Source organism: Rhipicephalus sanguineus, chromosome 3, assembly GCF_013339695.2.
Source record: "Rhipicephalus sanguineus isolate Rsan-2018 chromosome 3, BIME_Rsan_1.4, whole genome shotgun sequence".
Classification (NCBI taxonomy): Eukaryota; Metazoa; Arthropoda; class Arachnida; order Ixodida; family Ixodidae; genus Rhipicephalus; species Rhipicephalus sanguineus.
Genome location: NC_051178.1, coordinates 71098590 through 71170678, shown reverse-complemented (window position 1 = coordinate 71170678; position 72089 = coordinate 71098590). Strand labels below are relative to the sequence as shown.

The following is a 72089-nucleotide window of genomic DNA, read 5'->3' as shown; positions in this document are numbered from 1 at the left end:
CAAAGGCGGCCAACATGAACGCAAGCGGCATGGGCAGCCTGCCGGCCTCAATCTACCTGAGCATCGGTAAGCCGTGCATGATCGCGGTAAACATCGGCGTAAGCGACGGCTTCGGTAATGAAAACATGGGCACTTTGTGGTACATCGAACGTGATGAACACGGTGACCTCTTGCGACTATTGCTTGATTGAATTTCCAACGTCGACGGTAGGCATTGTCGTCCCAGACAGGACGAAGCTCATCACTACCTCACACCCTCAATAGTGTCACGTGGTCGAGTACCCTTGGGACTGAGAGCCACCACAACTACGACATAAGCCAGAAAAATATCTCGTGTAAGAGAGCGCAGTTTCCCCTTGCGCAAGCAATACGCCATAACGATACATAAGAGACAAAGGGCCACATACGCGCCATCCACTGAAGTTGGTCTACGTGGAACTTTCCAGGGCTACCACCCTCCACGGCCTATACATGGGTTGCATGTGACGTCACTTCCGACTTGCAAAGTGAGCGACCGCCATATTTAAGAACATCGAGTCGGGCTGCGCGTGTGGCTTACCGCCGCGTCGGAGCTTGTCATCGTCGTTTGATTTATTTTGAGCGAAATGGCAAAAGAAAACGTGCACGTGCTTTGCCCGTCGTACTTTGAAGAACTCGTGGGACCGACTCGGGTACGTTACCGTCCTAAAATTGAAATGTGCGATGGCATCGACCCTTACGAAATGCGCATCGGTAAGGACGCTGCATCGGACGTCGATCTGTTGCCTGCCGTGACGCACGGCGACATTGTGAGTTATTTGGTGCTTTCAACAAGTCACGTGACGCTGCAACAAATGAAGGCCTACAAGTCGCTGGATGGCCACAACTACTTCACCAGCGGATGGGTGAAGGGCATAGCAGCAAAGCAGCAGGGGCGTAGCCAGAAACCATACTTTATGTATGTTCGTGCGTGCGTTTGTGTGTGCGCGTGTATATATACGCAAGCAAAACTGAAAAATTTGTTCAGTTTTGCCCCCCCCCCCCTGGCTACGCCTCTGCAAAGCAGCTTCCATCGCAGCGTGTCGTCGTTCTAAGCGAGGTTAGTTAACGACGCTCTTTCACGTTACGGTCGAAGTAAAACTTCGTGTTTGTCCAGACGCATGGGCGTCGACAGGATTTTGTCTTGAGGTGTGCAAACCAGTGTCCGGTCATAACCAGTACGGCCGTGGCCCAGCAGTAGGCTCGGTGTCCGGTCGGGGTTCGTGTCATCCATTAAATTCGCAGGTTTCCCTGTGAAGAAGGTCACGTTCACATGTGTTGCACCGTTAGGCCAAATTTAACAATTCGAGACGCGTTTATTCTAGGGGGAAAGCTCGTCTCTACATCGCTGTGAATCTAGAAAGCATTCTGGAGAAGAGGCGTAATCACGTCAGTAAACGTGTTAAACCTGTACAAAACTCGAAAATACCCTTACCTGTGATGAATTGAAGACTGCAGACACGGATGTATTTCTCTTCCTTCAAGTATCTTCGCTTAATGCGCGCCAGCCAAGCGTTACGGCGCTTTGCGGACAACAGCCTCGTTCGCGCGCATTGATTCGTTATAATCGCGGGCAAACTAAACATTCAAACGTGTGGCTGTGCCTTGTCTTTAGGAGCAGAAGTTCCACTTCTTGTTCTGCATCCGAAAACAGCGCAAATAGTCATGGCCAAGCCGGTGGAGCGTCCAAAGAACTGATCTCGCCGCTGCAAAGCTTCTGCCTACGCTTCCAGACAGCTGCAAGTGTTCTTAAACATGGCGGCTTTCGGTCCTGTCGTTCCCGGATGTGACGTCCGCGCAACCCATGTATACCTCAGCAAAGCAAAAGGTTACTTCAGGTTCGGACATGTCGCGGGCTCTATCGACACAGTCTATCAATACCCCCGGCACGCCATGACCCGGCAAGCAAACAGGCCTCTAGAATTGAGTTGGACCGGGCTACCACCTTCATTCAGTGCCACCACTACAATCACCTCACGCTCGCCGCTTTCAACGCAGTCTGTGCACGCGCACATGCACGACGTCGAAATAGACGCCCTGCTCACAGAAATTGGCGTTAGCACTTTATGAACCTGGAGCGATGAGTCCACTGCAATCACGGGATTCCAATGTGTCGTCCACAGCAAGCGGCTTCATTGTAGGTTCGGCGGCGTGGGCACGTATATGAACATGACGATGCACAACTACATCGTAGGCTGCATCCCACTTCGCCGGCCGCCGGACACCGAACACACACAGGCAGGCAGAGGCTGAATTCCACATAAGGATGCATCCATGAAAGACATCCAGAAGAAATCCTCACGAGTAGGGGCCCACCGCTATCGATGAGAGAGGAACTGGTTAAAACAACTCCCTCGAAATCGGCCCCTAACAAAAAATTCCACTGGTTATACACCCACACTTTGTGGCATGTTCCTCCTCTGGAGAAGCTATTAATAATTAGAAAAAAAAAAACATTTTTTTTGACTAACGTATATTCATCTGCCATATCCTCTTTTAAACGAAACGTGAAAAAGGGTTCTTTACCTAGAGAAAAAGACGATGTCAGCAAATATAGTTTCACTTCATATCTCCCTTATAATCTCGGGGAAGAAAAAGAGGGAGAGAAAAAGAAAAGAGAAAAAAAAGTTTAAAAATAATAACAATAATAAAAAGACACGAAAAGAGAGAGAACAAAAAATAATACAAAAGAAAAAAAGAGAGAAAATGAAAAGAAAAAAAAGAAAGAAAAAGAGGGAAGAAAAAGAGAAGGAAAACGAAGAAAGAAGGGAGAAAAACATGAAAATGAAAAAGAAGATAAGAAAAACAAACGGACCAAATATGTACTGGACATATTGTTATCAATCCTTGCCATCAACGCGGCCTGGCTAATTTGGCAATTATTACATAATTGACTTTGTGTGATTATACTACATGTGCTTGTATAGATGTGATTTGAAGCCGATACTGTGCATCTCTCTTGTGATCTGATAATATTATATTACATTCTTGAACTTGTGTAATTATACTACATGTACTTGTATTGAAGTTATTTGAAGCCGATACAGTACATCTTTATATCGTTATGATATTAATATCATCTCTCAATACCTTTGTAAGAGCCGGTGGAGTTAGGGAGGAGCCGGGGTAGTAAATAAAAGTCATAAAAAAGAAAAAGAAAACCATAACAACTAAGCTGTATTGAAATAAATCCTGTTCAGTCACTTATCAGTTTGACGAGTTTTACAGTAGGCTTCAAAAGGACATACTGGAGGACAAGCTCAACACGGACCCATCTCTCCAGCAGAGTGACCCAACAAAGAGAGGAATGGAAAGCCTACACAAGAGAGACAAGAGTAAAGGAAAAGAATGGAAGACTTGTTAGTCAAGACGAGCTCATCGGAGATCCATTGTGTCAGAACAGTTGCAAGTCAAGATGAAGAGAAACCGTAGTATCTAATCTAGAGAATTATGCCCTTGGAGGTGGCTTCGCTGGGTGGTGGGATCAAACTGTTACTTTTTATTTTGTATTTTTTCTTTTAATAGAAATTTTAGTACATTTTGTTATTTTATCTAATTTATCGATTTTGGCCTGCGATACTTAGGTGGTGCAGGCAGGGCATAGTTTTTTTAATTTATATTTCATTTATTTTTGCCCAACTCCACTTTAAAGTAAAAGTAAAAGGCAGGCAGATGAATCAGCGAGCGCTGCGTTGCGCACATCAATCACAATAACATTGCGCTCACCACCATCTACGTGAGAACTGCCAAGAACCCCTTCCACACATGCAGACGGGTTCCTGAAACGCGCGTGCGTCGTCCATCATAACGGACAAGTATAAGCACTACATATCGGCTTACCGGTTCTGGCGTTTGTAATACCTATGTTGCTGTTCGCATCGTTACGCAACTGCAAACAACTGGTTATATAACACATGTGCGACTCTTCAACATATGTGTGCGCGTGTGCCATTTGCACATATCTTTAGCGTGATTTCGTTACGTTTCGTTCAACGTAAAAAATTACGCGACAGTCACCTTCGCGCCGCATGCGTCGCACTACATCGATTCCCACGGCACATGGGATCTGCCGAATTTTTTATTGTTAAGCGCGATCTCTTTTTATTGGCGATTTTCCCATTGAGTCATGTGTGCGCATCCGGCACGCATTTAACGCAATAGCGTTAATGAGCTCGTTCCGCAGAAATTCCGGTGTCGTCGTCGGCATCGTTGGTTGTGAGAGAAAAATCGAGGTAGATGTAAATAAATTGATTAAACAAACTATACAGTTTAAGTGGGTCTCGTACCCAGGTCTCCTGCGTTGTGAGCAGGTATTCCACCACTAAGCCACGCCGGTGCTTGAAACTGTTTCAAAAAATCATGCTGCACATGACATGCACGTCATGATTTGCATGTTAGGACCTGTCATTATGTTCGGCATGAACTCTTGTCACGCCGTACCAATTTTGTTATATATGAAATTAACGGAACGGCCGCAAGAGCCCAAAGGCCGTGGTATGTAAATCATGCTATTCATGACATGCGTGTCATGAGTTTCATGATATGACCTGTCATTTATGTTCGTGATAAGGCCATGTTATGACACACCAATTTTGGTACACATCCGATTAACGGAATGGCCGGGGAGCCCAAAGGCCGTGGAATGTAAATCATGCTGTTCATAACATGAGTGTCGTGATTTTCATGATATGACCTGTCATTTATGTTCGTAATAAGGCCATGTTATGACACACCAATTTTGGTATACATCCGATACGGCCAGGAGAGCACAAAGTCGTAGGCGGCTAGATAGATAGATAGATAGATAGATAGATAGATAGATAGATAGATAGATAGATAGATAGATAGATAGATAGATAGATAGATAGATAGATAGATAGATACGCTCAAAGTCGCAGAAGTTCGCTAAGAAATGCTTCGCATTAAAAAAAAATCTATACGAATAGCATGTAGTGCGAAGACTCTTTAACGCAGGAAATGTTGCGTAGTAGAAGCGCAGAACCGCACCACACGTCGAAACCTGTGAACTGCGCAACGCGTATGTGGTTTAAAGGTCCACTTATTGCAAAGCGCTCAGAGATAATTAGTCACGATCACCAACAGCATCAAGAAAGTATGCAGCTGCACAGGTCCGCGTGTTGCCTTACGGACGCGTAGTGGTTACTTCGCCAATTCACAAAAGGAGTAATTATAAAATAGTGGGCCCTTCGCAATGGTACTTGCAGTAGCCATTATAGGATAGCTTGAAATGGCCGATGTTACGCGCAGAGACGTTCCTTCCCTTGCGGCGCGATTGCAGCACGGTGGCCACCGAGAAGATGAGCCAGGCTCGTGATGGAGAAGGCGATGCGAACGTGGCCCGATGACGCTATTCGGTCATTCCAGCGACGCAGGCGGCGCCACGCGGCCCTCCTCCGAAGCTGGTACACGGTGATGTGACCGGCGTTGAACGTCGCTTCGCCTTCATTCAAACATCTTTGCGTGTATTTAGCGATATAAAGTATGATATACAGCGAAACTAGAGGGCCTGACGACCTTTGCTGCTCGAGACGCGCACGCTTGCGAGCACGCCTCATCACCGTATCGTCCGCCATTTTGACCTACCGTTGCGCCGCCTATAGTCGCTGGAATGATCGAATCGTATCCTACTCTTGAAGGCGAAGCTCAAGCGTCGTCCAAGCTTTGTCAGCCAAGTCGCAAGTGTCAACTATCTACAGGGACGCTGAATCAAACGCCACGCTTGGTGATAAAATACATTGCATGTGTAGAAGACAGCATTGCGAATTCTTTTTTGTCGTGGAGTCGACAATCAATGCGGAAAGTCTGCCTGCTTATAAACGCCTGCTTCTAAAGCAGAACCTGTTGACGGCAGCGCAGCAGCCGAAAGCTGCCTTGACTTCGCGAGCAATTACAAGGACACTAGAGGCGTACTTCTGCCGTCGGCATTGGCGTCGCCAGAATGTTCCGTGTAAAGTCCAAATCGATACCATCGCCCCGCGCGTTGTATGTTATACGGGCGAGTGAAAAAGCCTGCCAGCGCTGCTGACGATCGCTGCTCAAGCAGATAGGAAACTGGCAACCTGCAACCTTTGGAAAAGAGAACAGAAATTTGCATTGTGACGAAAGCAGATGGCATTCCCACAGTATAACCGAAATTATAATTGTCCTGTGGAGGAGACCCATGCTGCCATGGTGGGGCTTCGGAAAAAGCAGTCTACGGAAACTGCCTTAAGTATAGAGTTGGTATAGTGGGGTTAATAAGAAGAAATACAAGAACTCCGGCCTGCATCGCGTTAAGTACACAGAAGGACTTGATTCTTCAGAACATTGAAAAAAAAAAATGTTATACTTAGATTTAAGAAAGCATTTCATAGTCAGCCATCAATTGCTGCTTATGAAATTGGAAAGCTACGGATTCCGAGGAATAACATTTGAGCTTATCCGATCTTACTTAAAAAGGCGACATCAGTTTGTTGAAAGTAATGAGAACAGATCGGGAATAAAATATTCGACGGCGGGTGTGCCTCAAGGCAGCATCCTCGGTTTGATATTTTTCTCCATTACTATAATGACAGTGTATAAATTAGTGACATGTGCAAATTTGTTGCATATGCAGATGACTGTTCTGTTTTCTCTACAGGAAAACACTTAGAAGAAATAATGCCCATAGCTAGCAGTATTTTCAACAAGATGCAACAATGGTCAAAGGCAAACGGCCTGATTCTCAATGAAACCAAAACAATATATGCTATTTCCCGTGCTCAACAAAGTTCTACTATATTGCCAGATAATATTGTTCTCGCCCCGTGTACGATTGGCATTATATCCTCCATACAATCGCTAGGGGCCTCGTTCGCAGCATGCATGTCCTGGAATGAACATGTTTGCAATGATTGTTAAAAAGCGCCAACAGTTATTCGTCTGTTATATGGCAGTCCAAATGCATTACACCTTAAAATTAGGCGTCGAATTTATCATGCTCTTTTCCATTCATACCTTACTTATCCCTCACTGATATGGGTTAACACCACCATGCAAAATATTCAGGCGCTGAAACTACTGCAAAAGAAAGCAATCCGAGCAATGGAAAATGTTTCTTTTTCCGAACATACGGAAGAACGTTTCAGAAAAGTGAGACGATAAAAGCTGGTGATATGTAAAGAATGAAAACACTTCAGATGTAATAAAGTGCTATGCTAGGAAAACTCGATTTATTTCGATCCCTCACAGATCTGCAAAAATAAAAAAGTACATATTCATATCGTCGTCAGGTGCCACGGCACATCTCTTTGTCGCGCACTAATGGACCCTTTTCGAAAAAGGACGCCCCTAGCGCCGCGCACGCAAACTACAGTCTGCCGCCATTGTGAGGGCACCGCAGCAGACGACGCAGGCTTCGGCAACGCGCCAGTGCGTCACATTTCAGCACCGCCGAATCGTGAACTGTCATCAACGTTTTTCGTAGAGATGGCGTGCTGCAATGGTGCAGACGTGCTGCGTTCCCATGTGCCACCATCGAGGATATCGCGACGAGAACAGCGATAAGGTACGCGATAAAACGTGAACAACAAACGCATGTGCTCTCTCTCCGTACGTGTTGTGAAACGGACGTGCGGAAGGGCGCCGTTTTGTAAACGCGCTATAGAAACGGACGTGCTTATTTCACAGCGCCATGTGTAGCCTTGCTTTTACGAATGAATAGTCTTCTCCCGAGTGCCTGCATGCGCTGAATTGCGATAGATTGTTTGTGCAGAAATGCTGCGAGGGTTCGTAAGGCCAGCCAGAAAAATAAAAAAATGAAGTTGCGTACCGTTCATTTAGTAGCGGCAGTACTCGCATATCGTAAGCCACGTGTCAACATTTTTTAGTACATACAAACAGGGGCGTAGGCAGAAATTTTTTTTCGGGGGGGGGGGGGGGCACCACCTTGATCTGAAGTGAGGGCCGGGCAGGCACATGTGGTCGAGTGTCATTTTGTGCTCTGTGTGCCATGGCAAAAAAAATTCGGGGGGGGGGGCATGGGCCAGGTGTGCCCCCCACCCTGGCTACGCCACTGCATACAAATGTACCCAATGCGTGGCAACCGGAAAATAGTTGCGTGGTGTGGCTTGCGGCAGACAGGATTTTCAGCACTTGCGGTCGCATATAGTTCAGCGACAGTGACGTCTTTGCTTCGGTGAGAAGTTTGTAGCTTCGACGAGCCTTTTTTTCCCGGTCCGGGCGCGCACGCGAGTTCGCTGTGGTCACGGTCCCGCCACCGCGGCAGTCGAGCCAAACTGCTCGTGCAACCCGCTGAAGGGTACAAAATGTTGCTCATTGTGAATCGGAAGCACCTCAAACGGTGAAATGTTGCTCATCGGAATCGGAAGCACTCAAACGGTGAGATTTCAGCGGATGACACGGAGAACTAGCCGCCAACACAAACATCACAGCACTCACGCATTTGACGGCTCGCTTTCCAGGCCCTCACGCCCCGCCACGGTGGTCTAGTGGTTATGGCACTCGACTGCTGACCCGAAGGTCGCGGGATCGAATCCCGGCCGCGGCGGCTGCATTTTCGATGGAGGCGAGAATGTTCGAGGCACGTGTACTTAGATTTAGGTGCACGTTAACGAACCCCAGGTGGTCGAAATTTCCGGAGCCCTCCTCTACGGCGTCTCTCATAATCATAGGGTGGTTTTGGGACGTTAAACCCCAGATATTATTATATTCCATGCCCTCACGATGGCGCTGGCTATCCCACGCTCCTTTGCGAAGCGAAACTGACAAAAAGCCCACCGTCAGGTGGCGTATTTATGAAAAGGGTCTATCACGGATATCAACGGCTTTGTCATACACTTACTTCAGTACTTATCTACTTCGATACGCAAAATATTGATGTGTTGCCGCTAAACAAAAGTAAAATGTTGCACTTGTTCTTGTAGCAGTTCCCTAACAACATGTCACCAGAAAAAGAAAACGAAAAAGTCTTTCCATCGCTTATTGCTCTTACTGCACTTTGATTTCTATGGTATGTGTAAGAACGTTTTTCGATCGTTAATTGCTCTCATTGTATTTTTACTATTCTACTTTCATTCCTATGTTATATGCAGTTGAAATAATAGTATGCACTAATGTGTTGCACTGCACTGGACTTCGTAATATGCTGCTCACTGTTGTATTGGCTTAAACTACTGCCGTCCTGGGGGACCGAGGCTTGGCCAAGCCGAAGAACTTTGGCTTTTTCTCCAGTTCACCCTTTCTTAGCTTGTGCATATAACGGTAAAATAAACATTTTGATTCATTAATCTCTATTGTCACGGTAAATAAAGGAAAACAAGTAGAAACACGGCGAACAGCGGAACAGCTCCGATCGAGCAGCACGTCTTCGTCTTTCTCTACCACCAGCGATCTCTTCGCCACGCACAAATAATGGCGAAACTAGCCGCCCAAGAGCCAGATACCCACTACATGTCCGTGTCACTACTCTCCCCCTCGAAAACCATCGACTCGATACTTTCGAATGTGTCTAGGCAAGAGCAAGTCTTCAGCGTGTGTAATACGGCTTCATCCTGGCCACGTGGACGATGTCCGGTTGTGCTGCACGGCGGGAGGATCGTGCACCAGTCTCTGCGACAATTTGGTAGTTGATATCGTTGAGGCGTTGAAGAACACGATAAGGGCCGAAATAACGGCGTAAGAGTTTCTCTGACCGGCCGCGTTGACGCACAGGACTCCATATCCACACTTTGTCTCCGGGGTGGTAGGCGACTTCCCTGTGGCGAAGGTTGTACCTGTGAGCGTCGTAATGTTGCTGTGAGCGAATGCGCAAGCGAGCTAGTTGACGAGCTTCTTCGGCGCGTTGCGCATACTGGGCGGCATTTTCGGTGGTGGTCGCAAAGGCGTCAGGTAGAAGCATGACGTCTAACATCGTAGTAACCTCGCGGCCGTGCAGCAAGCGGAAAGGGGTAAATCCTGTAGTTTCCTGCACGGCGGTGTTATACGCGAAAGTTACAAAAGGAAGGACACTGTCCCACTTCCTGTGGTCCACGTCGACATACATGGAAAGCATGTCTGTAATGGTCTTATTGAGCCGTGCTGTTAGACCGTTCGTCTGCGGATGGTAAGCTGTCGTCCGGCGATGTACGGTGCCGCTAAGTGTCATCACTTCTTCCAGCAGTTGGGCGGTGAAGGCCGTGCCTCTGTCGGTTAGAACCACGGCCGGTGCATCATGGCGGAGGACGACAGCATGGATGAAGAAGTCGGCGACTTCGCTTGCAGTACCTCGTGGCAGTGCCCGTGTTTCACAATAGCGGGTTAAATAATCCGTTGCAACTATTATCCAACGATTACCCGCTGAAGATTTCGGAAATGGGCCTAGCAGGTCCATGCCAACTTGCTGAAATGGTGCTCGAGGTGGCTCTACAGGGTGTAAAAAGCCAGCAGGTTTCATGGGCGGAATCTTGCGCCGCTGGCAGTCTCGGCAGGTTTTGACGTAGTGCTTGACGGTACGGGACAGTTTAGGCCAGTAGTACTTGTGGCGAATACGAGCGAGAGTACGCGTGAACCCTAAATGTCCAGAAGACGGTTCGTCATGACACGCATTTAGGATCTCTTCTCGCATCGCAGATGGTACTACCAGAAGGGCGGTTCGAGCGCTGGGATCGAAGTTCGCGCTTGTACAGGATGTTGTCGCGAAGGAAAAATGATGAAATCGTGCGCCTGAATGTTCGTGGTGGCTGCTTAAGGTGGCCCTCAAGATAGTCGATGACTGGACGGAGCTCTAGGTCATCACGCTGTTTCTGAGCTAAGTCAGACGCTGTGACGGCCATGAGGAAACTCTCGTCGTCAGTTTGGTCAGGAGGAGTCGACTCGACTGGGGCGCGTGAGAGGCAGTCAGCGTCGGCGTGCTTGCGTCCCGACTTATAAACCACCGTAACGTCAAATTCTTGGAGGCGGAGACTCCATCGGGCGAGGCGGCCTGAGGGGTCTTTGAGGCCTGCAAGCCAGCACAAAGAATGGTGATCGGTGACTACTTTGAAAGGTCGCCCATACAAATACGGTCGGAACTTGGTTATGGCCCACACGACAGCTAGACATTCTTTTTCTGTGGTCGACTAGTTAGATTCAGCCGATGATATGGTACGGCTAGCGTAGGCGATCACTCGCTCGATACCTTCTTGCCACTGCACAAGGACGGCGCCGAGGCCAATATTGCTTGCGTCTGTGTGCACTTCAGTGTCTGCATTTTCGTCAAAGTGCTCTAATATTGGTGGCGTCTGAAGGCGTCGCTGCAGCTCGCAAAAAGCCTGGCGTTGTTTTGTGTCCCAAACAAAAGCGACGTTGTCTCTTGTGAGGTGGTGCAAGGGTTCTGCTATCTTCGAAAAGTTCGGGACGAAGCGACGGTAGCACGCACAAAGTCCCAGAAAACGGCGAACGTCTTGTTTGTTCGCTGGGGTTGGGAAAGCAGCAACAGCTCGCGTTTTGTCGGGATCTGGGCGAATTCCGTCGCTGCTTACTACGTGGCCGAGAAATTTGAGCTCCTCGTAGCCGAAGTGACATTTTTCGGGCTTGAGTGACAGGCCAGCTGTTCGGAGCGCATCAAGTACTGCCCGAAGACGCTGAAGGTGCTGCTCGAAAGTCGTTGAAAAAACGACGACGTCATCTAAATAAACAAGACACGATTGCCACTTCAGACCGGACAAAACTGTGTCCATCATTCGTTGAAAAGTCGCAGGAGCAGAACACAATCCAAAGGGAAGCACCTTAAATTCAAAGAGCCCGTCAGGAGTAATGAATGCGGTCTTTTCCCGGTCACGGTCATCGACCTCAATTTGCCAAGAACCGCTGCGCAGATCCATGGATGAAAAGTATCTGGCGTGTCGAAGTCGGTCGAGCGAGTCGTCGATGCGGGGAAGCGGATAGACGTCTTTCTTTGTCACGTTGTTCAGCTTGCGATAATCAACACAGAAGCGCAATGTGCCATCTTTATTTTCCACCAACACAACTGGTGATGCCCATGGGCTCGTAGATGGCTGAATGATGTCATCAGCAAGCATTTGTTGAACTTGTTCGTGAATGGCGTCTTGTTCTCTTCGGGAAACACGATAAGCATGTTGTCGAATAGGTCTTTCGTTGGGCTCGGTTATGATTCTGTGCTTCATAACGGGTGTCTGCTTGATTTTAGACGTCGTGGCAAAGCAGTCACTGAAGGAAAGCAGGAGGGAGCGAAGACTCTCTTGCTGTGAAGCCGATAGTTCGGAGTTCACGTCAATCTTAACCGTGGACTACTTATCGTCGTGAGGACCGGAAGAGAGTTCCGCGAGTGATAAGCTGGCTCTGGAGTCGCTGATTTCTTCGAAGTAAGCGACGACACACTGCCTCATGAAGTGCTGGTATTCATGACTGAAATTTGTCAGTAGAATTTTAGCAGGCTCTTGTGTCAGTTCCATGAGGCCGCGGGCGACGCATACTTGACGCGATAAGAGCACGGACACATTGCCTTTCACAACTACGAAAGTGGTTCGGTTGATGTCGCTCACCACGTTAACTAGCACACTCGAACGGGGTGGTATGGTCACAGAATTGTCGGATACACGCAACGCCATTATGTGCGATTCGCATTCGTGCGAGATTGCGTTACGTGAAAACGTCACCAGAAGCACTCGGAGATTTATAATGGCCCCATATTCCCGAAGAAAGTCTAATCCCAAGATAACCTGCCTGGAGCATTCCCGCAACACGACGAAAGTCCCGATGAAGGTCGAGGCACCAATATGCACTCGGGCAGTGCACCTGCCAACCGGCGTCAGTAGATGGCGGCCCGCCGTACGGAGCTGGGGACCACTCCATGGTGTCGTCACCTTTCGGAGAGCAGCCGCGAAGTCTCCACTCATAACGGAGTAATCGGCGCCGGTATCCACGAGAGCGGTGGCCTGGTGATTGTCGACGGTTACAGAAATATCGGCGGAAAGTACGGCGTCGGTATCAGTGAATGGCGTGGTAGAGAAATCAGCGTCGTTAACGTGTCGTGTCGGAGGATGTTTGTCAGAACGATGAACAGCAGCCCTACCCCCGGAGGTCGCTGTCCTCAGTTTTCCTGACGTGGGCGAGGGCTTGGGGGCCTGTTTCGAAAACCAGATAGCGTGGCGTAACGATTAGGTGAGCTGAGGCGCCGAGGAGAAGGTGAGCGTGACTGGCGGCCTTGTGCAGGAGGAAATGGCTGCTGAGCTGCCAGGTACTGCTCAATCTCGCGCGGGCGCTCCCCGTTGCTTGGTCGACGCGCGTTAGGGTGAAATCCCTGAAGGCCCATCCTACGATACGCACACTGGCGGTACAGGTGGCCCACTTCGCCGCAGTGGTAACAAAGTGGCCTGTTGTCCGAGGTGCGCCATACGTCTGATTTCCGGGTGACTTCGCGCGGGACGTCGTACTGGGAGGTGTTCTCGTAGTCATTTGCAGGAACGAATGGACGGGGCGTTCCCGGAACACTAGAGGTCGGGGGGCGGGCTGCAGGAGGTTGAGGACTCCGTAATGCTTCGGCATAAGAGAGAACAGGAGCTTCCACGCGCGTGGGGAGCGATGGTTGAGTCACGTTTCTGATTTCATCTCGAATGATGTCACCCAGTACGGTCACCGTCGGCTGAGTAGGAGTAGGGCGAACCTTCTCGAGTTCCTCGCGGACAACGCTCCGCACAAGCTCTCTGAGTGCTGCCAAATCCTGTCCACAGGTGAAAGGTGACAAAGCGGCGACAGTAGCTTGGCGGTCGTACTGCAGAGAGCGTTGCTGGAGTGCTCGCTCCATTGCCGTCGCTTCAGCGATGAACTCATCGACAGTAGTTGGGGGCTTGCGCATGAGTTCAGCAAAAAGTTGCTCCTTCACACCCCGCATTAGGAGTCAAACTTTCTTTGTCTCATCCATTGCTGGGTCAGCGCGTCTGAATAAGCGCGACATGTCCTCGACAAACATAGCCACGCTTTCGTTTGGCTTCTGAACCCGGCTCTGCAGAGCCTGCTCGGCTTTCTCTTTTCTTTCTGGATTTCTGAATGTTTCACGTAGTTGTCGCTGGAATTCTTGCCAGTTGGTGATAGACGGCTCATGGTTCTCATACCACGTGCGAGCGTAGTCTTCACTATTATCCCCACAACTGATGTTACGCAACAGTCGGCGCAACTGCTCATGTAATTAATTTATGACGATCTGTGACGCGTGGTTGCTGGCTAAGTGTCGTTTCAGAACCTTTGTCAGCCTTTATCTCCTACATTAAAATCGCCAACTGTAACATGCAACATGTCCCTCTCTTGTTTAACACATATGCAAAGTGTTTTATATTTTCAAGGTTCATGGGTAGATATTGACTGCGAATTGCATGTGGCATACCGCGGGCCGTTGTGCGCTGGTATGCGCCACACGTGACTAGGGCAGGCTTTCATGACGTAATCGACAGGCACTTCCTACTATTCATGTCACGACCTGCCAGTCATGTTCTTAATACACCCCCGCCCCACATTCTTATTTTTTGTACATACCAAGATGTGCAGGCGACCAAGTTAAACAGTTAAGTAGGTGATTACAGAGCATGCGACCCGGTCAAGGTGAGGTGGACGAAATGTGTGTCTTATTATTTTTTCATGAAGAAACTTTGCTGACAATTATTTCTAGGTTTCTAGGTTTCTAGTCACCCGCCGTTTCTAGTCACGCTGTTTCTAGGTTTCTAGTCACTAACGGGATGACCCTCTCTATTCGCACTCCTACCCTCCCGCTCTTCTCAGGCCATCACCCAACAACCTAAATCTCGCTGAGCTGCGGTTCTGGGCCGCGCCGGTGACGTTCAGGGCCCGCCAGCTGGATGGTAGCAGCGTGGTGTTCGACCTCCTCCATTGGCTCGCCGAAGGCCGCATCGAGAAGGCGCTCAACGAGAAGATGGGCGAGGTGGTCGTCGAAGTTGTGCACCAGTTCTTGGGCAAGGTGGAGCTTTTCGCGAGAAACGGAACGAAGATCGGAGGTGGGATGTGCCAGTTTCTCCTTTTTCGTTAAAGAGCTCTCGTGGAACAAGCGAATCGACAAGGACAAACGATAGTTATTTACTTAAAGTTAAGATTTGGTAGATGACTCGAAAAATGCATCGTATACAGTGGTGGTCGAACAAATTAAATGTGTAAAGCGCATTGTTCCAACTACAAGTGCTGTTCTAAGTATGTAAGATATATGGAACAATTGATCTTCATTTGCAGTTCATTTTGGTTCTTTTGTAATGTTTGTATTCGCTACCCTTACTCCTTGCGATAGCTCTTCAAGGCTGCAGTATGTTGAAATAAGTAAAAAGAAGTCACAGTTACGCCGCCGCAAGGGCGAAGCAATGAATGCGATAGCCTGAAAGAGGAATGCCACACGAGGAACGACAAGCAGCTCGATACTTGCAGCGCGCCGCTGAAGCACAAAGAAGGACGCCCGAAAAGAACGCACAGGTATACATAGGACAAGCGTGAGCTAACAACTGTCACAGTTGTTGCGTCTTGTACTTGAGCAACGCGCTGAAAGTGTCGACAATGGAAAATCAGACGCTATTAGATATTTCTTTTTCTTTTAAACTGCGGCGCGTGGAATGGCCACTCTGTTTCTCCTGCCGCATGGGGGCGTCTGACGCAAGGTGTGTCCGGTATTCTTTTTTTTTTTTTCGTTCCAGATCACGAGTAGGTACAGAATGAATGAAGTGAACCTTTATTGCGCAGGAGAGGAAGGCTCTCTGCCGCAGTTTGGGAATAGGTGGGGACGGGATTGTAGTGGGTACAGAAAGGGGCCACTTTGTTGTGCGCGTATCAAGGGCAGTTTTCAAATTGAAAGAAAATGTAGGAGCGTTGCGCGACAGAAAACACGCCCAAGGACCTACGAGATTGCGTACTACCAGTGGTAACTGGTGTATATAAATAGCTCACCGTTATTTCGCCGGCGCATGCATGTCGTATGGTTGAGTTGTCTAACGCAGCGCGCTGGGGTGCGAGTGGTCGTTGGTTCGAATCCCCGGTCAGGTGCTTTGGAATTTTCCTTCTCCTTTATTTTTCTTTGTGACTTTTTATATATATACATACATATACATATCCGGGACATGACTGCGACGACAAAAATCCGCCGAGAGTGTCCATATAACTGCTATCGCAATAATAAATAAAGTAAACGTAGTATAGTTATATAGTAATCACCAGTTCTTCTGTGGTGTATAATGTTCTAAGGCTCATTAAACAGTCATCGGAGAGCTTTCGTTTACTACAGCACTTCTAGTTTTGATTACAAGCTAAAACTGAATGTGCAGGAGTTTTCAAAGCATAGGGTTACATAGGAGGTATGTTATATAAATTAAAAAAATTCTATTTCATTAAAAGTAAGGCATCAGAGCGGACTAGTTGGTATGCCACAATCAACAAAGGTTCAGCACAAAGACCGAAGACGGTGTCTTTGTCGCCTATTTGTCCACTGTGTCCTGGTCTTGCGCTGAACATTTTTGTTCGTGACAAGCACTGTGTAGGCAGCCCTGGTGACACAGCCAGCTGGCATCAGTCGCGCGTGATTCGTTAGACTGCCTTAGACAACCAAAAGGCGACCTATTTCCCTGCAATCTACAATGAGGATATATTAAAGCAAAGCTGTTTAGGAAATCGTTCCTTGTGAATCGATCTCAGAAAACTATCATCATCTTAATGGGTATGTGCACTGTGCTGGGAAACCAAAGCTCCTCTGCGTTGCTATCAAAGAGGAGCGAGATCGGCATCTTGTTTTCCCCGGCGCAATGTCCAGGTAGTGGCATCCGTCCATTAGTTTTGCACCGATGCCTCGATAAGAAACTTGGACGAACCACTCGCCGTGTACCGCAGTGACCACAAGGCCTTGGTGGTGAAGATGTCCGTGAATCCAGCTGGGGTATCCCCGCCGGCTCCGAGGTACGGCAACAGGGATACGACAACTGTCGACTCGGCTACGAGCCGGCTGAACCCCATTCTCCCCATGTCGAAGAACTCCTCGCCAAGAGCTCACCGCAAGCACAGCGAGAGCTGCGAGAACAGCAAGGGCAGCGAGAAGAACAACATCAAGAGGAATTGGTCGAGGTCATTAAAGGGCCCCTAAGCCATCCATAGGTCTAAATTTGATTGTGTTGCAGTTGTGCACGAGTCTACAGCGAACGCTAGCGGAGGAGGATGATACAACTTTATTTACGCCATGAAATGGGTCAGGTGAGGGGGGGGGGGATGGGTTCAGGGAAGAGGAAGCCGATGGGCCCTCGGGACGCTTTAGGTGGCCGAAAGTCCTTGCGCTTCGGTGACCCCGATGGCCCAGCACACGATCCGAAGTTGGTCGTCCGGTCGTGAGCTGCGTAAAGCAGCCTCCCATCGCTCCTGTCTCTCAGCCCCCGCAAAGGGGAGATTTGGCTTGTTTGGACAATGACGATATACGTGATTAAAGTCGGCTCGTGGGCTCGAGCAGAGACGACGATGGCATACGGCGTCACCCTGATGAATACGGGAACTGATGAAGCGGGAAATCAGTGTCGTTTGGCGCCGACTCCAAACGGGCACTAGCGGGGTTACATGCGTTTGCTCGTTCCGCTCTTTCCTTCGTTACGCTGAGTTCAAAGGCTCGTCTGTCCGCCGCTCCGAGTACCCTTCCTCAGCGTCTGAGGTGGAAACGCAAGAAGCGCGCGCACCTGCTAAGAGAAAACATGATCTTGTTCCCCCACTGACAGCGTCTGTTGCTCGCAACGACACTTAATCGAACAGATGACGTCACGACGGCCGTTGCGGATAGCAGAAAGGCACGAAGAGGAGCTCGCGAGCGTCTGTGTGTGGTTTAGCGACCCTGTTAGGGTGATGACATGGCCGAGGAGTTGCCGACGTGTACCCTCAGGGAAGACTTTGCAGAAGAAGAATACTACAAAGAAGAAGAATACTACGATTTCGACGATGATTACTAGTGTAAATTGTTATTGTACAGTAGCTACTAGTAGTTACTAGCGTACAGTACATATTACTAGTGCACAGTAGCTACTACTAATAGTTACTAGTGTACAGTGCAGATTGCTAGTGTACAGTAGCTCCTTTGGTCTGTCTCTGATTCAAATGAAACGCCGTCTCGGCTTGGCCGTGGTGGTATGCACGTGGCGGTTAGCGTAAAATGAGTACGTGGCACTCGCTCTTCAGTTGCACTACGACTGCTCCGTTTGCGTATATGGCGATGAAAGCCGGATTCGATAATGCGCGATTTGCCTTCTCCGGTATGCAACGCGTAAGGGTCGTTGAGCCAAAGGAGCAGCCGCTTGGCAAGAATAAAGCGGTGGTGTCTGATGACGTTCACCCCTTGGTCGATTTGAAACCGCCTCCCGAAGTCGTAGAAGCGTGTCCCAATGCGTTCGGTAAGCTTGTGCCCGTCATTGTAGGCGATCCGTCCAAACCAAATGCAATCGTGTCGTGGTCCTGCAGATCGGCGAACGTGACGCTAGTTGACGACGAAGAACAAGTCGTGCGCTGTCGCCGGAGGTTGGTTCATACACGCCAAGACGAGTGAGCCGTACATACGCGGCTATCAAAACCATGCCGAATGCGAATGTACAGACGGAATCTATATTTATGGGCACAGAAATAACTTTAGGAGACCGAAGAAATGTAAAAAGACCTAGAGAGAGGTGAGGGGATCACAATACGGCTTGAGCCGGTCAATGTGGACCGTCTCGAGCCCTCGACGATGGAGATCAGAAAATGACGTAATGGGTTCGGCCACATAATTACCAGGAGAGGTTTGCGCAACCACGCAGTAGGGTGCGTGGTGCTTCCGAAGGAGCTTAGACGAAAGGCCGGGAGCAGCAATTGGCGGGACCCAAAGCCACAAGAGGGAGTCGATGGTAGAAGGGTCAGGAGGTGTCTTTGGCGACACTTTTGATCCTAAGTGAAAGAACGGGCCAGTTGTCGGCATTTCCCGGCGTGCTGTGCGACCCCAGATACAAGATGGCACTCGGCAGGGTCTGGATGGTACGGGAGAAGCATATCAATTGTGCTGGAGGGTTCGCGGCCGTAAAGCAAAAAGAACGGTGAGAATCCGGCAGTGGCTTGGGAGGTGGCGCTGCACGCGTATGTGACAAACGGAAGTACAAGGTCCCAAATGTAGTGGTCTGACGCAACGTACATCGACATAATGTCACCAAGAGTTCGGTTAAATCGTTCCGTTAAGCCATTGGTCAGTGGGTGATAAGCGGTAGTGGTGTAGTTATTAATTTTGCATTCAGATAGGAGTGATTGTAGCACGTCCGAGAGGAACAGGCGACTCCGATCACTCAGCAGTTCACGAGGTGCGCCATGGAGGAGAGCAAAGGGGTGCAGAATGAACGAGGCGACTTCCGTCTGCTGTTGCGGCAGTTAAGGCGGTGGTTTCAGCATACCTTGTCAGATGATCCACGGCGACGACAATCCACCAGTTGCCACCGCCAGTGCATAGAAGAGGCCCGTATAAATCAATGCCGACGCGGTCAAATGGGTGGGCTGGGCAGGGAAGCGGCTGGAGAGGTCCTGTGGAGAGATGCGAGACTGGTTTGCGTCGTTGGCAGGCGATGCAATAGCGGACGTATTTGCAGACGAAGTTGCATATGCGGCACCAATAATATCGTAGACGAAGGCGCGTGTACGGTTGGGGCACTCCGCCGTGACCACACTGTGGGTCATTGTGAAAAACGGAGCATAAGTCTTGAGGAAGATGGCGGGGTGCGACTAATAACCATGTGCGGCCGTCGTTGTGGTAGTTGCGGCGGCATAAAGGTCCGTCGCGGATAACGAAATGCCGCGCCTGACGCCGCAGCGCTCGAGGTGCCTACGCTGTCGGAAATGCTCGACAAAAAAGTCAAAATGGTGGCGATCTATGGGTCCTTTCGTTGCTCCAAGGCCATGTCCAGGATATCAAGTGGCGAGATATCGTGACTGCGAGTAAGAGTGCTGGCGTCTGAAACAAGGGAGAAGCGGGACAGGGCGTCAGCATCACAGTGTCGGCGGCCAGAGTGATATACGACGCGGATGTTGTACTCCTTGAGTCGGAGAGCTCGTTGGCCCAACGAGCTCTCCGACTCAAGGAGTACAATATCCGTATTTTTTTCTACAACCAGCAAAAAGCGCGGTGGTCTTTACGACATCAAAAGTACGACCGTAAAGATAGGGGCGAAATTTCTGAACAGCCCTTACGATGTCCAGGAACTCTTTTGCGTGAGAGAGTAATTGGTCTCGGGTTTCGTGAGTGCACGACTTGCATATGCGACCACGTATTCGGCGCTGGCATCCTTACGTTGTGCGAGAAGCACCAAGGCCGGCACCATTTGCATCACAGCGAATTTCTGTAGATGCACTCGGATCAAAGTGGCACAAGACTGGCGGTGAAGTAAGCAGGCGGCGAGGAGTCGTAAACGCGTCATCACAGGCTTCCGACCAAGTAGACAGTTCAGTGTCGCCTTGGAGAAGTGCGCTTATGGGTGCGTGGCACTTGCGAAATTGCGAAGGAAACGTCCAAAATAGGAGATTAGGCAAATAAAACATCGTTGTGCCTTCAGAGTAGCGGGCTTGGGGAATTCGGTTACGGCTTGGAGTTTAGCAGGATCAGGGAGAATTAATGCCTTCTTTGGAAACAACGTGGCCTAATATAGTCAGTTTTCGAGCTGCAAACAGGCACTTTTTCAAGTTAAGCTGGAGAGCAGCATTCTGGAGACTGGCCAAAACTGGATGTAAACGGCGTAGGCGGATCGGGAAATCTGGAGAAAAGACGATAATGTCTGGCGCCCTACCCTGTCTTCTATTGTTTTCCTGCTGCTTGTCTCAGTTGCGCCATAAATATTAAACAAGTGCACGACTTCAGGCCGCACAAGATGCCGTCCATCATGCGTAACAAACGCAGTGTTCCAAACGTGGTTTTCGAACAGCCTGCCTCAGCCATGGGCACCTTCCAGTAGCCAGAGTGGAGATCCAAGGATAAAAAAACTCCTCTTCTTGCAAGCAGTCCAGTGCGTCGTCAATACGTGGCAACGGGTACACTTCTTTTTGGGTAATCTTGTTAGGTCGTCGATAATCGACGCAAAATCGTATGACACCGTCTTTTTTTCAAACCAGGACGACTGGCGACCCCCAGGGACTGCTGAAAGGTTGGATGACACCGCCTTTGAGCATCTCGTTCACCTGGTCATCGATAACGCGTCTTACACACGCCTATACTTGTTAAGGATGCTGTCGAATGGGCGCATTTGACAGTCAAACGAGGAAGAGAAAGCTTCGAACAAGCGAAGAAGTTCGCCTCGCTGCGTAGTCGTAAGGTCGCTTGCAATATGATAGATCGCGGCATTGGCTAGGGGCGTGATGTCTCGGGGGCGGCCAGATCAGCGGAATCACCCGCTATGTCAAAGACTGAAGACGAAGCCAGCGGTTCGGCTCTCTTAAGGCTTTCACTGCGGCGCAAAGTAATTGGGTCGGCCAATGGGTTTGAAACGTATATCACACAGGACGGCGAACGGCAGTGGTAGCAATCGGCGTCGAAATAGAGGTGCAGACGGCGCGAAAAGCACTGTGCCGTCATCTGCCGAGTCACAAGATATTCTGACAAGGGCAGTACATCAGGCAGATATAACGGTGTCTTCAGAAACGGCGATTTCACGACAAGGGTCCTGGTTGTCATTGATAATGTTGTCAAAAACGGAAACAACTCGATTTTGGCGCGGGAGCAATCGATGATCGCATGATGTGTGGAATGAATGAATAAGCTTTATTAAAAGTCCGGGCGTGGCGGGGGAAGAGGGGATGAACACCTGTCCCGTCCCACTCTCCGTCGATGATGATGGCGTCAGGTGACGGCTTGAAGCCCTTGGACCCGGGCGGCATCTTCGGCTTGCCGGACGGCCCAAAGTTGGTAGGTCAGCTTGTCGCTGGTGAGTGCCGCCTCCCAGCGGCAGCGACGCTGGGAGGCGGCACCGTCTGCACCTCTATTTCGCCGCCGACTGCTACCACTGCCGTTCGCCGTCCTGTGTGATATACGTTTCAAACCCATCGGCCGAACCACTTAATAATAATAATAATAATAATAATAATAATAATAATAATAATAATAATAATAATAATAATAATAATAATAATAATAATAATAATAATATCTGGGGTTTAACGTCCAAAAATACGATATGATAATGAGAGACGCCGTAGTGGAGGGCTCCGGAAATTTCGACCACCTGGGGTTCTTTAAACGGACTGTCTATCGTCCTTCATCGCTTTTCTGTTTTGTACCGCAATAGAAAGCGTACCGTCTGAAGTGTCCAACCTTGCAACGGTTTCTCTGGAAAGTGAGTAGAAATTTTTAAAAGAGAATTTTTCGATCTGCATTCGGCCTTCTTCCATTGGCGTGAAACATGCCCACAACAGTGGTTGGTGGAGGCGATGACGATTGTAGTGCCGGTAAAAGTTAAAACCGAAAGCGCATGCGATTTCTGTAGGATTACTTTATTTTCGCTAAACACTACTGTAATGAATGTAACAGTCGTTTTCAGCTCGCTAGCGGTTAAATGAAGCCTTATTATACGATTACAGAACACTTGTTTGGCTGTAATGGCAGTCTATGCGTTTATTTTAGCACTGCTGCCGCAATCCAAGCCAAGTCGATTCATCAAAAAGAGGCAATAAATGAGCGCCTTCACAGCACAGCACATATGAGACATCCTAACAACAATACAGCGGCACAGTACGACCAGCGTGGAGAGCCGCATGGCACAGCACATTAGTTAAAGCAGACGAAATCGAAGACGGCGCCGCAAGCAGCGCCACCGGGCGCCTTTTTGGATGCGCGAGAAAAAAAAAGCGAAAAATTACTCTCTGACGCAACCGAAAGGTACCTCAAGTGCGTAAAATACAATTTCAAGTTATACATGTTTGTTTTTAAACAAAATGAGTCTACCTGCGAGGATTTCTTCTCCTACCAGTAGATTGAACCACATCGCCGTTGGGTGACGCTAGCGGTCATTCTTTCACAATTTTCAACATCAAATTAAAAATGTAATTATTTTTTTAAGGGGCAAAAGCATGGTCGTTGCCGCCGATGTGACGAACGATCTTTTCATTTTCACCACAATCAGAAAAATTTTTCCGAGTGGTAGACAGTCCCTTTAACGTGCGGCTAAATGTAGTACACGGGCCTCAAATTGTCGCCTCCATCGAAAATGCAGCCGCCGCGGCCGGTATCCGATCCCGCGATCTTCGGGTCAGCAGTCGAGTGCCATGGCCACTAGACCACCGTGGCGGGGCCATTATGTGTGGAGACAAAGTCCCAACCTGATATGACGTCGTGAGAACATGATGGCAACACGATGAATTCGATGACAGCGACATTCTGAATGACGACACGGCCTGTGCAGGTGCCCGACGGCTCGACGTGCTGCGCGTTGGCTGTACGAAGGGATAGTCCAGAAAGTGGCGTCGTCACTTTTCCAATTCTACGGCAAATGCGGGCATCTATCGCTGCACGTGTTGTTATCGTTGGCCATATGTGATTTTGTTCTGATGTGTTTTTTTTTCGTTTGTCGACTGAAATGATGCCATGTGTAATATTGTAATGTGATGTACCCACTCCTGCCATGGCTACCAAAAGGCAGCCGGCAGTATCTGATAAAATAAATAAAATAAAATAAAAAGATAAAGAGCAGTGCTGGTGTCGACAAGAGCCAGCGTCAATGCTCCTTCTATTGCAACTTTAATAACGTTTTTCGGAGAAATCTGAGGCCTTATACATTTCGCTGGCACCGCAGTTCTTGCCTCCTGAACTGCGATAATTAGTTTTCCTGGCGCAGAGGGCTCCGCGGATGGTGCATGGGAGAAAGGGAATGGGGGCGAGGAGAAGGCGCACGGCGAGAGGAGGATGCGTCTCGGCGACAGGGGAAGATTCGTGGTTGTCGGGATAACTACGGCGTGGTTGAAAATGTGACGCATAGGTGACCCATTGTGGACGCACATTGTCGGAGACGTTCGGTGCACGAAGGCGACAGTGAAGTGCCACACGTCCAGCAAGGCCACAATGAAAACTAATAGGACGGTTGTATTCCGCGCGCCAAGTGTCCTCAGGGATTGCGTACGGTACTACTGGTCGGTAGGCGGGGATACCGGCGGGCGCATAGGCGGGCGACGTGGCACGTAACTTTGCAGCATGGTCAGCTACCTGGTCCCTGATGATGTTTGGGAGAGCGGGCGCCAATGGAGAACTCGACTGGTCGTGAATAATCGTCATCAGTGAAAGCTGATGAGCGACTCCTTCACAGACGAAATCCTTAATCTATAGCAGCAGGGATGCGCTATCAGGAGCAACAGCCAAGCCCGACATTGAAATCACCTGTGAATTGGCGGCTGGCCGCGCGTTGTTTGCGTAGTTCATCGAAGCTTCGCCAAGGACTTACCAGTTCAACTCTCCGAACAGGGTCCGATACACTATGAACATGGAATAGACACAATGGACGTCGTCTTCACTCGTGACGCACTGCCTGTTCCTCTTCGCATGTACTTCGGGGCATTGCCGTCGTTCCAGTGCATCAACCACGTTTTCCACTTCTAGTACCCTAGGGCGTTTATTAAAGCGACAAAATGAGGCGTGCACAACGAGTGCTTGTATTGCGCCCCATTTTAGGTTTCCTTAGTCTAGGCTTTTACCACGTGCAATTTTGACGGTGCGCATGCCTTCGTAAGTTTTTATGAAATAAATTCTACCATTTGGTTTGTGATGTATTGCTTCGTTTATACCGTAACGGAAAAGTAACGACGTTACTATTATCACTATAACTGTAAGTTACTTTTTTGGCTTAGGTAACTGTAACTGTAACGCTGTTACTTTTTGCTGGCAACGTGCCCATGACTGATCCGGCCCATGCGAACAAAGATCACGAGTGTGATACAGCTGAGAGACTAAAAACACGCTACGGCGCCTGAGTGGCCCCGTTTAGTTGCGCAGCTCCTAAAAAACATCACTACAATTTCTGGTTGGTCAGAAAAAATCGTGGAGCAGAAGTATGTTTTATTGGGCCGCCTAACATCATAACGTCTCGTAATATACGCTGACATGTGCATCTAAGCCTATGACCGGCAGTGCACTCATTTTTGTTCTTTCTTCTTTTCAGAAATTAAAAAGCCACGCGAAGACCCGAGCTTCATTCCTGCGTTCGTCTTGCCTGGAACTGAAGAGAGCATATCTCCTTCTAACAATCCTCTGGGCCCCTGGCAAGATCCCAGCAAATGGGGAATATTTGACTACAGCATCAAGCGAATGACGATGGCGTCGAAGCTCGACCCACTTGTGCTTACTGACGTGGACGACGTCACATGGGAAGGCAGGATCTTCCACATAACCAACGTGACCGTAGATGGTCTCGGCTACCTTCGCCGAGGAGGCGACAATTACGCCGTGGCTGATAGATGTGGCATCAGCGCCCGCGTAGCCCTGGCTATGGAGAATATCGGGGTCCGACTGTACGCCACCATGGACAGTCCAGCTCTGCAGTTGCGAATGGACGTGCGAATTGTGGGAGTTGACGTGATCCTCAAGGTGAAAGAGTGAGTCTGGTTTGCTCTCCTTTTTATTTCCTCATGAACTGGAAAGATCTAGCCTGACTGCGATGAGGCAAAGATGTTATCAATCTTCCTTGAAACACGCATATCGTGCGAAGAAGGTCTCGCAACACACAATCTCGCAGTAATATTGTGTAGTGAATAAAGCATTTATAATTAGAATAAATATATTCCTATTGCCCATAGATGGATTATTTGAGCACTTGCCGATTAAGAGGAGCGTCGACCGGTGTTATGCTCACCGGCCGTATAGGAGGTCAAGGACTCATTATTTCTTGCAGCACAAATGCAAGTTTTCTTACCTTCGAAACTGCTTTTGATGTGGCTTGTTTCTTTGATCGGTGAGTCGATTCTCGAGGTTCCGCTCGACTGCATGTGTCCACACCTGAATTTACACAACCAGGTAGCTCACGGCATTAAAAAGAGAATAAGCTGACATAGTTTCATAGCAGGGAACCGCGCAGATACACGAGACAAGAGAGACTGACAGGACTTGGCAGTCTCTCTTGTCTCGTGTATCTGCGCTGTTCCCTGCTAGAAAGCCAAGCCAACAAGCTCAAGTTTACACCCTTTTAAAGTATCCTTCTTGGTCTTATCGAAATGAAAAATTATGCGATGAAGTGCGGGATGTTAGGCCGCTTCAGTGAGCTCATCTTTGTGGCACCAATGGCTAATTTGTCTACGCAAAAAGACTTTGTGAAAGTCAGGCTAACAAGTAGCTTTTTGCAAGCTTGTTCGTTCATACTGAAATTGTAATGTAAGGCGAGCTTTAGTGTACCCTGCACAAGGGTCGACCCCAGGCACACCGCAATTGAACGGCTTTTTGATGGAGTGCAAGCAGGATGTTCTGACGCCAGGAATGCCTAGGACAGTACGGCGAGAGGCCGGGGGTCGCGTAGTACCGGATTGTCGTCAAAGTTAAGGTTTATAGTTTTAAAATCCGGCAGATCCCACGCGTTGTGAGAATAGGTTTCATGCGAAGCAGTCAATGAGTACTTCTATGCTGCATTTTTTTCGCTTCGAGCTCAGCATTACCAGGTGGATCGATGTGTTTTTGTAAGTGTAGCAGCTATGTGAGCATCGTGGGCTTACCAGGCACGTCGACAACACTGCCGTTTAATGGGTAACTTATGGTGCGATGTAACGTCAGCCTTCACATTAAAGTACATACGTCAGTGTTATCTAAACGAAGTGCACATTATGGTACAACCATGTGAATATCACACGTAACTTTCGTTAATGTATTCATTCCACCGGGGTCGAGCAATGCTTCAATAAATGTGACGTTTTTAGACTGCCATGAAAGCGAGCCAGCACTGGAACCATAGATGTTAATCTGATATGACGCCCGTATCATAGGAGTACATATGTAGTGTTTATTGCTTTCTTGTAAAATTAGGTAGCCAGCACCACAAACACTACTGACGTTGCACCGACATTATGCCTGCGTAGGCAGTTTGTTCAAACCACTTTATAGACCTGGCGTGACTCTTTGGTAGAATACCTGATTGCCACGCTGAATGCTTGGGTTCGATTCCTGCTGGGATCCTAATTCTTATTCTTTTCATTCTTCGGGTCAACGCTGCCGATGTCGGTTTTCCTTAATGCACACCTTTAAATTACCAATGTCTATTCTCGCCGTTCCTGGTTAGATATAAACTGTCAATCATCTGTGGTGCATACCCGTACACCATGGCCCGTGGTAAACGGGTATGTACCACACGTGTCTGGAGGAAAGGGTTCGACGACGTACACGACAGGATTTGCACGTAATTGATGTCATGGCAAGACAGTCATATTCGTCAAGTCATCGTACTCTCCCATGCCAGTTTTGGTCTACACCAAGTTAAGGAGGCGATCATGAGAGCACCCAGACGTAGGCGGCTAGATAGATAAATAGATAGATAAGTAGATAGAAACGCTCAATGTGCCAAAGGTTCGCTAAGAAATGCTTCGCATTTCATAAATTGAGGTGACGGGAGGCACGTGCGTGAAGAACATTTATGCGATTTTTTGGGGCTAGGAGAAATGAAATGGTAATAACATAAAATTGAATAATGAACATTTTATTGATAGCCGCGATCGCGCATGTTTGAGCAGGAAATTCAGAAACACTCGTGTTCCAACACAGTTCTACTTCTCTCCATTCTTATAACACTACCGTGCCCCGAGACATTCTGCTGCAATGTTCAATTGCCGTTCGAATGATTACGCATACAAGACAGTGAGGACCAGCGCAACGCTCCTCGCTGATGTAACGCGGCTGTTGAGTGCGGCGTTTAGTCTGACAACGGGGTGGTAGCACCGGTACATATAACTGTTGCGCGTGTACCATACGCTGACGAATTCAAGGGATGGCGCCAGACTGAAAGCCGCTTAGAGCATCCGAGTTGCACCAATAAACGTCAGCTGGCCCTCGACACTTTTTCTTATATTTGTTATGATCTATATATACACAACCGCACCTCCAGACATGCATACCACTACCACAATGGTGGCTCATCTAGCCACCATAACCACCACCAGCAAAACAGAAAAAATGTCTGACGTGTGAAACATCACAATCTTCTGTAACGCAGCTTATGAACCTATTCTCTGCAATTTCACAATGGCCACAATGACTAACCAGAAGTGACACTTCTTTGCCTGATATGGAAGGCTTCAATCATCTCTTTCACTCTTGCCGCAACTATTAGCGATTCGTATTGTAAGCTGAAACTTTGTGTAGCAACCACAGCGCTTTACATGCGCGGTCAAGTGCTTCCATAGCTGTTTTTCAGATTATTGCATTGCTCTCTTGGCCTCTTATTAAAAACGTCGATGTTTCAATGATAGGGCAAGGTTTGACTCCAGGCCGAAGTACATGACCATATCATTATCAGCAGCAGCAGCATCACCAAGTGTTGGAGTGGCCATGAAAGACACAAGTTGTGTGTAAAATGAATGTACAACAGTTGCGCTGCCGGCTACATCGCTGTCTTCCACAAATGCGGATCGTACATGTGCGTGTGCTCTTGCTTGGCGACGGGATGGCTTATATGAGCCAGAAGCCTAGAAGGTGAAGGTAAAAGCTAGGCTTACACAGACAATGCACCGTAAGAAGGCCGATGATTCGAATTATGGCGCGACACACGCGGAAGCAGTAGGGCAATAGCTGCCGGAACATTTCGCGTCTCATGCAGCGGACATCGGAGTCAAGCATCAGAGAGGGAGTGTAGGCAGGGAACAGCGTGCCCGTGAAGTATAATGAGAGATAGCAGCAGCAGAGTGGTCCGGGATACGTGCCACGGAGCCCGAAGAAAGTGCGCGGTGTTAAGCCGTAGAAATGAGCGGAAGAGAGGCTCGGCCATCATGAGACTGCAACAACCGGGCTCGGCAATAAACGTATGTCGACGAATGTGCTGATGGAGGAGTGGGAAGAAGCGCTGTGCCATAAGATATACGCCGTTGTGCGCATCACGATCTGGAGAGGTCGATGAGAATAGGACCCTATAGTTCTGTTGCATACACAAGCAAATTATAAGCGTCCTCCCAACAACTTCATTTCGATATCAGCGTTATCTCGGTGCGCTTATATTCGCTGGGAAATGTGAATTTGGCCCAATTCGCAGTAAACATTTCCAATATTGTTTCTGGAGTTGCGTCATCGGGGTTGTGCCGGAATTTGTTAGTTATTCCGTCTTTGGCTAGGGTGGGTTTTCGGAGTGCGTCTGGTGGACGTTAGGAACAGCTCGGGTCACTCGATTTACCTGCCGAGCTCGCTCTTATTTATTCTGGAATAACTTACGGCGACACAACAACGCCGGGAAAGAAAATCCTGGCAGATCCCGCTCACTGGGGGAATCGATTTCCTGCGAAGCAGTGAGTGAGTAGCTGCGTGCGGCGCATTGCTTGGCTTCGCGCCAACCATTATGATGCGGATTGACGTCCTTGTGTGAAGTGAGTGCTAGTAGTGTGCTATCGCGGGCTCACCAGCCGGACAGGATGATGACACTGGCGCCTAAAGGGTAGCTTATGGTGAGACGCAACATCGGCAGTCATGTTAGAGCCGAGACGGTTACATCGAAATGAAGTGCACGCAACAGTGCGATGAAGTGCCTGTCATGCGTAGCGGTCGTTGCGGCGCATTCCTCTGAGGCCGAGCAACACTTGACTATAGCTTGCTGATGTTAATTAGAGCAATAATAGCGCGGTTCTGGAGACTTTCAATGGCCCTTTAACTAAGGCGGAGCTAAAAAATCAGCCTTAGGAGAACATGGTACCACCAATGCCATACTCCGCAATTTAAGCGATCAGCAGCTTGAGCGCTTAGTTAATTATTTCAACGAGCAGATCTTGGAGACAGGGTGCCTTCCACAAGAGTGAAAAGACGCCACCGTCATACTTATCCAATAAGCGGGCAAAATTCTCAGTCTGCAGAACTTACGTCCGATATCCCTCACATTCTGCCTTGGGAAACTCTTTGAACAAGTACCCCGCCACAGTGGTCTAGTGGTTATGGCGCTCGACTGCTGACCCGAAGGTCGCTGGATCGAATCCCGGCCGCGACGGCTGTACTTTCGATGGAGGCGAAAATGTTTCAGGCCCGTGCACTTAGGATTTAGGTGCACGTTAAAGAACCGCAGGTGGTCGAAATTTCCGGAGCGCTCCAGTACGGCATCCCTCATAATCACAGCGTGGGTTTGAGACGTTAAACAGCACATATTATTATTATCTATGAAAAAGTAATTCACACGAGGCTCCGCGAATCACACAGCATTACATGGTGCCTGGGACGCTCTGGAGTCCCGGCAACGGATCGGAGGAACGCACTAGCTCGCGAACTAGCGTCATTTACCGAGAACATTGTAGTCTCCTATCAGTCGTCACGTACGGCTTTAGGAGACAGCTATCCACTGAGGGCATATTTCTCACACCTATGGAAGTGATAATTAATATACCTACGGTAGGGGAGCATAGGGTAGTAGCGATAGACATTAAAAGTGCTTTCGACACCATATCGCACACACTCATACTCGAAGTACTAGAAAACGTAGAATGTGGGTTAAACGCAAAAATAGGGTTAATTCAATGCGCACAGGCACTTCCACACTTCCACATTACTTCCATGCTGTTTATTACCACGTAAAGATGTGATAAACGAAACAAATCACGCCATATCCGCGCAGTGAATGATGATTGAGGAGCTGGCTCGGAGATAATCGCGGAAACCGTGAATGCTCCGCACAGTACCTCTACTGTCATATAAAGACAGACACGTTGTTATAGTAGCGATTGTGGTGAGGTTGTTGTCGAACCACAAGCGGTCTAGACCCTGCCGCTGTGGCCGAACGTGTGGTCGAGGAAATCGCGCTTGGAGCGCGCGTCGGCGCCACGAACTTCAGGTAGCGACCGCTTTCGGCGCTTGGCCGCTGCATCCCGCGCCCGTACCTCGTCGAGGTTCTCTTGCCGCCGCTTCCGCGCTGCTTCGGCTTCGCGGGCTTGTATCTCGGGGTCCGCATGACGCTGACGTCTCTCTGCGGCGTCGCGAGCTCTCACCGCAGGGTCTTGGCGGCGAGCAAGCACTGCTGCTGCCTTGCGAGCCCTCCGCTCCGCCGCCTTGTCTTCTTCGTTCATGCTATTAAAATCAAAGCGCGCTGCTGGAGTGGTGCGAGCGCCGCATGCTACAGTTGTATATGCTATATGTGCTTTTGCCTGCGTTAATATCATCATCAGGGCGCTCGAACAAGAGGAAGAAGACTTCTCTTTCAGGCGAACTGCGCCTGTAGCGGTCGCCTCTGGAACTAAGGTTACGCTTACGGCACGGAACTTTGCCCCAGATTAAGAACCTGGCGAGCCAGCTCTTTCGTCACATACGCTCTTTCGTCACAGATGGGTAAGCCATGATAGGGATACAAAACATCAGGACAGAGAAATTCAAGATTCCAGGCAATGGCACACCTCAAGGGGCTATCATGTCGCCCCTTTTATTCAATTTAGGCATAAGCAGGCTAGCAAAGCGATTAGAGCAAATTCCAAACTTAAAATTCCCGCTGTATGCGGGCGACAACAAGCCCTCTAGGGTACAAAGAACACGTCTTGAAAGAAGCAACTGAAGCAGTAAACAACTTTGCAGAACAAAGTGGCATGTCGTGCGCACCAAGCAAATCTGAATAGATAAGGCTACACGGCCATAATTATCGAAAAGACCAAAGCGTTAGTCTATGGTTAGGCAACACGGAAATCCAAAAAAAAAACAACGAATCTGAGTCCTAGGCCTATGACTACAACAAAATCGGGGGGCACACTTCACTATCAAAGCGCTGAAAGCAAGAACCAAACAAATATCTCGCATGATAAACAGAGTGGCGAGAAAAAGCAGATATCTCAAGGGTACGGAGGCCATCCGGCTAGTACACGCGTTTGTTCTCAGTAGGGTAGGGTCCCATATCCGCCTCGTGCGCTGCTGCTTTGAGCTGTACTGGTGGCGCCACCAACGGCGAACGGTGGCGAAAGGTGGATACGCGCGGCTCATAGAAGCCGTGGGCAAAGCGCCCGTTACTCGCCATTTTTCTATTAATTTTTCATTCTGGATTGACATTTGTACTGCCGACGCTGCTCCACTAGACAACCATGCCGTTTATTACGTCGATTGTTCTATATTATTTGTTTTAAAATGACAGGCCCGTTTTTTATGCGTGTGAGCGATGCACCGCGTACGTTTCTTACGTGCATGTGTTTAAGTTGTTTGCGTGATCTGTTAACACAGATGAAAAAAAAAACTGTTGCAATACAAAACAGCATTCTTGTTTTATTGAACAACCCAAACAGTACAACACCAATGAATATTACGGCTGCATGCCTGCTTAAGAAACGCACAAAAACACGCGTTTTTATCTTCGCCCAACACTCGTAGCACTCAACTAGGCCAAGAAAACCGAAATCTGACTTGCTGAAAGTTTTAACAGCCGTCACACAGCTGCATAATAATGCGTGAAAGTACTTTAGCAAATGACCAACAAACATTCACACAGCGTTTTTTTGTTCACAGACCGTGTTAACATATGAGAAAGCGCTAACTGCATTGCAATCACATATTTCGGAATATCTACTCACTTTCACCATTGAAACCGCAATCCTCTAACACTTGCGCTTTAAACTGAGCATGGCATTACTGAGACTTATATAGGAAATGCGCACGCGTGGCATTACTCAGATTTATATAGGAAATGCGCACGCGTGTAATGTATCTCGCATGCTAGATTCTCCTTTGGTACGTGCAGATCAACATAAAATGCGATTCCAGAGGTAATGTTCGTGGAGTAGCGAGCATATAGAAGGGCAACTACTTACAGCTTCACTTACCTTTGCAAAAACGGTATTCCAATTGCAATTCAATATTAACCGACGCAACAACGATAACAACACACTTGTTGCACACAGGCGTACCAGGTTGACGCGCGAGGCCAAGCGTGGTATTTTGAGTGTAGCACAATCGTGCGCGTACAGTACGCTAGAATATTCTGGCACAATGTCGTCAAGCTTGCATTCACTTCAGCGGTTCCCACGATGCAGCACCAGTTGACCTCCTCGCGTCATCGAACTGCTGCGACGCCGAGAACTACACACACAGCTGACTTGGAAAAATGCGGTCTTGCAGGAGGCCATCTTGCCCAGCAACCAACGGACAAAAGTACACAACTGAGGCGTCTGAAACATTGCCGTTGATGAGATGGCAGCTGAACAAAATAAGGGCTCATCGTCCGACGTGTGGCCACCGCCTTACACAATATTAACGTTGCAACGTCCAAGGAAGACGCGACCAAAGCGACGAGCCCAGCCGGTCTTGTCGGGTGCGTTGTCGACTGCACAGTGCACAGCGCGCTCTCTCACGGCCACCGAAAGAAATAAAAGAAAGTGGAAGCAAGCATATCGGTGGAAGCAAGAAGAGGTGTTGCATCGTCGGTGTGGCGTATTGTCGAGAGATGGCGCTAGTTTGTTTTTGCAAAACGGAATCGCAAACTTCATTCAAAATGCACGGGCTCCTATGGCGGGGTTGGGAGCGGGTGCAACCGCCTGAGCCGAGCGGTGGCACCACCATACCAGCGCACGAGGCGGATAGCCAGCCGTGTCAAGAGGTCAGCTCCTGGGCAACCAAAGAAGTGGACGTTCTCATACGTATGGCGTATTAAGCGGCACTGGGACTCCCACCCAGGACATCCACTGATAGACTACAAGCGCTCGGACTTCATAAAACTTTCGAGGAGCTGAGGGCAGGGACTACGCTGGGGCAAAGGGAACGCATCGACCACTCAAAGGCAGGAAGACGGGTCCTCGCGGATTTAAATTTTCTTATCCGACCTCATTAGTGCAAGGAGGGCTTTGTTTCTCTACCCCAGATTTTACAGGAACAAGTGACAGTTTACCCAATTCCGAAGAACATGAGTCCACTGTACCATAGCGCAAAGCGCACGGCTTAAGCGAGACAACTCACTAAAGGTTTGAGCGGGCACCCTGGCGTCATTTACACCGACGTCGCAAAGCCGGATAATGGTAAATTACTCCAAACACTCAAATTTATTAACCTCGGCCTCAGTGCGTACCCGTTGTACGAGTACAGCTGGAAAAACTGCAATAGCTTTAGAAATTAGACAAGCAGACGCAAGCGGGAACTCGATAGCAGTAATGACAGACTCACAAGTGGCGTGCCGAATGTTCATAAACGGACGTCTACCTACGCATGATCCTCACGCTACTAGGCTAAGTACTCTGCGAATCACACAGCATTACATGGTGTCCGGAACACTCTGGAGTCCCAAGAAAGGAACGGAGGAACGCACGAGCTCGCGAACTAGCGAACCGGGCAGACGCCGCCCCGAGTAAAATGCCAAAAGGCCACAACCCGCACCACATTCTGGAGCACCAGCGTCGAGAACGACAAACTTACGCGCCTCCGCATCCGCAGCTCGGAGTAGGAGGCGCTCGGAAATACAAAAAAAATCCAGACAAACACCTATCTGCACTTAGGACTATGGCACGCAATGTGGCCAGCAGTATACGCTGGTTAATATCCATGGTGCGCGGGGTGGCCGTCTCTTCTTGACATTATGTGGGTATGCATGTCTAGGTCACCAAACATAAACTCACCCCTGGTACAGACATGCTCAGACAGCCTTCGGAGACCGTCCTCGCTCGAACTGACCTGGAGACCCAGAAGGGTCTCTTGGATCAGGCTGAGCGTACAGCAACGGCCACTGGAGTCCTGGACTAGAGATTCACCCTTCGCGCTCCCTTATCTCAATCAATTATTCCTAAAAGAAAAGTAAGGTCTGCACACACGGTCACAAGAAAACAAGACAGATGGATGGATGGAAAGAACTTTATTTACGTCCTGTACAGGGTGTTGCCACCTGCCTAGCTAATCCCATGTCGGGACTGAGAGGTCAAGCCTCCTAGCCCTGTCATGGGCGTATTGGACGGCAAGGACTTGGGGGATATGGTCGTGTGACTTGATCATGCCTGCAAACCGTTCCCGGGAAATGCCAGGGCAAAGCGACCCACACTGGCAGAGCATATGCTCAAGCGTGCATATTTCTTTCTTGCATACCTCGCAAATAGCTTTCATTTCTTTTGTCATACCATTCTTTTCTGTGTGCCGGTGAGTAATAAGTCAAGACACCACAAATGTACTTGTTCTGCAAATATGTCTATTTTCTATGGCAAACAACAGCAGATTGTCTGTGCTGCTGTAAATGTAAAGCACTCCGTCCAACGTGTGCTTGTTTTCTCTCTTGCAATGAGTCGGATTTTGTTGGTTTGCAACTATTTTCTGCAGCTCTCAAGTCTACATACCCATGTCACTTGTCGCAGGGGTTTCTAGCATTTCTATTTTACAGAAATACTTGACCTATTGAATGGTTTTGAGGCCCGTATTTTCTTCGTGGAATCTTTCTCTGGTGTACCTCACGGCGAGTGCAATGTGGTTCCTTCTTGAAACCTCATTTTTATTTCCCCATTATACTTTGGCTAGTACCTTCATGATTGCATGATTTAAACGAGTGCCACGGGCCATGGTGTCTCATGTCCTTGTTTAATTGGCCATGTCCGTCGCCATCGCAAGTCGATGGTGTTGTGTTGCGCTGTATAAAGCCGCTGTCCTGGTGCAATAAAATGGACGCATTTACTGTAGTTTTACGAGAGCGATGAAAGCAGAGGAAGCCGTTGAATGCTAATATTATGGATTGTTGCTTCTTGTTTTGTTTTTGCCAGGACGAACAAAACCATCGAAATTGAAGACTACCAGCTCAACTTCTCAATACCACTTGAGTACGACGTGTACGTGCTCACACCCGTTGCCGGTCCGCTGGTTGAAACATTTAGGGGGTACATGAGAAGGCGGTTGACTGAAGACGAGACAAACAAGCTGGAAGATCACTCGAGGAAGTACCTGGAGCGCGCCATAGGAACAGTGACCGAATTCATAACGGATCCTGCTCCTTGGATGCCATGGAACAGCTCCATCATCGATGCCTACCGCAGATTCGCCGAAGAGCGTAGAAATTGATCTAATATTACGTAACACTGCTACTCTGCGGTATCTGCAAATAAAGACAATCAGTGCCATACTTTGATTAGCACACAAGAGTTTAGAAAATGACTGAATGCTTACAATGTATTGATAATAATATTTTTCTGAAAAAATATTTGTATTGAGGAAGCGGGAACCCTGAGACAGAAGATAGCATACATTAAAGGATACACTGTAGATGTCTTTTTTTCGGCACTGCAATGTGGATTCTGTAACGGCTTCCGTCTCGAATTGTGTAACCCTTGCTTTGGTCCCGACCAATGTAACCATGTCGGTGACAACAGGAAAAGGCCTGCTGCATATGGAGGGGCGGAATTCCGCATCCACTCAATCGCTTTGCTGGAACAAGGACTTGAATTTATGAGCAACCGCCTCTGATGTATACGTGTTGCTTTATTCGTCTATGCACATGCGTGACAAAGGGATATATATGTGAAACGTTTCCCTGCTAATAAACAGTTGTGAGTATAGCGCGTGTCTTCGTCTTCTTCCTTGTATTTGTCGCTTTTTTGCGCTAATTAGTCTCCGCCAGTTGTTCACACAACAGCCAGAAAATATCGCTCTCTGCTAGAGCAACTTGAGTTCACAGGTGATGAAAGATGGCTGACGCACGCTACGCTTTGGTCATGGCCCTGCTGGATTGGTAGCAAAACAGCATTGATTCCATGTTCACAAGCATCGAACTGGCCTAGGATAGGTGGGGTGGCGAGAATCTCGGACCGAAGTGGCCGCTTGAGGACGGCTTCATGGCCATACTTCGCTTGCCTTTAGCCGCGACACACGTAGTCCTTTAGCCGCGACACAGGTAGTCTTCTCTGGCCTGCTGTATGCGCTTGGTGTTTCGTGAATGATACTGAGGAGCTATTTGACAAGCACGTGTCGTTTTGCCACATTATCTACTTCGTGACACTTTAGTTGACCAGAGGTGAGTAGTGGGGTTTGGTCAATTTCTGTGGCACATGTGTGTTTGCCCGCGGACTACATTTTATTGCAATAGCAATTATATAGACACTCTCCACGGGCTTTTGCCGCCGCCGTTATGTCCCGTATATGCGTATGTATACACACGTAAAAACCAAAAATAAAAACAATTCCGGAGTAACTTTTTCCGATGCACGCGACCTGGGATTCGAACCTGTGCCCACTCGCTCCACAGCGCGCTGCGTTGGGTAAGTGTACCACGCATATACATCCATCACTAAACTAACGGCGAGCTATTTATCGACACCACTTACCGCTGGCGGTACGCAGAGCTCGGAGGTGCTTCAGCGTGATCATTATCACCCGAGAGATAGCGCGAAGCGCGTGCTTTAGAGGTCATCGCCCCGCTAGTAGCTGGGTTGGGTAGGCTGCTCTTGTGTTCGGAAAAGCAGCGGCGCTTCAGAGTTGGATCAAACGGAGGCGGCGTTGGGTCAAAATTATGCGAGACGCGGGCCATGCTGCGCCGTTGCCCGCGCTGTGTTTGCGTCGTCTCGCTGGCGACCCACGCTAGATTGCGATTTTGGGGTCTTGGGACAACGCGAGCGCAAGAGCTCAAGAGTGGCTTGGTTTCTGCGCATGCGCCCTGGCGGCTCGCAAATTTCTTGGTTCTCCTAGCTCCTTGGATCAGCAATTCTAAAGCTCTCTAATGTTTCGCAGGAGTTGGATGTGCGCCTCCGACTTGTACTTTGATATACAGGGCATGGCCACCCGTGCCCGTGCCCGGCCGCGTTATGAGCTGCTAGCTAGAAGAGCCAAAGTAGGGGCTAGTTGAAGTAACAACTGTGGCAGCTGTTAGTCCGCGGTCGTCCTGTGTATACCTGCACGTTATTTTTATGCGTCCTGTTTTATGTGTGAGCAGCGCGCTGTGAGTGTCGAGCTGTGACAGTTGTTCGCGTTCGCCCTGTGTGTGTTCCAGTGGCGTGGCCAGAAATTTTTTTCGGTGGTGGGGGGGGGCTCGCTTGTCAACATTTACGTATGTACACGCACGCGCACACACACGCACGCACGCGCACACACACACACACACACACACACACACACACACACACACACACACACACACACACACACACACACACACACACACACACACACACACACAAGATTAGTTCCACCAGGCCAGTAACCAAGGGGGCCCTAGGGTCCCCACCGAAATTTTGGTGAAGTAGGTGCCTTTACCAAAAATAAATAATAAAAATAGGCGTTTTTCTCAAATAGGCAGGGTTTTCAGCAAGTGCCCCCCCCCCGCAAAAAATCCCTGGCTACGGGCCTGAGTTCCACCAGTATGTATTACGCGCAGCAATCGTGATGCATCTTTATATATAATTACTGGAAATAAATCTTTCTATGTCTTTTGAATACGAAAGCTCCATGAAGGAAAGCTCGTAAATTTACGTTACCATCATTAGATCGTTTCAGTTAAGGGCACATGGTAAGGCAGAATTGAAAAAAAAATCCCTTTTTTTTGCAACTTGGGAAGTGTATCCCTTAACTCTGAGAAACAATTGAGTATTTGGGGAGTATTTCTGCCACACGACAATAATCGTCATCCACCTCGCGTATTTTCCTCGCGGTATCACCGCGGTCCCGGCACTTCCCGGTCACGAACGGCACGCGCGTTATCAGCGTGACATAACATTCTTGATAGGAAAGTGACGAGAGCCGGGTTTTCAAGAAAGGAAACGCGAGCAAGCCAGATGACGATTACTGTTGTGTGCCAGAAATACTCCCCAAATACTCGATTTTTTCTTAGAGTGTTGGGCATATTTTCCATATTCGTGCTTTCCTTAAAGAGGTAATGGCACCGTTTTTCGAAAGAGAGTTTACTCTGCCATACAAATATGCGTGCAGAGATGGCTCTGAATAAGTGTGAAGCTCAGTAAATGCTGATAAGATATTTTACCTTGATAATAATGTATTCTTTTCCATGGCACACCTACTGACATCGACACTAGCTCGACGTCAGGCTACAGTACTTAGTCGGGTGACCTCACACCGCAGACTGGCTAGTTGTGAAAAATAATTCAGAAAAATGCTTCCGAAGCGCGGAATCGAACTAGGGACCTCTTGCTCCGCAGCGAGTGGCGCTAACCACTACGCCACGAAACGCAGATCCTCCACGTAGCTAACTGCGAGCGTTATATACACACCCTTTACTGCTGGACGGAGTCAGAGACGGCAGGCGCTTATAAGCGTTTCTTCATTACCAGAGAGATGGCGCTCGGAGCGCGACGGGCGCATTTAAAAGTCGTCGGTGAGCTCGCTCGCTTCTTCTTATATTTGCGCAGGGAGAACCTTGCCCTTCCGCTGTCTGCTCGCGCGGTTTTCTCGTGCTGAGGGGAAGAGGGATGTTTCACACTTTCACCGTGATGTCCGTGCTCGTGTTACGGAGCGTACGAAAGTCACTCGAGCTCAAGGGACGCCGCTAAACGAACAAACAGAAGGTAAGCGCGAACTATCAAGTGTCACAGCTCGACCCTTGAAGCACGCTAGTTTCCTTCGCTGCTTCGGCCACCTTTGCAACAGGAGCGCTGTTCAAACTGAGAGTATCCATTGGCGAGCCTCACTTCGTAACGCATTAGTTTCTTGCTATCGCATTTTATTCACACTTGTTCTTCGGAGCGTGTCTATTTGAACACTTTCAGCGCCTAACTTCATTACACCTTATGTATGTCGTGCCTGTCAATAAGTTGGGATGGTGACGGTAAAGAAGGTCTTCAAAAAGTGTAGATTTCGTGGCAACCAATACAGTTCTCATGTAAGTGGGAATAAATGCCGGCGACGTACTGAGGGGCCGAACGCAGAACCAGCAAGCTTTTCATCGTAGAATTTCTCATCTTTTTCAGCGTGCTTCGATGGGAAACGAGTGCAGGGTGACAACGGGTATGCTCTAATGGACATGACTATTATTTGTGATACAATTATACATAATTGTGCGTGCAAACTGTGCGGTGTAAGTGTTGATCTAATCGCAATAGCGTTGCGGAGTCTTTCCTACATTTGTTTAGGCTTCAGAGTCCTAAAAATTGCGAAATTGGTTGCTGTTTTTTCGTTTATTGATGACAGTATCGCCCATGCCGAAATTCTGAAATCATTAGGCATGAAGCCTGGCGCAAAAACAGTCAACTTTCTGAAAGAAGTTGACCACAAATACATTGCGGATGGAGCTGCACGGCAGTTAACAAAAGAAACAAGGCAAGCAAGACGGCAGGCTCTAAAGTGGCAATGGTTACCAAGCTACGTAGCTGCTAAATAAAGTAGTTGAACGGTGTTTGTGCCAAAAGATGTTCGCTTTCCAGCTGTTTTCTTACTTTAAACTGCATGATCTTAAAAGCATGTTTTTTATTACTTAGGTACCATTATTTCCTATTATTCAAAGATAACAGTTATTTAGTTTCCATAGTATTCGGCATAAGTGCATACAACTACTGTACCAGAATTGAAATTATGCACATCACAATTTTCTTGTTAGAAATCTTTAACAATGCAAATGAACTTACAATTTAGGTTCCTAGCAGTAAAAATTCACCAAATTTGTAACGTTCGTTAGATTTTAATAAATCTGGTACAGTTAAAAGAGCGCAAGATTTGGAAGAAAATGATATATGTATTATGTGGATACTTCTTTTAGATACCGAGAAAACGGTTCCTCAACATGGCCAAAAATGCATGGGACGTATAGGGCTTACCCTGTGCCATTAAGTCACGTCAAGAAGCCACTTAGAAAATATAAATTTATTACTGTAGATATAAAATACAATAGAAAATGATGTTGGACATTTATACCTGATTATATTTTACTGCGCTTTTGTATGCTCATATTGTTGCTCGCGTGTTTGGAACTCAATCTGCATAATTGATCGAGTACAATCCACTCAAAAGTCATAATTTCCTTAGTTCCATGACAAGCTAATTCATCCAAATCTGCTGAAAACGGTGACAGCATCAATTTTACATCGTGTGTGCGCATTTTTCTTATGCGCTATACTTCTCATTGTTGGAATAAGCTCGCCTGCGAAATCTACCCGCTTACTACTGCAGAAACAAATTAAGAGTAGTGTTACATCCAGCAGATTTACATACATGTATGAGCTGTGTCATAGAAAAAGTGATCAAGTTTACCTTCTCCTAGTGCGTTCTGCAGCTCAAAACTACGTAACTTTGAGTACCCACGAGACAGCTTTATCCGCCTTTCCACCTGACGGTCAACAAAAATATACTGTTACGCTTACTTATTAGAAAGGGCTACTAATTGTTATATCTGATGGCTTGCGATTATAAAGATGGGGCGAAATTGAGACGAGAGACAACGGACGCCATGTTCAGCGTAATGTATCCTGGCCTGCTCCGTGCTGGGAGTGGCGTTTATTAAGTACATGAGCCTAGAGGGGTAGGGGGCGCTAGTGATTACTATAACACGCCGCCACACAAGTACTGACAAAAACAAAACGAAACAAAGTTTGATCACATGAGGAATCTTGAAGGGATTCTCACTGGACCTTCCCGAGCGTGTCTTTTTCGGGAGTGCTTGCAGTGGCACCGTTCTTGCGTCTGAAGGACGGTCAGGCAGAGATCTTGGGTGTGAGGAGTGGTGCGGCTCATTTTCTTTAGATGTCTGAAGAGGATAGTAGTCTTCAGGTGTTGACTGGTGGTCACTTGGGTGATGCCGCACTCGTAGGTGGTGTCGGTTGCGCCTGTACACTTGACCATTGGCTGCTATGACAGTATATCTCTGTGGCTCTGGGCCTACCTGTGTTACGACTGCTTTCTCCCATTTCTTTCCATGCCAAAAGCAGACTGGCATATTATTAGTCAAGGGAAGGCAGCTGTCGAGCATGCTGGTCTGCGTGCTTATGCTGTGCCTGCTGCCTTGACTGAAGGTTTCTTTGGAGCACCGTGTCTGGGTAGTGCGGTAACAAAGTGCTGGGATGGGCTGGAATAAACGTTCTTATCCTTCTTCCCATAAGCATTTCTGCTGGAGAAAGAAGGCCATTCATTGGAGTTGATCTGTGGTTCATTAGCACCACTGCGAGTTCCTTGCCTTCAGACAGCGCTTTTGTCAATGTTGCTTTGATGGTTTGAACAGTTCTTTCCACTTGCCCGTTTGAGCGAAGAAAAAGAGTTGATGTGGGCTGTGGACGATGTCCCATTCCTTGTTGAAGTTTCTGAAGTCGGCTGAATCAAATGGAGGGCCTTGGTCACTCACGACTTCTGAAGGTATGTCAAAGCGTGCATAGCTATCCTTAAGCACTGTGATGACTGATGAGGCTGATGTTGAAGGCATTTTCGTAACCTCCACGTACTCAGAATAGTACGTGGAAAAGCAGATATGTGACACCGTTGTGGTGAAAAAAATCCATTGCCACGTTTTCCCAAGGTCGTGTTGGTAGTTCTCTGTCAAGGAGTGGCTCTCGCTGGTTAGCCCGCTGATGGCGCTGGCAGACCTCACAGTTAGTTATCATCTGTTCAATTTCCTGACTTATTCCAGGCCAGTAGACACTCTGGCGAGCTGTATTCTTACATGAGACGATGCCTCGGTGGGTCAGGCGGAGCCTTGAGAGCACTTCTTTTTGACAAGCCGTGGGAACAAGAAGTCGTTCACCATAGCACAGAAAGCCATCAGTTGCATACACTTCACTTCTGATTGAGTAGTAGGGCTTTACTGATGTGGGAGCTTTTGAGATCTTGTCGCACCAGCCTTTCTGGATGTACGAGGCTACACATTGGAGTGTGTTATCGGCAGCTGTGCAGTTTCTTATCTCTGCTAGCTTTGGAGTTGAAGCTTGCACCAATGTACAGGCTAGGACCTGATACTCTTAGTCTGACGTCTTGATTGTCTCTGCTGGATCAGGCGCGCGACACAGTGCGTCTGCAACAGTGAAATGTTTACCAGGTACATACACCAACTTCACACTGTAGCGCTGAAGTCGAAGTAGTAGGCGTTGTAGCCTGGGTGAGACCTTGTGGAAAGTCCTTAGACTGAAGGCCGATAAGAGGTTTGTGGTCAGTCTCAACGACAATGCTGCGACCACAGATATAATAATGAAAATGTTCACAGGCAAACACTACAGCTAACAGTTCCTTTTCAATTTGCGCAGTAGCGCTGCTGTGCTGGTGAGAGTGCTGCAGATGCATAGGTTATTGGGTGTCCATTCTGAAGGAGGACACTGCCGATTCCATAGGTACTTGCATGGGTGGATATGGCAATAGTCTGTGCAGGGTCAAAGTAGTGCAAGAGTGGCGCTGTTGTCAGCTTGCTCTTGATCTCGTTGAATGCATCGGACATCTTTTGAGTCCAGTGCCATGCAACATCAGATTTGAGAAGTTCTCGAAGGGGCTGTGTCTTTGTCGAGAAATTAGGCACAAAGTTCATTAAGTATGTCGCCATGCCCAGGAAGCGAAGAAGCTCTGCTTTGCTGGTTGGTGCTGGTATAGCGTTGATGGCCTTGACTTTGCTGGGATCAGGAGTGATGCCTTGCCGTGTCAATTGATGTCCTAGGTAGGTGACTGATGGTAAACCCAGCTTGAGCTTGCTATAGTTCAGCTCGAGGTTGTTAGCTCGTGCTATGCTAAGCACTTTACGCAAGTCAACAACACGTTCATCAAGTGTTCTGGATGCAACCAAAATGTCGTCAAAGTATGGCGTTACAAGAGCTTGACGTTTCAAAGATACTGTCAATGGCTTGCTGAAAAAGTTCAGGGGCTATGCTGAGGCCAAATGGTACCCGGAGGAACCTATAGCGTCCCCATGGAGTGGCAAATGGGCATAGGTACGAGGTGCGCTCGTCAAGTGCTAGCTGCCAAAATGCACCCTTGGCATCCAAAAATGAGTCGTGCAAACAGTTTCTCTTCCACTGGAATGCGATAGTGGCGTCGCATCAAGTTCCTGGGATCTAGACATAATAGTACGCTTCCATCTTCTTTGGTAATTATAACGATAGGACGCACCCAGTGTGTTGGTTCTGTCCCACGCTTGATTATACCATTTTGTTCCATTCGTTCGAGTTCAGCTTTTACTGCCTTTTCTAGTGTACAATGCACACGACTAAGGGACTGTAAGTGTAGGCTTTGCGTCTTGCTGGAGGTGCATGCTGTACTCTCCTGGGAGCCTGCCAATGCCTTTGAACACGTCAGAAAATTCTTGAAGCACTGCTTCAAGCTGCAGAGAAGTTGGAGGACAAGCCTCTCCTACTGTTTCAACGTTCCTAACTCTGTGCACCAAGTTTAGTGCTGTGCATGCAGCTGCTCCGAGTATTGGCTTGAGGCTTCCTTTGACAAGCAAGAATTTTACAAGGCTTTGCTTGTTTTTCACAGAGCAAGAGAGTTCACATTCACTTTCAATGTTGAGTAGCTCACCTAGGTACATGGTGACCTTGGCTTTAGTAGCTTTCACTGTTGGTTTAGGCTTCCATTTCAACACTAGCTGCTCTGCACGTGGCGATGATTTTCTCCAGTGTCAAGTCTCTCTCTCGGAACAGCCTTTCTCGAAGCGCTGCGTCTCTAATGCCGACGATGATCCTGTCGCCTAGGAGGCGGTCATGCTTGTCAACGAAGTCGCACATTGCTGCTTGATACTGAAGTTCAGCAACTAAGTCGTCAATAGGCTGGTTCTCTTTCTGACACATGGTGCTGAAAATGGATGTCGCTTGCGTGACTTTCTTGTACGGAAGGTACCTCTCGTCAAACCGCTCAAATAATGCTGCTACCGTGTCGGTTCTCTGCTCACCTTCGGCTGGCGACGGAAAACGGAATGTCTCGACGATTTTCCGCGCTGTTGGGCCCATGACGTGAAGTAGCAGTGCTCGCCGTGTTGCTTGGGGCTTTGTGCTGTATTCGCACGCTGCTTCATAAAGTTGATACGCCGCTTTCCATTCCGACCAAGCCTCCGCGGGATTGCTGCCCGGCTCAAAATGCTTCGGTGGTTGTATGAGTGGAAGGGCCATGCTTAATATCGTTGCGTTACTTTACTTCTGACACCATGTTATATCTGGATTGCTTGCGATTGTAAAGATGGGGCGAGATTGAGACGAGAGACAACGGACGCCATGTTGAGCGCAATGTATCCTGGCCTGCTCCGTGCTGGGAGTGGCGTTTATTAAGTGCATGAGCCTAGAGGGGTAGGGAGCGCTAGTGAGTACATAACACTGTCACTAATAAGATTTATTGGCAAGAAAACTAAGAAAGCATTCACACGGATTACGGAACTTAATCATGCGTGGGGCATGTAATGTCAAGATGAACTGCAGGTGCGCGAAATTATGACCTGTTTCCTTGACCGCAAGCCAGTCACTAGAACAAGGAGCGCAAAGGCGTAGCCAGAAATTTTTTTCGGGGGGGGGGGGCGGTTCAACCATACACTATGTATGTTCGTGTGCGCGTTTGTATCTGCGCGTGTATGTATGCGCAAGCCAAATTCGAAATTTTCGGGGGAGGGGGGTGGGGGTTTAAACATCCCTTCACTGTTCGAGGCACAATCATCGTTAGAAGGAAGCAATTATGGCAAAGCCGTGTTGCTAGTACATTACAGTCTCATTAGCAGTCTCGTCGATGTGGATTCGCCTCTCGGACGGGGAAAAATGAGGGTGGGTTTCAATGGATGATTTCTGTAATGTCAGCGCACCGGTCATACTAAAGGCATTATAGCAACTTCGTTCAGATAAAATACAGCCGTTTCTGTCCAAAACGACTCCCCGCTGCGAGTGGCGTAGCCAGGGGGGGGGGGTGGCACACTAGGCCCCTGCTCCATGTCAGATCAAAGGCTTGTCCCCCCCCCATACCCCGAAAAAAATTTCTGCCTACGCCAGCGCCCGCTGCCCTTACAGGTGCAAGAGAACGAAGTGTCGGTGGTAAGTCGTCAGAGATAACCACCACCCCATTTGGGCCCTCTTCTAGCAAGATGTGATCGTTTCGTGTTCAAGGCGTCCCCGCCGCAACAGTGTATATACAATGGCGCCTTTATAGCTTAATCTAGAGCATCCGGCTAGTATTCCGTCGCGGTAGCACGACGGAGCGTCAGAGAGCGGAGCCCCGTAATTAGCGCGTCGCTGCATCGCGAAATGGCAATCCATGGCACTACGCCTCTGTTTTAGGGGTATTTCTGACGGTATCATGCGCTGCATAGCCAGGTACAGGGTCGCCAAAGGTCAGCAATGTTCGCACCGAAGTGTATTTTCGACTGCGATGGTGATGATGATGAAAATACTTCTTTATCGAAGTGCAAAGAAAACGGGGAGGGTTCCTATTCCGAGGCTCCTATGACAACTCCTGCGATACATCAGAGCCTTTCTCCATGACCAGAGCACGCCTGTCCCGCACCCAGGCTGCTGGCGAGCCGAGCGGATACTCCCGCACCCAGACACCGGGCTGGCCGTACTGCCAAGGCGCGCGCGGATTGCACGAAGTAAACAGGGCAAGCTGCAGCTCTGAGACATTAAAGTGCGAAAAAGTACGTAAGGTGTTTGTGGTGTCCTGACTTCTTTCTTGTGTCTGTGTTTGCACGCCCTGTCTTTTTAGAATGAATGCCTGCTCACGCCGCTTCAGCGTATAGGAGCTCGTCTGGGCACTACTGCGTCGTCTTTGGATGCCAAAACAAGCAGCGCAACAGGAGGATATTACTTAGCGTCGTCTGCGACGATCCCGACGCGCCACTGGAATAGCGCCGGTGCGATGTTTTCAGCTTCGCCGCGAATGGATAAATGGGATTCAAGCAGAAAAACTAGGAGCGGAGTGAAAATACGCGAGTAAGTACACTAAGTGCGTGTATTCTGCCGTGTGATGCCCACCAATTTCATTTTACGAACTTAATTTGCGTGACACGCAGCTGGGTTGAAGGCAGGCGCGAGCTTTGTGTGGGGGTGCACTTCATACCTTTGAGCGTTTCCTTTGACGAAAATCTAGTGCAAGGTGGTGCTTTTAAGCGCAAGCAATCAGCATGCTTTGCCACTTTCAACGTAGTATTAAGCTTAAGTGCTTTTGATAGCATCCACGCCTTCAAGGTTTCGTTTTCAAAAGCTAATAAATGGTACGGTGTTCCTCAACAGCTCGCCAGAAGTTCGTGCTTTCATTTTAATGTTTGATGTCCCCAAATTTACTTGGGAAAAAGGCATCCATGTGCACATAAACATATATTGGTACGTAAGTAAAGTACTCGCGCCGGTGTCCTTGACGTCGCAGGCGTAGCGCCAGCGCAAGCAGCTAAATTTTTAGCATACTTACACAGCAGACATATATTAAAAGGTAGCTGGGTTCCGCCCATTTCAATATCAGCTTAAATAAGAGCAGCACAGTTTTCCTTGTAAAGCATCATCGTTACAAGATTAAACTCACATAGATAGCTTCCAAAAGGGATCGATGAGCGATACTGCAGGTGATACTCTCTCATAGCACGCTTTTGTGAGCAAGACACATTATTGTAAGAGCGCTCGTGAAACAAAAATTACGTTCCGCGAAACTACCCGTAAATCGTACTCTAATTATTGCGCGATGCATGTTGGAATCATGAGCTTTCACAAAAATTTGTGCACAATTTGTAATATGGAGCAAAAAAAAAACATCGTTTCACTCTTTTGCGAGCTGCACTGCAATACGATTCACGCGTACTACAGCGAGGACATTTTTTTACAAATGTAACAGCGTACGTACCTGACGAGGTTGCTTCCGTAGCCTGCTCAGCGCGTACTGTATACATTGTGGACTAGCATGATCAAGGTGTTCTTGATGTTCGAATAAAAACAGTGTGGCGGAGCCTTGGTACTGTTTAATGGGTCGCACTGTCCAGAGGATTCTAGTGGGTCTTCCTCTTCTGAACGCCGCTCGCGCTCGGAGTCTGCTTTTGCCTTGACTGTCGCCACTACGTATTGCCGCTTAGTGCCGTCCAATAAACACCTTAACAGATTGGTGGAAAGTGCTGTGCCATCAAAACTTCGGTCCTCATTCGATGCCCCTGGCGCTTCGATCTCGTACCCTGCCGTCTACCATGCCTTAAGACGCCGCCCAGCAGACGCTTCCGCCTGCACCGACCTCATGTCCCGGTGTCCCTCTCATTCGCGATAACCCTATCTTCGCTGGAGCAAATGGGAACGACGTGGAGGACTGGCTCGCGATTTATGAACGCGTGAGTGTCCCCAATAAATGGGACGACGCAGGAAAATTGGCGAACTTAGTATTCTACATCGCGGGTGTGGCAGGCCTGTGGTACAACAACCACGCCTCAGATTTTGCGACGTGGTCCGACTTAAAGACCGCCATTATAAACGTGTTTCGCCGCCCTGCCGTTCGCAAGCTGCAGGCCGAACAGCGTTTGCGCGAACGAGCTCAGCAGGCCAGCGAATCCTTCACCAGCTACATAGACGACATCCCCGATTTATGTAAGAAAGCCGACGCCGCCATGTTGAATCTGACAAGATCAGGCGTATTACGAAAGGCATCGATGACGATGCCTTCACGATGCTCCTCGCCAAAAACCCTTCCACAGTGGCCGAGGTCATAACGCCGTGCCAGAGCTACGAGGAGATTCACCGGCAGCGTTCGATGACCCGTCGCCCTCCATCACGCGACGAAGAGCTTGCTGGCTTGGCGGCCATACCTGACCAGGCCGCGTTGCTGGCAGAAGTGAAGTCAATCGTGCGCGAGGAAATTGCACCCCAGTTCTCTCTCCTAGCCTTTGCCTACCCGCCGTACGTTCAACTGTCGTCGACCACCCTTCTTTCTCCCCTCCACCTAGTGATTTAGCAGAAAATTGCGGAGGTCATGCCTGAGTACCACCAGCAACCTCCGGCTCCTGCGCCACAGAGTTACGCTCAAGTTGTCGCCAGGACGCCCCAGGCAATTCCTGCGGCTGCACAATTGAGTTACGCCGAAGCCGCCGCTAGACCTCCGCCCTTCGAAGCGGGCGTGCCGGCTACGTATGCTGCCGTCATCCCTAGGCCCCGACTGCAGCCCACCATGCAGTCATTTCAGCAGCAGCCTCGTCAATTGCATCCTTGTGGGACCTGCCCCGGCGAACCGATGGCGCACACCCGACAACCGGCCCATCTGCTTTGCATACCGTTATGCCGGTCACGTGGCATGTTACTGTCATCGCATGCAGCCGCCTTGAGTCGCCTCACCCGTAAACAGCCAGTCCATCCGTACATTCTACGACCCGCCTATGTCACCGACGTCGCGCCCAGCTCCATCCACTCGCCGCTCTCCTTCTCCACGACGTCCCTCACTGTCGCCAATGCGGCCACGTTGTCGCACGACAGCAGGAAAATTAGTCGCCGCAGTCCACGAGGCAAGGGCTGCGACGCTATTGAACTGTAAAAGCCCTCAGGGAAGTCCATCGAATGTCATAGACGTGTTTGTGGACCTCGTTCGCGCATGTGCCCTTATCGACACTGGAGACGCCGTATCCGTTATGGACGCAAAACTTAGCCGCTTACTCCGAAAAGTGACGACGCCACTTTCTGGGATGTCCCTCCGTACCGCCAGCTCCCAGAGTATTAGGCCTACAGCAGCGTGCACTGCTCGCGTCGTCATTCAGGACGTTCTGTACGACGTCGAGTTCATCATAATTACTGCATGCTCCCACGACGTCATCCTGGGATGGGATTTTCTCTTCCGCCACGACGCCGTAATTCACTGCGCACCAGCCGCCATCGAACTCTCACCGTTCTCACATTTGACGCCGGAACAGCCCATCGGTACCGACCAAGATCTTCGTAAAAGACGATACCAAAGTGCCTCGAAAGTCGTCGACGGCCGTGCCTGTTTACTACGCCGGTCTCTGCGACACCATTGCACTCCTTTTGCCATCTGACCGCGTTTGCACTATACTCCGTTTCATACATCAGGTGCAACGCTGTGGAAGCTATGGAAGAAGTTCGGTCAGCAAAATGTGTAAGTCCGCGTGTCTCAAGCTTGGATTTCGTCGTCGTAAACGTGGCCTCCGCGATTGGCTCCGGCTGCCCGCTACCGGAAGTAATCGCGGAGGCCACGAAGCGAAAATAAAGATATAAATAATGGGGTTTGTTCATTTCGAAGGCACAAGGCATCTTAATTTATTACTCAGTCTAAGAACGAAAAAGATCACATTACGGGTGGTAAAATATTTGAACTATTTCTTGGTGCGAATGCACCTACTGCGAGAAATCTCGCTAGCTTCCAAAGCGTTGCAGCTGATGCATAAAACGGAGTATAGGAAACGGTTGCTGGTATCTTTTGCGACCCTGCAAGTCACTCAGGGTATCACCGCTATTTTTCTTACCAACCCATACCCGCACATTGTTAAGTTGATGCGAGGGGAATGTCTCGGCAGAGTGGAGCCAGTCGAAGACGTACAAGTTCTGGACGCGCTCGATGACTCACACTGTACCATTTCCCGTACCATGAGTGCTGTTTCCAAGTCAGATTCGTCACCCGCTGATGTATTTGTAATTCGTCTCCCGCGTTACTCATCAATGCAATGTCATCAGCGAATCGCAGGTTACTGAGATACTCTCCAATAACTCTTGTCCCTAATTCTTCCCAATCTAAGGCCCTGAAAACCACCTGTAAACACGCGGTGAATATCATTGGAGAGATCATGTCTCCCTGCCGTACGCCCTTCTTTATTGGGATTCTGTGTGTATTGGGAGACGAATTACAGCTCATGATTACTGAACTGGATACGGAAAGTAGAAGAGTAGGTCTGAAAATTAATATGCATAAAACTAAAGTAATGTTGAACAACCTTGGCACAGAACAGCGCTTTGCGATAGGGGGCGAGACACTGGAAGTTGTAAAGGAGTACGTCTACTTAGGACAGGTAGTAACCGCGGAGCCGAACCATGAGAGTGAAATAACTAGAAGAATAAGGATGGGATGGGGCTCATTCGGCGAGCATTATCAAATCATGAATGGTAGTCTACCACTATCCCTCAAGAGGAAGGCATATAACAGCTGCATCGTACCGGTACTTACCTACGGAGCAGAAACCTGGAGTCTTACAAAGAGGGTTCAACTTAAATTGAGGACGACGCAGCGAGCGATGGAAAGGAAAATGATAGGCGTAACCTTAAGAGACAGGAAGAGAGCAGAGGGGGTCAGGAAACAAACGGGGGTTAAGGATATTCTGTTCAGTTTATTCAGTTTATTCATTCAATTCATTTATTCATATGCATCGACACTGGCGCCCAACCACCACTGCGGCAACGTCCATATCGCGTGTCTCCCACAGAACCTCGGGTAATTACCGAGCAAGTCGACGATATGCTTCGACGCGACGCTATTCGACCCTCGGACAGCCCATGGGCGTCTCCTGTTGTTCTCTTTGCCAAGAAGGACGGTTCAGTGCGGTTCTCTGTGGATTACCGACGGCTCAACAAGGTCACTCGGAATGATGTTTATGCACGGCCGCGAATCCACGCCGCGATGGACAGCCTACAAAGAGCAGAATACTTTTCATCTCGATTTGCGCTCGGGGTAGTGGCAAGTACCCATGGCTGATGACGCTCGACCGAAGACAGCCTTTTTCACGCCCGACGGCTCGTACGAGTTCAACGTCATGCCGTTTGGTCTGTGTAATGCCCCCGCGACCTTCGAGCGCATGATGGACACCATTCTGCGCAGCTTGAAATGGCACACGTTTCCTGGACAACGTCGTCGTTATCGCTCCCGACTTCTCCGCGCACCTTCAACGTCTGCGGCATCTTTTGACGCGTTTGAGCAACGCCGGTTCCCAAATGAATCTGAAGAAGTGCCGATTTGCAGCACGGCAGCTGACAATCCTAGGCTACGTCGTGTCCAAGGACGGAATCCTTCCCGATCCGGCCAAGCTTCGGGCCGTGGCCGAATTTTCCAAACCTACGTCCGTCAAAGAACTGCGCAGTTTCGTAGGACTGTGCTGATATTTTCGACGCTTCATGCGCAACTTTGCCGCCATCATATCGCCGCTGACGAAGCTCCTTGGAAGTAACGGGCCCCTAAGTACGTGGTCGTCCGAGTGTGACGACGCGTTCGCAAAGCTCCGCCGTTTGTTGACGTCTCCTCCCACACTGCGCCTCTACGACGCTACGGCCCCAACGGAGGTACACACGGACGCCAGCGGTGTAGACCTCGGCGTTGTTCTTGCGCAGCGCAAACCGGGGTTCCCCGATTATGTCGTCGCATACGCAAGTCGTACGCTTACTAAAGCCGAGACCAACTACACCGTCACGGAAAAAGAGTGCCTGGCGATCATCTGGGCCCTTACAAAATTCCGACCTTACTTGTATGGTCGCCCATTTGATGTCGTCACCGACCATCATGCACTATGCTGGCTGTCGTCATTGAAGGATCCCTCGGGCCGTCTTGCCCGTTGGGCACTTCGCCTGCACACTACGACGTCCGCGTACTGTACCGCAACGGACGCCAGCATGCTGACGCCGACGCCCTCTCGCGCTCCCCTTTGCCTGATGATAATGCCTCCTGCTCAGTATCTAACATTGCTGTTTCTTCCATCGACGTTCACACCATCGCTACCAAACAGCGCAAGTATAAATGGATCGCCTCGCTGATAGGCTTGCTCACTGATCCGTCGACAACACCAACCACTCGCGCGTTGCGTCGTCAAAACAAGCCTACCATTTTGCCATTCGTGACGACCTACTGCACCGACGCAATTACAACGCTGACGGCCGCCAGTGGCTACTAGTGATACCCCGCAGTCTGCGTTCTGGAATATGCGAGTTCTTCCACTCTGATCCGCAATGTGCGCACTCTGGGGTATCCAAAACCTACCATCGCATTCGACAACGATACTTCTGGCGAGGGATGTACCGCTACGTGCAGAAGTTCATCCACTCCTGCCTGGATTGCCAACGCCGAAAACCTTCAACGCACGTGTCAACAGTCGGTCTACAACCATTACCTTACCCTAACCGTCCGTTTTGGCGCGTGGGCATCGATTTGTATGGACCACTTCCTCTGACGTCGGCTGGTAACTGCTGGGTTACCGTCGCTTATGACTCTAACGCGATACGCCGAAACCACCGCCCTCCTAGCGGCTACAGCGCGCGATGTTGCCTCCTTCCTGCTACACCGATTCATGCTGCGTCATGGTCCACCCCAGGAGGTTCTCAGCAATCGAGGCCGTGTCTTCTTGTCGGAAGTCGTCGAAGCCATTCTCAGAGTGCCAGGATGTTCACCGCAAAACTACTGCTTACCAACCGCAGACGAATGGCCTAACCGAACGCTTTAACCGCACGCTCGGCAACATGCTTTCAATGTACGTCGCCGCCGATTGCACAAATTGGGATTCCATTCTGCCCTTCGTCACCTACGCCTGTAATACCACCCCTCAGAGCACTACTGGTTTTTGACCCTTCTTCCTATTGTACAGAAGGCACCCGTCGCACACCATCGGCACGATACTTCCATACAAGCCGGAGCCATATGAATGCGCGCCTATGTCTGACACAGCCAGGCTTGCTGAAGAGTGTCGCGAACTTGCCAAGACCTTTACAACGCACGAACAATAGCGGCAGAAGAGCATTCGTGGTGGCACCACCACTTCTGAGTCTACGTTCCTCCCTGGAGCGCTCGTATGGTTTTCCGTCCCTACCACCGCAGCTGGCCTCTCTTCGAAACTACTGCCGAAATACGAAGGCCCGTACCGGGTCGTCGAGCGCACATCCCCGGTCAACTACCTGATCGAACCCATTGAACCATCTTCGGACATGCGCCGTCGAGGCCACGACATAGTCAACGCGGAGCGCCTTAAGGCCTACTATGACCCACTCATAGTGACGAGCTGTTAGGTCGCCGGACGGCTCCCTTTTCGTACCCGTAGTAACTGTGGCGAAGCCTCGGTACTGTTTAACGGTTGCGCTCTCCAGCGGCTTCTAGTGGGTCGTCCTCTTCTGAACGCCGCTCACGCTCAGAGTCCGCGCTTTTGCCTTGACTGTCGCCGTTGCGCATTGTCGCTGAGTGCCGTCCAATAAACAGCTTAACAGTAGTAATAGTGGCAGTAGTAGTAGTAGTAGTAACAGTATTTGTAGTAGTAGTAGTAGCAGTCGTTCTAGTAGTAGTAGCAGTAGTAGTAGTAGTAGTTGCCGCGCAGGTCACGGGACCAGAGGGGAAAGCAAATAACCAAAGAATAAGAGGGAATGATCGTAATCATCATGTATTTCCTCAAATAAAGAAAACAATGTTGTGATTATGCCGACGCCCGACATGATGATGATGCTTTTCTTTCAACAAATAAAACAAACTGGCGATGATGTTGGTCGGAAAGTCAGCATCACAATCATCATCATTACAGCTTCGCTGTCCGACCGTGTTCCACAGCGTGGAACTGGCTGAATCTTTATAACGTCCTTCCTCTTACGAAATAACAGCTTACACAGGGATATATTGCCTACACTGTTCGCTGATTTGTACGCTGCCATCATGACCAATGTTCTTCGCTTTCTTCCTGCTTGAACCGTGGCAGTACCTGCGGAATAAACCAGTCTGCGAAAGTTTTTCTGACTTGGTCATCTTCTTCCTTACAAATAATAATAATAATAATAATAATAATAATAATAATAATAATAATAATAATAATAATAATAATAATAATAATAATAATATAATAATAGTAATATTAATATAAAGATCGTGTCTCTCATTTTAAATCAATCAGATTCAAATTACATGTGAGCAACATTCTGCCCTTGATTGTTGGCCTATCCCGCCATTTTATTTGTTTGTCATCTAAAGAAGACTGGCTCATACTCACGAGGGGGATTGGCCACACTGACAATTAGAAAGAGAAATGTAAACCCTATCAAACGTCAAAAGGAAAGAAGAGCGAAGCGCGATGCAAATAAAAAGTGAAAGAGTTAAGAAATTCAAAACGCCGTAGGATAAAGATCGAAAAAAGAAAAAAAATAATTGAAAGAAAGGAAAAAGAGTGTTGTTTTCAGTGGTCGGTAGCAATAGCAGCGTGCAATCACTCCCCATTTCCTACTGATAACCGAGGTTCGGCGTTTGTGGTGTCCTGACTTCTTTCTTGTGTCCGTGTTTGCACGCCCTGTCTTTTTAGAACGAGGTTCGTCAGTTTGGCCGCGGGGGGATCCTCTGCTGCTCACCAGACCAGGCCTGTATTCAAGATCTACTGAAGTGTACAACTTTTGCCTCCCATACGGTTGGCTGCTTTATCCCACCTCATTTAGCTTGCTGCGAAGGCTTAGTTCGAGGAGTCGACATAAGTCCAGCTGAAGTCTTCGACATATTATCCCCCTGCAGGAGTAATTTCTGTGTACCGCTGTACCAGACAAGTAAATAATCAGAAAGTCCTTACTGAAACTGTGATTTCAACATTTGCTAGGATGACTCGCCCATCGGTGATCAAGGCATGGCCGCTTATCTATAGGGTCGAAGCTCTAGCTCCCCGTCCGTTACTATGCGCTAAATGCTGGCGTTATGGACACATTGCTAATGGTTGTCGTTCGGACGCTCGATCTTGCATATGTGGGGCCGACCATAGCACTGCGGAGTGCCAGTGAGACACTAAGTCATGTTGCTTATGCAATGCAAATCACTCTGCTGACAATACTAACTGCCCTGCTAGATCAAAAGAATTTCAGGTGATCGAAATCATTGAAAGGAGACGATGCTCTCGTAGAGAAGCTCTGGCAGAAGGTCAAAGCTGGACTCAGGGATATGCCGGCGTAACAGCTCGTCAGCATCTTGGTATGGACGCATCACTTTCCCAGTCCATTACAGCTATGGTAGAGAAGGTAGTACAACAAGTATTAGAAAAAATTTCTACTAAATTTGTCCGATTCACTGAACCAAATTATGGTTTCACAGTTTTCTGGTGTATCTGAGAGAATAACAAAGCGTTCCCAAAATCCTAGCGCTTCAACCAATAAACCTGCTGAACATCAGACCCCGATCAATAATGGAGCAGGGCCTTCCCATTCTCAAACGACTGAGCAAGAATATATATCTGATTCAGATTCGATGGGCAATCGGGACGTAGATATGGATGCTCGCATTCTCAAATGCACCAGATTACCTACTAGCAAATTTTACAATTCCTCTAATCCAAAAACAAAAAAAAGTGTGTGAAGGAATCTGGGGCTAGGTGTGATTTACTGAAAGAAAGTATTTTAGATCAAGCAGTTTCCCCTGCTTGCCTATCATCATCATAGGGTGCCTTAGAGTTCTTCAGTGGAGCTGCCGTTCAATCATCTCTTCAGCTACAGATTTACTATACCTCATTTCTCAGCAAACTCCTGACGTTATACTCCTACAAGAAACTTGGTTGTCAGCTGATGAAAACTTTTATTGAAAAACTATCACTGTTTTTGAGTGGACAGAAATTCACGTGGCGGACGATTAATTTTTTTCATCCCATCAAATTTTTGTCATAGTGCGACAATAGCTTACAAAGCAATATCGCCTGATTATGAAGTTTTGGTTTTGGAAACAAGCTTTCTTGGCTGCGCGCCACTATCAATAGTCAATAACTACTTTCCTGCTGTGATACAAGATGAAAGCGCTCTTGATGCGACTGTGAAGTTCTGTAAAAACAATATATTATTTGCAGGAGACTTTAATTCTCATCATGTGTCGTGGGGTTTCCGCACAGACTCATCGGGAAAACGGTTGTGGAACTGGGCTAACGCGAACAGTTTTATTTGTTTAAATTCCAAAGTTGCCACATTTGTTCGATGCAACTCGAGGTCGGTATTAGATTTAGCATTTGCTAGCTCAAACGTTTCTATCTCGTCTTGGAATGTTCTTGATACCGCTACAAGCAGTGATCACCGTCCACTCGTATTTGAAATTAACATTCCATTAGTGACGTTTGATTATCAGGTGCAAAATTTTATAGACTACTCACAATTTGAAAACAATTTGCAGTCAACCTTGTCTTCCTTGACCAGTATGGAAAGAAATGTTAAAGCTATGAGTATTTGCTCAGCTTTAAAACGTACAATAAAAAAATCACAGTTAACGGTATCTTCAACAAAAGAACATGCTATGTCTGCCTGGTGGAATTCGGATTGTGCAAGAGATTATAGACGCCGAAAAGCTGCATGGAAAAAAACTCCTTATAAATCAAAGCCCTACTAATTGGAGCAAATATTTGTAAGCTAAAGCTATGTTTAAAAGAACAGTATCATTAGCAAAAGACGACTATGGAGAAAAACGATATAATTTCCTATCAAAGAGTGGTAATAAAAAAGCATTTATTTCGGTTTCTCCGTAATTGTAAGGCTGTCGCAGCGGCCGTAAATATTGATTCAGTTATCCTTTCCCCAAAGGAATCGGAAGATATATTAGCTGAAATTGCATTAGGATTAGAAAAGAGATTTACATCACAGCTACAACTAAAGTTTGTAAAGAATTTATGTGTGAACGATTTTATTGATGTAAATATGGAAGAACTTGCGCACGTCGTTCGTCTTCTGCCTAACACAGCTCCAGGCCCAGACGGCGTTACGTCCGGAATGTTGAAAATATTATTCGACATCTCCCCAGAAGACCTGCTGAACGTCGTCAATCACTCACTTAGAAATAGTTGGGTTCTTCCAAACGGGAGACTAGCAAAAATGGTTCCGCTTCTTAAAAACTGAGTAGAAATGCAGGTGGACAACATTAGACCGATTGCTTTAACGTGACATGTAATTAAAATAATAGAAAGAACATTATACATAAGAATTATGAAGTTTACAACAGATAATGCAATACTCAGTTCGTGCCAAATTGTGTTTAGACCCGGCTGCTCGATGTGGTGTGCGCATGTCGATTTAGAGGCTCGTATTAAGCTTGCTCGGCACAGGCGGCAATATTTGGCTTTAGTAACCCTTGATTTAGCCAAGGCATACGATAGTGTTGAACATGTTATTCTCATCAATGCCCTAAAAGACTTAAATTTCCCGCAGTATATGACCAATTGGATGCATGAATTTTTAAAAGATAGAAACTTTTATTGCTCCCAACGAGGTGTATCTAAATCTAAATATAGCCAAACGAGAGGTGTCCCCCAGGGCTCTGTCCTCTCGCCAGTTTGGATGGATGGAAAGTCCTTTATTGAAAAAGAGGGAGGCGCATGGCCTCTGTGGGGATAAGCGGGACTTTCAAACTATACTAATATTTCACAGTTTCATAGGGTTTGCACTTATTCAAGTCACAATCACATGTACTGAGGCGGTGTGTGGTCAGTACTGTGGTCTGTCGGACCCCCTAAACCACTCTGATCAGGCTGCTCTGACTTTCATATTGCGCGAATACTAACTGCGTGTCCGGGTCCGTAAGCAGCGCTTCCCGATAATCTGTGTTCTGCAAAGCCTGTATGGCCATTCGCCCTTTTAGGGGCGAAGCTCCTTAAGGCGGCACCCGTTCGTCCCTCGTCGTGCTCGTAGTAGTGAGTAACAAGTCTTACCCTTTGACCTCCAAGGTGGTGCCGGTGGGAGATTTCTCCTGTGCGTTGTTGAACAATAAAAAATTCGCAGCGTGCGCGTTAACTAAAAGCCGAATTCTTCTGTCTCTGTAGAAGTGTAAGTGTTAGCTAAAAGCCGACTTCTTCTGTCTCTCATTCCCATTAGCAGCCATTGTTTACCTCCAAGGTAGTGCCTGGTGAGATTTCTCCTGTGCGTGATTAAACAATAAAAATTTTTTCAAAACGCCGTTGATTGATGAAATAAACCAACGAAAGACGCCAGATGTTTTGTAAAAACAAAACGAAAGAACGCCAGATGTTTCTAAAGCAAAACGAAAAAGACGCCAGCTGCTTAACGAAAGACGCAAGGTGTTTTCTAAAGCAATGGTTTTCTAAACAATGAAAATTCACAGCGTACATGTAAAATTAAAGTGAGCTGCAAGTCGTCATAACTCATCGAACCTTTAGTATAAGCGCGCGCGATCTCACGTCGGTGATGATGTACTGGGCAGAATTCACGGAAGATTCACGGTTTACCGATGAACCTCCGCAGCTTCGCCCACTCATCATCATTCACTCCGTGGATATGCTGTGATTTTTCAAATGCGGAACATTGCCACAGTAAGTGGTGAAGGTCTGCGCGGCAGCGCAGCCCGCAGTGATTGCACGTCACTGTCGCAATGTCCGGTTGTCGCCATTTAGCTAAGGAATACGGCGTGTATGCGGAATTTGCGTAGATCTTATTGATGAATACTTCTTGAGAGCGCGAAAGTGGACACTTGCTGGAAAAGAGGACTGGTGGGGTAACCTGCGTAATGCGTTTTTTACTAGCATGGCGCAGGGACGTACGCACGTAGTGCATTGTGGCTACCGAGGGAGCCATTTGACTTAAGAGCTCATACGGGTTTACCCTGAGGGGTGGGGGCAGAGAAAGATTGGTCGACCCACCTGCGGAAGCAGCAGCGGCGTGTGCCGCCGTATTGCCCCCGGGCACACCCGTATGCCCCGGCGTCCAAATAATTTCTATCGGCCTGTCGGCTTTTTCGTGCCTACGAAGGATGCTTTGAATAGCGGCAGCTGTAGCATCCTCCGAGGCTGGGCGAAATATTTCCGAGTAAGCAGAGTGCGAGTCGGTAAAGACACGAAGGGGTTTCTGTATGGTGTATGGGAGGCTTGCAGTCACTCCCCATATGGCAAGAAGTTCGGCATGCAGAGGGGTAATGTTCGGGAGATGGCACCTGTAGGCCCCAGTGTACTCGGTGGTTTGCGCGCAAATCCATGCTATGCAAGCTTGGCCATCGGAGAGAGCAGCGTCCGTGTAGATGTCGATTGTATCTAAGGTCGCTTCCCTGAGTTGTCGCGTGGCAAGAACCTGGCGGGCAGTATCATTGTGACGAGATATGGGACGACGGAACCGTCGAGAGGCTATCGGAGTTTCCCATGGGGGTAAGGACTGATTAAGAAGGGGTGCATCATCATGTCGCTGACAATCCCAAGCCAGAAGCCGACGACCTTGCGGCGTGTTTTCCATGCGGATGTGGTGTCGAGTGTGGGCTTCACGGATGACGTCCTGCAGAGGAGGCAAGCCCCCTGCGGTTTCAAGTGCGGATATCTTAGTGTGTTTAGGGAGCCCCGTGATGGTACGGAGAGTAGCCCGATGAAGGCGTTCCAAATTTCGGATGTCCGTTGGAGAGAACGTGTATATGGGTGCACCGTACAAAATCTTTCCAACGGCCACAGCTCTTGCGAGAGTACGACAGGCTTGCTGTCGTGCTCCTCCGTATTTGCTGGACAGACGACGTATCATATGTAATGTGGCTGGCCATGCCTGCCGCAGCCCACGTACCCACTTCTGTGGGCTGTTGCAACTGGCTACCTAAAACTTCGATTTGTCCGTTTTTTGATTGTATAGTGTGCGATCCAATATGGAGCGAGATGCACATTTTCTGGTTGGTGTGATGCTTGCCGTCTATGCTTATAAGGTCTGTCTTATGTGGAGCTAGCTGCAGACCTACCTCCTTAAGAGTGGACTCTAAGCTAAGGAGGGCTGCCTGCAGCTCGGTCTGCATTGATTCTTTGTCAGTATAATCCGCTGCTTCTGTCCATATAGTAATATCATCAGCGTAGATGGCGAATCGAGCCGTTGTGTCCCGCTCAAGATTTTCTGCTACCCTGGTCATGGCCAGGTTAAACAGCGTTGGTCCTAGAATAGATCCCTGTGGCACACCTCTATCCAAGTAATAAGTCTTCGGGCTCCATCCAGGCGACGCGCTGCATAAGCGAATGGGCCGGGCTGCAAGGAAATTTCTAATCCCTACCTGCGCACGATGACTTGGGTAGCGCTTAGCTAGTTCTTCAAGAATGGCGTTATGGTGAACATTATCAAACGCTTTCTGCATGTCGACGGCCAGCAAGTAATCAGGTAGCATCTTTCGTGACGTACGATTAATAACACGCCGTAGCAACCAAATGCAGTCATGGGTGCCCAGGTTAGGGCGAAAACCCGCCTGGGCTGGATGGTATCCCGGCCGAGTTATCTCGAGGTAATGGGACATGCATGTGTGAATCATGCGTCCAATGAGCTTACAGAGAGTCGACGTGAGAGATATTGGCCGGAGGTTCTTGTAGAGGTTCTTGTCTTTTCCGTGTTTCGGAATGGGATAAATGAGCGACAGCTTAAGGTTCTCCGGTACATTTCCTGAGGCCCAGAGGTCATTGATTACCGCCAGGAGTGCGTCTTGGGCTTCTTCTCCGAGATTGCGGAGTTCTTGCCATGTGATTCGGTCGTGGCCAGGCGCCGATCGAGTACGGCCGTGTTTCATAGCTGCTAGCATTTCTCCCATGCTAAATGGACGATCAAGATCTGGATCAGGTTGCGGTACGGTGCAGGCGTTCGGAGGCGTAGGTGGAGTGAGTGAAGCGTGAGGAAAGAAAGCGGTAATAATTTCGTCTTCTACTATTGAGGGATCTGCTTTGAGGAACAGCTCGGCCAAAGGAGGGTTACCCTTTCCTTTCCCGCTGAGGCTGCGAAAAATGCGCCAGAGACTCTGGAGGCCCGGAACACGGCCAAGGCGCTCGCAGGTGGATTGCCAGGCTTCCCTTTGAAGTTGGAGCTGATATTCATTGATAAGCTTAAATTGTCGCTTGATTTTCATGAGGTCAGAGTGCCGTTTGCCGTGCGAGCGGTATCTTCTCACTAAATAGTCTGCTGTTCTCCATAAATTGCCTAAATGATTATCCATCGTTTGAGTGTGGTCTTCGCATGGCACTGTTTCGCGTGCCAGCGAACGGGCCTGTTGAACTATGTCCAGAAGACCCTCAACTGTCGAAAAGGATCCAGTAACATGACTCCGAAAGGTATTCCAGTTAGTCATTGTTGTTGTTGTTTTGACCCGGAGGCATTTTCGATGAAGTGCCACGAATATCGGGAGATGGTCGCTGCCCCATGACTGGCTGGAGACTGTCCAGTGCCGCACAAATTGAGGGCTGGCGAGGATAAGATCTGGGGTCGTGTCTCTCTGCGCTTTATGCAATCCTATTCTCGTAGGGGTGTCGGGGGTGTTACAAATTTCTACAGAGGAAAGTTCAATAGCGTCGTAAAGATATTTCCCACATTTATTGGGCTTTGAGGCACTCCAGGCAGGGTGATGAGCATTAAAATCCCCTCCAATAAGCAGAGGGAGGTTCTGAGATGCTTGCTTAAGCGTTTGCAGCCAGGTGTATGGTCCAACTGAGATATTTCCCGGGCGAAAATACGCGGACACGGCCACAAATGGTTTTTGGCCTGGGGGACAAATTTTAACAGCTACTATTTCGCGAGCGTTGGAACTGAGATCAGGAAGGTCCATTTGGGTGGCTGGGCAGTCATTACGGACCAGAAGCGCTGGCTGGCCTTTGGGAAGTTCCCGCTTGTGTTTGATGGTTGGGGTCTGGAAAGCGCGGTAACCAGGAAGCGAGCACGTGCCGCGCGTCTCCTGGAGAAGAAGGAATAAGGGGCGATGCCTTTGAACATACTTGCGGATTGTGGACAGTTTTATTTAATATTTTGTTAAGTTCAATACCCCTGTGCGATAAAATGCAAGTATACGTATATGCAGATGGCGTTGCGTCTCTGACGTTTTCGCATCTGACTGTGATATACATTTACTCCATTCAACTTTACAGTCATATTTAGCAACATTGGAAACCTGGTTTAATGATACTCATACGAAACTAAACGTTACCAAAAGTTCCACGACAGTTTTTCCTTTGGATGTGCCAATTAATATTTCTCGTCAATACCATCAAGAATTTCCCAAGTTGACTGTATTAAATATCTGTGTGTGCTATATGATGAAAAATTGAGCTGGCGTAATCACAGTGAACATATTAAAATTAAGGCTACACGCGCTGTTGGGATGATAAGTAGACTTGGCCGGCTCCGTTCCGGTCTACGCAGAGATACGCTGATCATGATTTACCGCATGTACGTTCGCCCGATTCTTGAATTTGGTTGTGTACTATACTCTGGTGGACCAGCGTACAAGGTATTGATGCTTTTAGAGCGGGAAGCTCTTCGCAGTTGTCTAGCTGTGCCAAAATGTACAGCTAACAACGTTTTGTATCAGAAAGCTCGGATAGCCACTCTCGCTTGCAGATTCCGTATTTTAACAGTTAAATCTTATTTAAAAATTTGTGAGTCCACTTTAAGAAGGCAGCAGTTTGTATTTTTGGCCGAACCCAGTGTTTTTTTCAATGGGCATTGGTCCCGTGTATATCCTCAAGTTCTGTTTGTTCAAACCCTACTAGATGCCTTAAATGTTAATATATTAGAAATCATTCCTTCAGATAAGCCGATCGGCATGCGCAAATAGAATTCGATGACATCTTTTTCCAACGAATGTAAACATTTACTCTCTAAATATGTGATTGGCTTATTAGAAGAGCACCTTTCTCAATTAGGAAGTAATGCTGTAATTGCAACAGATGCATCTATAAGTGATGAGAAAGCAGGTGTGGGTATTTTTTCTCAGTCATTATCCTGGTCATATTAATTACGCCTCCCAGATTATACACCCATATTTGAAGCGGAATTAACGGCTATTATTCTAGCTCTACGAAAACTTCCAGCAACTCATTCGACAGCTGTGATAGCGACTGATTCGTTATCCGCATGTTCGTCCCTCTCATCATCGTCGGAATCAGCTGTACTAAATAAATTTAAATCATTAATGCCTCCAAACATTCGTCTAGTGCGATTGATATGGGCGCCAGGTCATCGTGGTATTTTTATAAAATGAGATGGCTGACTCACTCGCGCGAGCATCCCTTGTTGGTCCGATTATGTCAGTCATGTCTCTAACAGCTTATGTTACAGCGGCGAGGTTCAGGAAGTTTTGTCTTCTTGAGGATTCATTAAAGGTTACAATACCGAATCCACAGTTTTCGCATTTGCACTTCGCATGCGATAATAAATGGTGTCGAACGCGTAAATCTGAAGTCTCCATAACTAAATTAAGATGCCGTATATCATCGCTTAATTTCTACTTAAAAAGGTGGTCTGGTGCCATCCCCTTTATGCTCCAGCTGTATTGAACCTGAAAATATCGACCATTTCCTACTAAGATGTCGCCGTATCAAAAATCAAAGGAAAAAGTGTTTTGAAATTTTATTCAAAAAATTAGGAATCCCACTTAGTACTCCGAATATTCTGTCCTTTGGGGCTGCTTCATTGGAATTTAGCGACAGGAACGTCTGCGGGGCCCTCTGCGAATTCTTGGGTGAGAAAAGGAGATTACCTTGCTACTTCATTGATCAGCTCTCTTCCCCAACCAAGCCTAAATTGAGCATTTCGTTATTAAACAACATTAATTGAACCTACTTAAGAATAATGTATTATGAATAATTTTAAATATTCGAAAAATCCAATCCATTTTTTCTGTTTTTCCTTTTAAAATTTTACTGCGTATCAAACATTTCCACATTTTATTTAAAAAATCATGTTTCCTTTTTACCCTGCGTAGGCCTTCATTTTTCATTTACAATAACCGCCGGCTTGGCTAATCCCCCGTAGTGCGTAAGAGCCAGTACAGAGGTACACGCAAGCAAGCGTACTCTTCCGGTAGCTTGAATGATGATGATGATGATGATGATGATGATGATGAAGTGAACATTATTTGGTCCTGGAGAACCCCGATCAGACAACGCCCGAAGGGGGGTCCGCCGCAGTTGCTGGCCGCGCCCACGCCGGTACTGGACGACCGTGGCCCTCCGCCCGTTCGCAGGCCTCCTGGACTGCCGACATCTGGACTGAGAGCTCGTGGCTTTGAATTTGTGTAGCGCGGTCATAATAGCACTGCGGCTTACCCCAAACTGATCGGCTCCAAACGACAACAGGCTCGAAGTAGTAAATGGTAAGCCCAGCCTACCAGTCGGCATTTCAAGAAACATTCTGTGGAGTGAAGCGAAACGGCCGCATGACCGAAAAAAGTGATCTATCGTTTCCGGTTCATTGCAAACTGCACAGAGATTAGTTAATGAGAAGCCATATTTATGCTGGTAATAATTTAACCGGCGAACTCTACAGCGAAAGCTTGTGAGGGTCACCTCGCATTGACGAGAAAGGCATTTGGTGGTGTTCCATGGGAACTGTATGTGCCGGTACTCCTCTGATTGTATAGAGTTGTTTAGGTGTTCTTTAAATATAACAGACGTTTGAATCTCTCTCCGGTAATGAAAGAAAACAGGGGTACTACATGTAATACCGGACCATCTAAAGACGCCGTAGCGAGTGAGTCAGCTGCTTCATTTAGAGAGATTCCGACATGCCCGGGGACCCGTACCAACCGAACTTCTGATATGCTGCACGGCACAAGGCTCGAAAGTATCCTAAGTAGTTGTGATTGTTTTGCGGACGTTAAATGCGTGCAAACCGACAAGGTATCTGTAATAATGATAACCTTGCAATTTTTGAGAATTTAGTCTTCTAACAGCCAACGTGAGTACCATAAATTGTGCAAGAAATATTGAGGTGAAGTCGAGTAGTCGGAGAGCAAAAGACCAATGGAGCTGCTGGGAGAAAATGCCCACTCCGGCCTTTTGAAGATTTTGCTTTGCGTCCGTAGAAATTACAAGGTGAGCAGGAAATGACCGAGGTTATCTTGAAGCAGACCTTCGAGAATAGGCTTTGGAAGCAATTTAGCACTTTTTGGGAAAATTTCGTCGAAAACTAAATTAAGCCTCAGCGAACACGGTTTTGGGGAAGCTAAGCACGGCAGAGAAACTTGTAGGTCCGATAACAGCGACTCGACGAAAATGACTTGAGGCCTTCGATAACGTTGCCACGGATGCTTGAAGAATGAATCCGGAGATGTGATAAAATCTGTCTCGGACGGGAGAGAGGTGCATCCTAGAGCTTTTAAAAACGTCTGCACGGTAAGCTCCTTAAAGATTGCATCAAGTGGAATGATTCGAGCTTCCAAATACAGCACGCTAATAGCAACACATTTCGGTAGTCCAAGACACAGAAGACGTAGCGCTTGCACTTCTAACAATAATAGAGGTCTTAATTTGTGAGCAGCAGATCCGGAAAAAAGGACGCTACCGAATTCCACAATGGGCGCACATAGTTTATAACTTTATATATCATGAGTAAAGTTTCTACGCATTCCTGAGTTTTTATTACAAAAGCGGCGCAACAACATCATGGCGCGTTCTGCTTTACGAGTGTTTAATTCAATTTGCTGTTGCCTATTTAAATCGTCAACATAAACAATCCCTAAATATCTTAATGATGTTACTTGCGGGATCTGTTTGTTTGGATAGTGAAGTGAAACAAAAAAGGGATCTGCCAAAGGGAATACGAGTACAGCGCATTTACTAACGTTGAGCGAGAAAGAAAGTCCGTCAAGCCATACCTCAAGCTCAGTCAAATAAGACTGCAAAATTTGGTATAAGTATTCGATATCATAGCATGACGAGAAAATGCGGCATCGTCGGCATAGATATAAAGGCGAACATCTCGATTAACTGGGATAGATGATAATCAAATATTGAATAAAAGTGGGGAAAGAACCGATCCTTGCGGGCACCTCTTGTTTGCTTATATGGCCGAGGCGTAACAACACCCTCGTGGCAACAAAAGAATTGTCTCTCGGAGAGGAACTCTTGTTCTTGTTCACCTTCAACTGTGATTCACACCCACTGTGGGGGATTGAACTCCTTGCGTGCCATAAATGCGATTCATCGTCTTCTTCCACTACATGCTCATCAGCTACCTGGCGCGTGCTTTCGCAGGCCAATCCAGGAAGACGCCGACGAATACAGCTGCTTGACCTAGGCCTTCGCGCTCCGTTCACAAGTCGCCATGGGTAAGCGTCTTCTGGGTTTTCGTTTCTTCTTTCGCCGCGTTTCACTCGCCGATGGTAGTTGCTGAGGAGTGAGCTTCGCTCTCCTCGATATGCAGCACCGTATGAAGCGCACGCGATTACACCCGACCCGACGCGGTAGCTTAGAGGCCATGGGCGTAGCGCAGAACGAAGTCCCCGTTCGATTCATGGCCACGGACGTAACATCGCGATCGGGACGATACGCAAACTACGCCCGTGCATTCTTAGATTTAGGTGTGCGTGAAAGGAACATCAGTTTCGTCAAAATTGCCTTGCACTGAGGTTATTCATGTAAGGTACCATTTGTGTTTTTGCTACGTAATGTCACAGAGTACAGAGTCTGCTACTAGAGAATCAGCGCAGGTAATTCAGATGGCATTAACATGAGATCACCCACTCCCCCCACCCCTCCCGATGTTTTGATGAATGGGAAGTGTTCTACCAAGAATATATAATGAGAATAGGTGATTTTCTGAAATAGTCAAGGCATTCGGCAAGTGCATCCCCCCCCCCCCACCTCGCCAAAAAATATTTCTGGCTACAGGCCTGGACCTACCTACTCCATATTAGCAAAACAACGGCTTGCACCGTTGACTGTTTTTCGGCACTTGCTGCGGCGTCAAGGCGAGTAGGCTCCGCCTAGCGCTCACCACCGCTCTCTATGGCCACATGACACCTGCCACTGAGCAACGCTCGTAGGGGCGCCTCCAGCCTGCTTAAAAGAGGCGGCTGCTACATAGAAGTAGCAGTGGCTCTAATGTACTCTGAAATGAACGTACAAAGACTATGTGGTCGTGAAACTCTGAATAATGTGTTAATCCAAACATCAGCTGTCTCAAGACTCTAAATACACTTATGAACGAGTTCCTAATAGTTACGGTAAATTCTCACATATGTCGGTAAACAAATGTGATGAGATAGTTCTTCATGCAGGCGAGAAGGCGAGCGCAGGCAGGCGAGCGACACTCTCCTGTATGTAAATGCGGCTGCGATAACGCAACGAATAGTTATTGCGTGCCGTGGACAAAGTCGTTACGCACATACCTGTCAAACTGGCCAGCGCGGATAGCGCCTCTCCCCATACGCTCATCTCGTGACTGCAAAGGCCTAGAGCCTGGAAACTGACTCGGCACATTTCACGCGTCCAATATTTTCTCGGCCAGAACAGCCGTGCCTGTAAGGTACTTGAGTCAGTGGTGTCATTACGACCGCATACAATTTGGAAAAGCATCGCCAAAGTTGTCCTTCCTTTAGGGGCTGCTCGGACGAACCGAGCGAAATGTTTAGCTCACGCGAGTGGAACAATATGCTCCTACGACTTCTGTAGTGTGATAAACAGTGGCAACCATCGTGAACTCTGCGCATATCGAAGCGTGCGAGCACACCGCTGTGGTATACGTGCTCGGAGGTAAACGTGGTCGCTATGGATCCGGAGAAGGCTTATGCCAAGCAAAACGTTGCGCGGCGGATTGAAGGGACGATCATTTTGCAATGCTAATCATTTTTTTTATTAAACAGAGTGAGCCGCGCGTACTGCTGAATTTCAGCCACATGACCGATGAGGCGGCGTCGGATGAGAGTCCCCGTGCTTTACAGCTGCGGCCAGTTTCATGCGACGGTCTTCAAAAACAGGAAGTCGACGAAAACGTCTTGCATCTTTTCTGTGCCTTTCTCAGCAATGAACCTCTACGCAGCTAGTAGGTACACCGTTTCGTCTCTGCACGATGGCAGACAGCACACACACCAGCGAAAACACAGCGGCGACTGTAGTAGACGCGGTGGTGGACTCCCACCACGCGGAACTAAACGCCCGACGACAGCGACACCGTAGTTTCGTGAAGTAGGGGCAATGAATTATGTGAACAAACACAGCGGTATACAAGAGTCGGTAGAGCAAATAGAAAAAAGGTGACCTCAGAAAAGCGCATTGTGTGGTACACGCGAAGTTCAAATTGGATGAATGGTGCAGAGTAGGAGCGGGGGAGGGGGGGGGGTGATCCCTTTGCACCAGCAAAAGTTGCCGATATGTGCACTACAGCCACTATTGGCTTCGGACCAAGACGCATCACATGTGACAGGCTTTTAATCCCTAACGGAATTTCGAACTGTCTTACCTTCAAATTTATCCTCGAAACATAAGCCGAGAGGAGTTATTTCCCCATGATATTTAGCGCAGGTTGTTTAACCTGCAAACTCTTCTTCTTATCTTCTAGAGGAATCTATGATGTCCGAATCGCATCAGTCGGGTAAGTATGATGACTCGCTACTAACGTTATAGATGTGACCTTCTGTGGGAACGATTGTGGAAACATGGCGGAATTCCCTTAGGGCAGTGGTTCTCAAATGGGGTTCCTCGGAGCCTTCTTAAAGGTTCTCCAACGCCATCGCACGCGAAAAAAACGTTTTTGGAGGCGAGTTTTGACCTATTCCCAGTTCCAGGTCCTGCTCCAGGAAGTGCAGCAGCTTTCTGAACAAGATCGCCTCGGCGCCCTAATGCCTCAATCAAACACTAAGCCTTCTACATCAGCCGCAATAGCGTTGCATTTATTTGCCTGTTCTGTCTTCCTTTTATTATGGTAGTGAGCGCGTTTGGTGATCACAAACCCGTGCGACCGCACGAAAGAGCTGTCCTAGAAGCGGAGCACATGGCTTATGCGCGCATAAACAGGAAGGACCTCAAGACATTGAACAACATTCGTGTCTGCGGGCGTCGCTTCATAACAGGCAAGTTATGTTTCTAAATCTCGTGCGAAGTTGTTTCACCCATTACGTGCGACACTATGGACTCGGACACTGCAGACACGAAGGATCCGACTTCCCCAGTCAACACTGCTTCGCTGCAGGCTGCATAATGTCCTGAGCGATTCTCCCTCGACATGAGCGCAAGGCAAACGATAAAAACACGCGCACTATGCCAAACGATCCGCAGTACGAACGTAAACACGGCGCGGTCACTGTGACGTATGTGATCCGTTGGCTTGGTGATGGTGGACGGAAGAAAGGAACTGACGTCATTTGCGAGTTATGTATAGTTTCCAGTCGAGCTTGTAGAACGAGTTTCGTATTCCCGTTTGGTTACTGTTTTTTTCCTTTACTAAGTGTCTCAGTGCTGAGCAGTATCGAAGATTCATGTATCTTCGATACTATCTTAGATACTCTTTGGGTATCTTGTATCTGTATCGCGATACGTCCCGCAAAACAAATATCTGTATCTGTATTTCTGATACTTTGAAGAATGTATCGTGTATCTTAAGATACAAGATACTGCGATCGCCCCACCACCGTGCGAAGCAATAAACGTTCGCTGAGCTTCGCTTCTCAAGCTGATACTGCTGCCACAAAGTCACCAGAATAAAGCTATAGGCAGTGGCTATATTTGATATTTCCGCAAGAGTTTTCCAGCGAGGATAGGCGATAAGCTCTGAGCGTCCCTGTATATTGGTTGAGTTACGAGGTGGCACTCCTGACGTCTCGATAGACGAGCGCACGAACATTTGCGCCCAGCCGAATTTTTGTTTAATCGTTTTTTAGTTTTGTCAGTACCATGACTACTTGGCACTTAGCCACTCTCCTGTACCGCGTACTACAATGCGTGCGGCGCCTTTCGCACACATGCTGATGACGCTGTATAGTCATTATCGAAGTTCCTCTTGTGTGGTGCTTCGTTACGAAGTCTGCAGAATGCAAGAATGGCGGGTTGCTTTGCGTCTCATGGCTTTCACACATCGGCGATTTGAAAGGTCTCGTGGATGTAAGTTTGCATTACATGCGATGAGATTGACTAATATGCAAATAAGATTCCAACAGCTATAGTACCAACGGTACCGATGCTGTATTTAACAGAACAAGCATTTACCTAACAGGCGTTATCTTGGCGTACGTTTATTTTTTCTTTTACTCAAAGAGTTTTCAAAATCATAATTTGATTATTAGCAGAAGTTCTTTCTTAGCTGTCCTTTTCCATCCCATACATTAGATGTGATTCTATGTAGTTTTTTTCTGGTCTGCTTACTGCAATATGCCTTTAACGGGCTGCCAAGGTAAGCTCTCTGCTTTATTCCCACTTTTAACTGTCTGCGTCATTTCTGCTACTGTTTACATATTTATATTCCACTTGAATTTACTGTATGTAATGGTGATGTTGAGAACAAATGTATAACAATCTGGGCGCGCCCTGAGTATACAGTAACGACAATTCTGCTTACTGCTAAGTAGAACAGCAAAATTGAGTTGGCATTACAATAACGTAAATTACTAGGCGCCATCTTAAATACGTTCGCAAAGGTATTCGAGAAACACTGTTATACCAAATGCTCCGTTTTTCTCATGAGCGTCCCGAAGAATCTTTTTACGCCATTATTCATAGGCACTGAATTTAATTGTCGTAGCCATGAGGGGTTACCCGCCACGGTTCTCTAGTGGTTAGGGTGCTTGACTGCTGGCCTGAAGGTCGCGGTAGCCGGATTTCGATGGAGGGAAAATGGTAAAGACCCGTGTGCTTATATGTAGGTTTTAGAATCCCCGGTGGCCAAAATTTCCGGAGCCCTCCATACAGCGTCTTTCATAATCATATCGTGGTTTTTCGACGTCAAACGCAACAATTATTATTATCTCTTGGGGGTACTTCGTGTATCGTGTTTCTGTACTTATTCGCTGTGTTTGATACGGAACCGCTGATACGGAACCGCTCTGATACGAATCGGATCTAGTATAAGTGGCAATAGTGTGAATAGCGGCGGTGTCCTGCAGCCCTTTGCGCAACTGTACAATACGTCTGAAACGTTTCTGGGCTGCACATGTTCTTGACGACGTACACCTGTCTGGTGATCCGTTACTGCGAAAACCGTAATATGTTTACCGGCAAGGTAGAACTCCACAGCGGTATTTGCGCCATCGTGCGAAGGCTTGTTATTGAAGTTCATATGGTTAGTTGACAACCAGTTTACTGGTCAACAAGCGGAGCAGCGACTCCCATGAATTACAAAAGCTAGAAGCAAGAAGCGCTGTCAGCGAAATGTCTAAAGAGCAGTCACGTTAAGCAGCTCGCCAACAAGTTGTTTCTGAATGAAGCAGATATACCTTGAGCAAGAAGTACAACACTTTTGAAATACTAACAGAGTTTTCATTCAAGTGAAATACAATTGGTCGCAGTTAATAACTATGCAAGGGAACGTTGATGTGCATAGGGGTTTAATGATGC

The 72089-nt window shown here is 48.1% G+C and overlaps 1 protein-coding gene across 1 annotated transcript; it reads left to right on the top strand.

Annotated features, from left to right (window-relative positions):
* Positions 1-14095: 14095 nt before the first annotated feature.
* On the top strand, positions 14096-36199 carry LOC119386724 (uncharacterized). Its single transcript, XM_049414017.1, has 4 exons — positions 14096-14178; positions 14770-15002; positions 25152-25584; positions 35848-36199. The coding sequence occupies exons 1-4, from the start codon at positions 14096-14098 to the stop codon at positions 36140-36142; spliced, it is 1044 nt and encodes a 347-aa protein (XP_049269974.1). The 3' UTR covers positions 36143-36199.
* Positions 36200-72089: the final 35890 nt, after the last annotated feature.

Bases quoted from the DNA above. Each gene is read 5' to 3' on its own strand.
- LOC119386724 (XM_049414017.1), top strand. From the start codon at position 14,096: ATGGTTCTCATACCACGTGCGAGCGTAGTCTTCACTATTATCCCCACA. The intron at 15,003-25,151 runs GTGGGATGTGCC...TCTTCTTTTCAG, and splicing joins AAACGGAACGAAGATCGGAG to AAATTAAAAAGCCACGCGAA. The intron at 25,585-35,847 runs GTGAGTCTGGTT...TGTTTTTGCCAG, and splicing joins GTGATCCTCAAGGTGAAAGA to GACGAACAAAACCATCGAAA.